Source organism: Hetaerina americana, unplaced genomic scaffold (assembly GCF_022747635.1).
Source record: "Hetaerina americana unplaced genomic scaffold, ioHetAmer1.1.p SCAF_1, whole genome shotgun sequence".
NCBI classification, from domain to species: domain Eukaryota; kingdom Metazoa; phylum Arthropoda; class Insecta; order Odonata; family Calopterygidae; genus Hetaerina; species Hetaerina americana.
In genome coordinates, this window is record NW_027286069.1 from 105,698,270 (window position 1) to 105,767,174 (window position 68,905).

At 39.9% G+C, this 68,905-nt stretch overlaps 1 protein-coding gene across 1 annotated transcript; it reads right to left on the bottom strand.

Annotated features, from left to right (window-relative positions):
- Positions 1-38,383: 38,383 nt before the first annotated feature.
- LOC139695562 (sorting nexin-2-like) lies at positions 38,384-60,205 on the bottom strand. The gene is made up of 11 exons (XM_071594378.1): positions 60,073-60,205; positions 59,524-59,631; positions 54,494-54,568; positions 53,242-53,572; positions 50,865-51,086; positions 49,405-49,526; positions 46,744-46,950; positions 45,844-45,936; positions 43,445-43,588; positions 41,586-41,738; positions 38,384-39,969 (listed from the first exon to the last, which is right to left on the bottom strand). The coding sequence occupies exons 1-11, from the start codon at positions 60,163-60,165 to the stop codon at positions 39,919-39,921; spliced, it is 1,599 nt and encodes a 532-aa protein (XP_071450479.1). The 5' UTR covers positions 60,166-60,205; the 3' UTR covers positions 38,384-39,918.
- Positions 60,206-68,905: the final 8,700 nt, after the last annotated feature.

Genomic DNA, 68,905 nt, shown 5'->3' on the forward strand with positions numbered 1-68,905 from the left:
GCCGTGGAAGCCCAGCTACTTAGTTTGCAGCAAGTAGGGGGGGGAGCTTATATAACAGCGAAATCAATTTTAGGGGAGATTATCGAATGTTACTTATGATGCTGGAAAATTCCCGACGCTCTCCCCGAATCCCCGATGACATCGACCCACAAAAGTTGTGCGCTCACGCTCGGCTATCCTATTAATCATCTGTTCTATTCGAGGAGAGTTTTAAAAGGCGATGACATGCGTCTTTTATATCCGGTGTGAATCAAAAATTGAGTGGTTTTGAATAAATTTTAAAATAAGAATGTTTAGTTCCTGATTCGCAATCCGTTTTCATCCGCATGTCCCAAGTTCAACCGCGAGTGCATGTTATTATACTCTGGTCATTATTTTATTCGTAAACCGGAACGATATATTTGCGGTGCCTGAAATAAATTGACTTGGTAACACGAAATTATCCTTCATAAAATTCAGTATTTATGCGAATACGGTTATTCAGGTTGTTGTACGTATCGTTGTTTCATCCAATAACATCCAGCCATCCCCATGATCACATTAAATGCCTACCAATCTACTCTCACTCCCTTTCCTCAACTGCCAGATTTTGGCATCCTGCAACGACGATTGACCATTTCAAAACCCCCATGAAGCTTGTTTATGAATCCCTAATTCGAGTTACTATAACCCCCGCCTCTTCGTTAATGCTTCTTCTGGTAGAGCATGCCCACATCACGAAAACTATTTTCCTTCCAAATATTCCCACAACACATGCGTTCTTTTACCTGCTCTATCATATCATGCAGCCCTCCTTCGATGTTCATCCTTGCCGGATCCCACGACAGCCTCCTTGCTATCCCAATCATATGATTCATCTTAATCCCATGCATCTCGAATGTTTTGCAGTGCGCTCAACAGAAAGTTCCATCAATGCCTTAGCAATTGATTCATTCCTCATCATTAATACATTTGAAACTGTTAATCAACGCCCCTCGCTGTCATTTTAGCTTTCACAAATCTTTTCGGAAGTGTCCCTCCCTGTTATTTATTCTTCATACAGTTTAAAATCACAGAGCTTTGCTATGATATCGCAAAAGGCATAAGAGTTATTTTAAGCGGATGATAGGAGATTAAACGCAGAACGGTTGAAATTGTTATGAATGCACGGCGACTGGAAGGCGTGATAATCGTACGAAATTAAAGGAATAATAGTTGGAAGGAAAATTCCGTTTGAATATGGGAATGGAGCGTAAATGCGTGGAGGCAAAGAAAGGAGTGAGTGGGAGGGAGCAAGGGCGCGGCTAGGCTCGGCGCCTGGAGATGAGAAGGGCACGCCGAGGGGAGCGACACTCCGGGCGGGGAATGGGTTGGCTGCCGACGGAGACGCGGCATCTCCGGAATCATTCCACTTAAAAGATGACGCCGAAATCACTCGCAGCTTTCAACAAGATTACATAGTGATTAGACGAAGATTTAAATGAATCGGAATACTTCACTTCCAACAGCTTCCCGGTGGCAGATGTGGGAATCGCAGCATTAATTATGTGGAGATTAAATGCAGAATAAAGTGCATGGGGATTGAAATGAGGAGTGGAAGGAGGAGAGGTAACATGTGGGGGGATTTTTAAACGGGACGGAAACGAAGTAACACCAGGAATCAGTTAACAAGGCACTATCATTAAGTTAAGAGAGAAGGACTGGGATTAGGGAAAAGGGAAGATGGGACGAGCTGAAAAAAAGGATTATAAAAGGCTGGATGAAAAAACGAGAGGTAAGGTAATTACGAAAAGAATCAGAAAACCCGTGGATGACAGGAGTGGTGATTAGAAGAAGGATAAAAGGGATAGGGAAATGGGGAGAGACGTGAACGCGTTGGGTAGGGGGAGGAGGAGGAGTTTTGAGGGGAGGGTGGGGGTGTACGTTAGGCACGCAGGGCTGAATAATAAGATTAGTCGCGAAACCCATTGGACCAAGGAAATAAGGTGATAGGGGCAAAGTGGGGAAATGGTGAAATAACGAAATCAGAGAAAAGTCGACGCGCTATTATAAGGTGGGAAAACCATTGTCGAGAGATAAAGTGGTAAAAAAGATCGAGACAATGAGAGAGAGAGAAAACAGAATTTCGAATGGGAGCAAATTTTCTGAAACTCGCAGAGTGAAAAAAAATCAGTAACAAAAGATGATACGATAAGGCTATCTTCATGAATCCGGTTGATTCCATGGAAGGGCGTTTACATATATATACTACATTGATCAAAAAGTTCCCGGAATAGCCACCGTGTGGCGCTCCCATCGTTCCGATTTGAGTTCTGTTTTTTTTGTTAAATTGGTACATCTGTTGTTGATATTCCCTTTAAATCTTAGTGTCATAACTTGACATTTGCAAAAGTTACGTAGCCAAGAGTACATCTATCTCTGTGTGTGTTGGCGATTTTTTACAATTTCAGAAATGGATTTAAATTTGCAACAACGAACTTGTATTAAATTTTGCGTAAAAAACGGATTTAGTGGCGCAATGCTGCATGGCATTCAATTACACCGAACCCTCGGGGTGAAGCGCTGCTCACATGGGCTCAGAACAACGGAGTACGCGTCGCGGGTCCACATGGGCCAACGCATCAGCATCACGGCAGGAGCGAAGACGTCTTAGATATTGCGCTGCACCGTAGGCTCACGAGTTCGCTTTCTCTCGTGGCGACACCGACGTTGGACAGCGACCACTACCCAGTCTGCGCCTATCTGGGATGCTGCCCAACGTTACTTCCCCCACGGCCGGTGCGATGCCTGGACAAAACAGACTGGACAGGGTACAGGCAGATCCTGTCCGACATTTTACCGGAACAGCCGCCATCACTGACGTCACAAGCTATGCTGGACGAATATGCTTCTGTCATAACAGCTGGCGTGGACCAAGCATTACAGAACACCGTGCCAATAAAACTGATCCGCCCTTCTGGACATCTGACGCTGCCTCATTCCATCCTTCGCCGCATCCGCGAAAGAAATCGGCTTCGACGACGATTTCAAAGAACCAAATGTCCCGCGGATGGGGCACGGTTTAGAAGAAAACGAGCCGAAGTGAGGCAGCTCATCCAGGACCACAGGCAGACGACGTGGGAAAGGAAGGTTGCTTCCCTCCGAACCGAAGATGGGAGCATCTGGAGAATGGCAGCTTCTCTTCGCCACAGCATTCGGATCGACCCACCGATCGACTCACCTGGTGGCCCTCTTATCACGGAAGACGAAAAGGCTGAATTTGCAGCAACTACGCTGGAGGCCACTTTCACGTCGACTCCGGATCCACTGGTACCGGATGATCCTAGCGACTTTCCTGAAGAGGATGAAACAACGGAGGAGGGCACCATGACGGTAACGAAGGTTACCGAAAACGACCTGAGAGCAGCCCTTGGACGACTACGCTGCAAGAAAGCACCAGGAGAGGACAACATCCCGAACGAGGCCCTTCGACAGATGCCTGTCTCGCTCGCAACTCACCTGATTACGCTCTTTACGGCCTGCTTCTCCATGGGACATTTTCCGGCCATCTGGAAATCGGCAAAAGTCATCCTATTGCCGAAGCCGCCGAAGTCCGCTAGGAACGTAGAGAACTACCGCCCGATCGCCCTGCTAGCGACCCTGGGAAAGCTGCTTGAGAGGGTACTGCTGCCACATCTCCTGAAGCACATCGCGGCCTACTCAATCTTGCCGGCATCACAGTACGGTTTTCGAGAGGAACACTCCACCACACACCAGCTCGTCCGTCTCGTGGAACAGGTGACGGCCGGATTCAATCGGCGATGCTGCTCAACGGCGGCGTTCTTTGACATCAGGAAAGCCTTCGACCGGGTATGGCACGCTGGTCTCAGGCGAAAACTTGCAATACAGCGGTTTCCAAATTGGCAGCGCCGCTTGCTAACATCATACCTGACAGGAAGGACTTTCCGTGTCGCCTGGGGACGCGCGCTGTCACAGCCGAAACAGGTCCACGCAGGCGTGCTGCAAGGATCGGTGCTCGGACCGATACTTTTTAATCTATATACGGCGGACCTCCCGGTAGACCTTGGACGACATACCATGGTTGCCCTGTATGCGGATGACGCAGCAATAGTGACCACTTCGCGGAGAGCACACATGGCGGCAACATACCTACAGCGAGCAGTAGACAAACTGCTGGAGTGGTACGCCCTGTGGCGAATCAGCGTCAACAGCGCAAAGACACAGACGATTCTTTTTTCACCTGGAGGACTGCGAGAACCAGGAGAAATCCTCGTGGGCACCGAGGAGGCGCCATGGAAGGAAGAGGTGACCTATCTAGGCGTGATACTGGATAAAAGACTGACATTCAAAAGTCACGCCCTCGCTGCCACCAGGAAGGCAAGAGGAAGACGACTACAACTCTCGCCGCTGCTGCGTTCACCGTCCCTCTCTATCAAGACAAAGACGTATCTGTACGTGGCGGCAATTCGCCCAATCTTGATGTACGCTTCACCGGCATGGAGTGGCAGAATGACTCAGACGGCCTTCCACCACTTGGAGGTAACGGAAAGAGGGGCACTCAACAGTGTACTTGGGCTTGGCTGGAACTATGCCGCAGAAATTCTCCACGCCTTAACTGAAACTGCGCCCATTGGAGATGTCATCAAGACTCGCGCGACGGCCTTTTACGAGGAGCTTGAAGGCAAAAAAGAAGAGCACTTGCGGTCGATCGGCGGCTTAAAACCTGTCTCCTGGGAAAGGCACAAACGCCCAAGAGCAGCAACGGGACGGGACGACGACCAACCACCATTGAAAAGGAAAAGGAGTTGATTGGACCTTCCTTCATCGACGGGCTAAGAAGCCGCAAACACAGCAGCTGAATGATTAAATCATCGGGCAGCTGCAAGCCAAGCGTCAAGAGGGAACGTTTTGGCAAAAAAGAAGACGGACGGACGTTGGAAATGTTGGAAAAGTGTTTCGGCAACGATTCTCTAAAAAAAACGGTCGTTTACCAGTGGCACGAGCGGTTCAGAAGTGGTCGTGAGTCAATCGAAGATGATGAACGCAGTGGCAGACCATCGACATCGAAAGTCGGTGAAAAAATTGATAAAGTAAAAGAAATGTTGGTCAATAACCGCAAATTAACCATCAGAGAAATAGCGGAGGACTTGAACATTGCCTATGGATCCGCCCAAGACATTGTGGTTAATGATTTGGGTTTCCGTCGTGTAGCAGCAAAGTTGGTGCCGAAAGACCTCAATGGGAATCAAAGAGTGGAACCAGCTGCCTGATGAACTCTTTGAGCCCTTACCCAAAAGCATTAAATCATTTAGGCGTGAATGCAAAAGGTATACATGATGGGATTGTTAAATGACACTATTTAATGGCGACTATTTAATGACACTGTGATATGTTTTAAGAATGACTACTGTTTGTTATATCATGTCATTGCCACCCGGCTTATCGCCTAACAGCAATGTATCCCAAATAAATAAATAAATAAATAAATAAATAAATTTCATGCAAAAAAGAGACCGTGTTGACGTCGCAAAAGACATGATTTGCGAGGCTGAATCCGATCCCACATTCATCAAAAGGATCATTACTGGAGACGAGACGTGGGTTTATGAGTACGACACGCAATCCAGACATCAGGCAAGTGAATGGCGTTCACCAAATGAGCCGAGACCAAAAAAACCACGTCGTTTTCAGTCAAAAAAGAAGGCAATGCTGACGGTTTTCATGGATTACAACGGTGTAGTGCATCATGAATTTTTGCCAGAAGGCCAGACAGTAAACAAAGAGTATTATTTGGGCGTTATGAGACGTTTGCGTGAAGCAATACGCCGAAAGAGACCAGAAATGTGGGCAGAAAACTCGTGGATTTTGCACCAATGATAACGCACCGTCGCACAGTGCTATCATTATTCGTAATTTTTTGACGAAAAATGCAACAAATACCATCCAACAGCCACCGAATTCACCTGATTTGGCTCCCTGTGACTTCTTTCTGTTCAATCGAGTTAAAAAACCATTACGGGGAACGCGTTTTAGCAGCCGAGAGGAAGTAATGGAAAAATCGCAGGAAGCACTGATGGACATACCGAAAACCGACCGTAACTTTTGCAAATGTCAAGTTATGACACTAAGATTTAAAGGGAATATCAACAACAGATGTACCAATTTAACAAAAAAAACAGAACTCAAATCGGAACGATGGGAGCGCCACACGGTGGTTATTCCGGGAACTTTTTGATCAAGGGTATATATATATACATATATATATATATATATATATATATATATATATATATATATATATATATATATATATATATATATATATATATAAGCTCTCATGAGAGCACTATAACATTTGGGCGTCACAATAGAACACAAAAATTAAATAGATAACACGTAAAAGGGCACTTATATTTCAGAAATATTATACTTTCGGTCTTCTCTGGGGCCTTCTTCTGGTCAGACTATATATATACTCTGTATTAACAATAGCAATAAAATAAACTATGAAAATTAGTATTTACTAAGACTCTGGGATAGCCATATATTTTTAGTTGGCATACAAACATAGGTAGCAAGCTAAACGCAGTGTTCTTTGAAGTGATAAAAGGTATCCATTTGGAAGCAAAAAAGGGAATTAAGTGTTTATTTTGGGAGTGGACAGACCTTGCATGGACAGAACGCATTTCATGACCTTCTCCTGTGGTTGGCTGGCAAATTTAAGGCGCCACCAGAGCAATGAAGGGCATCTCCCATGAGTTGAGAGAAAGGGTATAAGGGCATCTCAGCCATTTAGGATAAGGATTTTGTAGAGGTGGGGATTTTTAGGGAATGGGGGAAGGGTGGTGAGAAACCCGGCGTTGGTATTAATATCATCTTAACGAAAGGTAGCGAACGGTTCAAAGCTAACCATCCAATCCGACTTGATTCCATTTGTACTGCTCCCCATATACGTTATACCCTAAATTTTAATGCACCCTAAATAGAAATCATAGAGACATTGAAAATTCTATCACTTCCAAAATTCAAACCCCAGTCATCTGGGTGGGAAGCCAGTATAATAACCACCGCCTCAGTCAATCTCCCTCGTATTACTCTGAGTAGTATATTCTCTTCATGAGTGGTATAAATTAAGAAAATACTTAAACAATTCTACAATTTCAGAGTGTAAAAATCATTCGCCTTGACCTGACCGGTCATTGAAATGCATATTAGCGGTTGACTTCGTTAAAATTTACTGATGCGGCATCTTCCGCAGTTTCTTTGGAACAATTAAACAAGGTAAGAGTCAGTGATTGTTATCTTTCCAGTCCATAGAAGATTGATTACCAATAAATTCAAACAAGTCAAAAATGATAATTTTATTTTTCGAGAGATTGCGTAACTCATTATGCTACCTGAGAAGGCGTTAATTTCGTAGGCAAACTAAAGAAAGAGGTTTACCCAGAATAAATTTCGAAAACCTCAAAAAATAAAATAAAAACAAGAATTTTTATTTCACGTGGATCCTTTGATTTTCCGGGGGGGCGGTAATTCTTAGACGTACGTCGTGCAAGTAAATTAACAAGATGGTATTAAGATGTTCAAGGAGATGGAAGAACGAGATTACAAGGAAAATTTGGAAGTGTTTTCAGATATGGGCAGAATGTTTATCTCTTTCAGCCATCCAGAGACGACTAATGTGCCTTTTCAATTCCCAAAAGTCACTTTAGTCTAGTCCTCAGGCCTCCCGTGCGTACAAACAACTTAGTTTACTCAAGAACCGTCTTTGATGCGGAGGTCAAACCAGGGGCGCTTAGGGATTTACACGAGCGCGTCACCGTAGCAGCCCAAACCGACCGGATGACGGGCGGAGGAACAAAGGGTAGAGGAGGAGAATGTCGAGGGATCAAAACAAACACAAGAAGAGAGGGAGGCACTTAACGGCCGAACGTTTCAGTTAAAACAACACGGAATGAAACATTGTTATGACTCTCGGGGAAACGTGTTCCGTGGATGGAGTAATATTCGAAACAAAAGGATTGGAGGAGATTGGACAGAGATGGAATTGAATTCGGATGTCACCGTTTATTGCGAGAAAAAAAATTTTTACCCGCATTCAAAGCCTCGAGATACAGGGTCAACTCGGGTTTTCCACTGAGTAAAACTTCGTGTTCATGCACTCAGATTTGTGATGGGTTGAAAGCGGCAGAGTGCGTCGCCGACACATATCGCTTTCGAATGAAGAAAACAAGGCAGCGATGACAGGTGATTCTTTGTGTTTTGTTGACCAATGATTAAATGACGGAGAGCGAGCGTCTTTTCACCCTGGATGCTGCAACTGCGGTTAAAGTTGCGACAATCTACGTCACGATTGGGTGCTCAATCTGCGGCGACCCAAAACCGAAACACGAGCTCACCGGGAACCGAAAGCTTCCAGTAAGAATCCCACTTAGTCCGTTGACGTTACGTCACCATCCAATTGTACATATTGTTTTAGCTGAGAACCCTTTCGCATGAGATAAATTATTAAGGCAGACGAACGGGCTAATAAGTTCAATTATGGCTCGCATGAACATTACAGAGCACAAGTCGAGTGCGAAGGGAGGTAAGTAGGCATGTGGGTGGGATGATACGAGCGAAGCTGATTGGATTGCTCGAGATGGCGCTGATGTATTGCGGTAAGCGCCATTTTCCGGGACGTCACTGCCTATTTATTAGTTTCCAGGTAGCCTGGGAGAGGGTCCCCGAAAATTTTTCCTTCGGAAATCATTGGAAACATTTTTTCGAATTTTTTCCAGTATTTTTTTCCAAAGTATATAAAGGTGTTGAAATTGCAACTCTCTTGTGTCAAAATTTACAGTGTTCATTCGTTTCTAGATTAAAACTTCCGTCGAAAATGAATTAATCAAATAAATGTCATGGATGCACGTCGAGTTATTCAGGGCCATACCCTTCAACTCCTATGACGGATACGTTACCCGGTGATTAACGATCGCCATTTTACGAAGGTGTGAACATCAATATTTGTGCGTTTAAGCGTACGAATTCGGAGAGAAACAAATGATCTAGCATAGTTATGACCAGTGGAACAGTTCGTGCAAACATTGCCGAAGAAATTTCCATTTCTAGTCCCTTTTCTATGTTTTTACGGTTAATGTACTAATTATGCGGGAGAGAGGGGTAGACAAATGGAGAAAAGAAATGAAAGAGAAATGATTATTGGGGGAAGCATGGATTCGGCAAAGGTGGTTAGGATATACTAGGGAGATTAGGATCTTGAGAAAGAAGTGACGGAGTGGAGAATTCTATCAGGATGGATAAGGGGCAAATGCGGCGTAAGGGGAGATTAAAGACAAGAGTATACATTGTATTCCAGATAGGATGGCAGAAAATCTTTGCAGTTACAATATTTGTGGCCTATAGTCATTTGCCATATTTTTTATCATCTAACGCTTATCTACACAGATAAGGACGAACATTTTTATCAGGTTCAAATGCGTTAATCTTCCTACACCAGATATTTGCCTCCATGTAACAAAATATAGGATATGTTTCATACTGTCCAATGTAATTGACAACAACAAAAGAATTTAATTCGTATTCAATGAGACCGACCCTACGATAAGTTCCTCAGAATTTATTAAGGTTGAATTAGAAAATGAAATAAAGACTATTTTTTTCCGAACGCAGTAGGGTCATATTCGGGTCAAAGTTCGTCTCGTGTGTATTCACGCCCAACCACATCCCCTAGTGGTGGTTTGCAGGGCACTAAAATAAAAATTTCAAAAATATATTGCGGAGACAAATGGAGAAATGCTGGATTTATTGGGCGCTTCGAAGACTTCTGAGTGAATGTATCGATTCAAGCAATTCATTTTTTCAATCGACTCAGTCCTACTACTTTCGGGACAGAGCTGGTACATTGTGTCGACCGTGGAGTATCATCGGTCGTGGAATTCATCTCATGGAATCATTAATCTCGGGACACGAATGCGTTGTCAAGGAAAGCCACGGCAATGGATTGCCGTGGACCACTCACGCTCGTGACCCATTCCCACACTTTGGCCGTCCGTCTCCACGACGCGTGCTCATCCCTCCCTCTTGCAAGAAGACCGTCGTAATCCCTCTCCGCTCTCGGAGAAAGGCCCTCCACTCCCTCTGCCGCGCTTACTCCGGGTGACGCGAGGCGCCTGGCAGAGGTGCGGATAATAATCCTCCGTGGGCCACTTTGCATTGAATGGGCGGGCGAACGAGTGTCTGCCACCCCCCCCCTTCCCCCCCGCCACCTCCCGTCCCCGCCAGACCTCCACTGGCGTATTGAAAAGACCAACCCCCATCCTTCCCGCACACTCAACCCCCCGAGGGCCACTTACTCCTCGCGGGAAAGCGACGCTGCTCATCATCCTTCGCCCCTCTCCACGCCCGTCGCCCGTTCTTTGGGACCGAACATGCATGCACGGGGGGGGGGGCGCCATTGCACACCCCACCCCCTCCTCACCCCTCGAATGAGGGGCGGTAGAAGAACGAGGAAGGGAGAGGCGTCCTCCCACCCAGTTGCCATGGCGCCCGTTCCATTAGACGGACGCTGATTACGGAGCAACTTAAGAGGCAAAGAGAGAGAAGTGGGTGGTGGAAGTCGGTTGGCTCCAATGCAGCCACAAGTTGAGAGGGACCGGGAGACGAGTATCTTGATACTCTGTGACAGGGATTTCCTCTAAGGCCTCGCAGAAACTGTCAACAGCCCTTTAAGTACGTACGGTGTCTCCTTGAGAGCTCCCCTCTAAAGTCCATGACTTTTCCGGGTGAGATGAATAGAGAGGAAGGGGAGCGAACGAAGTTTTCACACATATATGATGGGGGCAGGAAATGGAGTCCTCGGTGTAATTCGACGACTATAGAAAAGTATAAATGGAGGAAATATCTGAGGTTTCATCTTATTCTGCAAGGCTAAAAGGAAGTAAGTGGAATATTAGAGCCTACTACTCGTACAGGTTTTTTGAGAATAAGTACCCGTCCCGAATTATTTTCGAGTCGCTCGAGTGTCGTAGGTGATGTTTCACGCGGTTTTGGTCAGAGATCACGCGAGAGAAGAGGAATCGCCTACGTCCATCGGTCCGGCAGGTCGAATGTCCCCACCTCCCCACTGTGCTCCCGCCTAACAACATATAATTAGGGGCTAAAATTATCCAACATTTATCATCGTTCACTTCATGATTTCTAGGAGTTTTTTTCAAATCGTGCATGTAATCTTCTTGTTTTCAGGGGGCCCCAATCCAGTCCATCGTATAACAATGCGACACTTTTCGTTCAATCACACCAAAATTTTCTCAAAATGAGCGGCTAGAAAGGTTCTGACGGTCGTAATAGAAAGATAAATGCCGTGTATCTTAAAAGGAAGAAAGTACGTATGAAAACAGGTTTTTTCGAATGCATTAAGGGTTACAATGATCATGAAGAACTGAAGAAGGAAATAATGAAGGACAAATAAGAGTTTAGGCCGGGCGGGAGGCAAGCCATGAGGATACGAGGTGTGTTCAGAAAATAACAGATCAAAGAAACTGAGAAAGAACTGTTCAAAAAAAATGGATCAAATAATTTGTATCAAATTTTGCGTAAAAAATGAGAGAAATTGTAACAAAGTGTGTGAATTGTGTTAACTAAGGTAAGTCTGCTATGAGTAAAACAAGAGTTAACGAGTGGTAATAGCGATTCCAAGATGGCCGTGAAGACATTGAAGATGACGAACGCCCAAGACGCCCCATCGCATCAACGACCGATGAAAACGTGGAAAAAGTGAAAGAAATGGTAATGAATAATCGCCGAATTACAATCAGAGAAGTCACTGATGATATTGGCATGTCGATTGGCTCATGCCATGAAATATTTTCGAATGTTTTGGGTATGAAACGCGTGACAGCAAAATTTGCTCCAAAATTATTGAATTTCGAAAAAAAACAGCGGCGAATGGAAGTTACTAAGGAATCACTAAATGAAGTCAATGACGATGCAGAATAACTGAAACGAGTTATAACAGGTGACGAAACATAGGCTAACGGATATGACGTCGAAACTAAACCTTGATACAAATTATTTGATCCATTTATTTTAACAAGACTAAAATCGCCATGCTCATAAAAACACGTCTAACCTAAACGCGGCTGCCGGGTTGAGTTAGCAATAAATACAGCTGAAAATTTTATCATCATTTAGGGGCATGCCCAACATAATAAAAAATTTTGACAATCGGACTCTCCAAAACTGCGAAGTTTAAAAATTCCCGTTATATTCTGGACACACCTCGTATGTACCTACAGTCATTGTTGAGGACCATTAAAATCTATCACCAACCAGGTGACTACTTACTCTGATATTCCGGTTTTTACCGGTTGAAATTTCTATTCTTCTAGGATTACTTTCCAGGACTAACCGGTTTTTCCTCTATTGTCCGAGGTGACTACTTGCTTGAGTGTGGCGCGTGACCCCAAGCTTATCCGCATATTTCACTACCTAATGGAACGCTCACGTCGGCGTGACTTTGTGAAGCTGCATTCCATGCTGCTATCACGTTTTTTTCGAACCAATGCCGTCTCGGACACAGTTTGCCTATGGGCGCCGAGGAAAGATACGGCCAGCCACCTCGAGGAGATATTCGCCATCCCCGGTCCGCCTAAACCCCGGTCTCCCGCGTCATTTTACATTTGTGATGTAAAAATGTCGGACGACGAAGAAATTGGCATCAAAGCTGCGCGGTTTTATATTATTTTAAAACATTTATAATATTTTTAGACGGTTGAAACGGTCAATTTTACAACTTAAAGAGGAATTTGGCGGACAATAAAATTACCCTCGCACCTTACTAGTTGAGATATCGACTCGAAGAATTACAGGTATACTATGTGAATCTTTTATTTCTGCAATAGATACATATTCTGTCCAAAGACGAAACCTCTATTTCCGATTTCGAAGACATCGATTTAAATTTAATCGTGCATAATTCATAAAATAAGATACTATCTTTATGAGAAGACTGCGGAAGCAAAATTATAGGTACATGAGAAATAATCTCTCGGATTACCGAGATAATGTTTCGGTAAATAAGGAAGTCCAAGTTAAATTAATTTTCCTCAATGAATCTTTGCAAATCAATCACGATTTTAATCCATAACCTTGATTACAGCGGTTCACATTGATCAATCAATCAATCAATCGATTAGGATCAATGGCGAAGGGCACAAGGAACAAATGATTTTGTTTCAACCATGAGCTGGAGGCAAGCCGTCATCGTCATTCTTCATTTTAATCACCCTTGGTCGACGAGAGTTTTTATATTTTTCAATCAAGAGCTTCCAGCAAGAACCACGAATGGCATCGGTCATTTTAATCTCAATCAGCTTAAAAGATCTGTCGGCAATCTGTGTTCATGAGTTCATCATTTGATCCTTTAGATGAGGAGTTGGACCTCGCGATTCGATAATTCTAATCGGCCTATCAAGTGCAAAAATTCAAGCCAATCTATTATTATGTATTAAAAGTAACATTAGAGCTATCGAGATACCTTTCTCTGCGGCAATAAATGTTGGTAGCTGACAATGATTGATGACGAAAATGCATTTCAATAAATATTGAAACCAGTTGCTAAAGACACAAGAAGTATTTGATTGGCCATAGAGGCATTTGGGTAACACAGAGAGAATGCGTAAAAAAACGATATGGCCGAGCCGCTATATTTATTTACGCCAATCGAGAGGTGAATCATACGAACAAAGTTTTTCATAGTTTATCACTGGATATTTGAAGATATTTTTGAATGTGAATAGAATACTGTCGGCCAATTCAATTTCTCACACCCGAAAACCGTGGTTGCATACCATTTTCTCAAATTATGGGACAAAAAGTATTAACAAAAGTTTGATTCTAACTGTACTAAGTGGCTCATACTTGATTCAAAATTAATTCCACTTTTTAACCCTCCCTTCATTATTATTATTTCACAACTCTGGCAATGTTGCTCGACTCGGTGACCCAAGGGTGAAATGCCCTTATTTGTCTTTCTTGAAAAGAAACCCTCATGATTCTGTGTCTTCGATGAGTCCTCCCAGACTCGAGACATGGTTTAAGTGTCCTTTCCGAGTCACAACACAGGAGATCCACCACACTTCAACAAGTACTTAAGTCCCAATATCGTCATTCGTGAAAAACTCCGGGCATTTCATCGACATCCTGAAAAAGATCACAATGGACAGCAACGAATTATTGGTGAGCTTCGATGTTGTTTCACTGTTCACTAACATCCCGATTAAGGAATCGGTGGAGATCATCAGAGGCCTAACCACCAACGGCATTCCGGAAGACCTCCCCACACTGGTGGAGCATTGCCTCACGAATGCTTATTTTTTGTGGAACGAAGAATTTTACGAGCAGACAGAGGGTGCAGCCATGAGCTCGCCGCTGTCTCCGGTAGTGGCTAACCTGTTCATGGAGCCTTTTGAAGAAAAGATCCTTAATCAGTACGAGAAAAAACCTAGGATGTGGTTAAGATATGTGGATGATACTTTCGTCATCTGGCAGCACGGCGCAGCAGAACTTCAGAAATTTCTTCAATTTCTCAACTCACAACATCATTCCATCAAATTTACGATTGAAGTAGAAAAGGACAATCAACTACCTTTCCTGGACGTCTTAGTCAAAAAGAAGAGTTGTGGGAAGCTGGGACATGCTGTTTACAGAAAGAAGACGCACACCGACCGTTATCTAAACGCAACCTCTCACCACCATCCGCTCCAGAAGACATCTTTGGTGGACACACTAGTTCACAGAGCGTATGAAATCTCTGACGCCGATTCTTTGCTGACTGAAAAGAAACATCTCCTGAGAGCACTAAAACAAAACGGCTATCGGAACGATATGGTCCTAAAAAGGACCGCCAGGGAAGAAAGGCGAAGACGAGATTCTGACAAGTCAATCAAGCAGACGGAACCGGACCCAAAGGCATACGCGACTATCCCCTTCGTATCGGGAACATCCGAGAAGATAGCCAGAATCCTTAAAAAGCACGACGTGGTGACAAGATTCAACTGCACCAAGAAAATAGCGGACGCGCTCCCCGGACCGAAGGACAAAATCTCGAAAGACCTATACGAAGGGGTCTATCAAGTACCGTGTTCATGTGGGAAAGCCTACATCGGGGAAACATGCCGAGCTATGAAAGTTCGGATGAAAGAACACCTCCGGGCTACTACGAACAAACAGTTTCACCTCTCGGCCATCTCCGAGCATAAGTGGAGTGAACCCGGCCATGATATTCTATTCCATGACGCTACAATCATAAGTAAAGAAAGTAGATATTACCCACGCCTAATCAGAGAAGCTATTGAGATAGCCAAAAACCCGGCGAATTTCAATAGAGATGAAGGCTACCATCTCCACAACGCGTGGAAGAGAGTCCTCCGAAAAAGGACCAATCAGAGAGCAGCACCTGGACGGGACCACCTATATAAGGACGGCCAAAATCTGAGTCCCTCATCTTCGACCTGAAGACGCCGGATGAAACTTCGGCGAAACTGTTGTCGGCTTCAAACAACAACGCGGTGAAAACCCGGACATGCAGAATTCTTCAAGCCACCGCCGCGAAAATCTACGCAGCCATATGCTTCTGGTAGAATTGATCCATGCCAAAAAGTCGAAGGGTAGGAGCCAGACGAAAGGTAGTCCGTGCAGCGCCTGTTCCTCAGTGAGGCGGCTGCAAAGGCATCTGACCCCAGAGGGGCAGCCATTGAGTGATGGTGTCACGTAGAAAACAATATTGAGGAGAATAAAGAAAAGATAGTAACAATTTCCGGCAAGATAAGAATATGATGTAATACATCGAAACTAGGTCGCACTATTAGACTTATCTAGTAGAAAATTCCTATTATATTTTCTTTATTCTGCCCGAATTTCACCATCTCACGCCTGAAACTACTCAATGTTGAGGAGGGCAATGAAAAACCACCCACCACCAAAGTGTTCATTAATAGTAGAATTTAAAACAGAACCAACAAATATGGTCATCATTCAGGTCTATTTGCCAATAAGCAGTCATAGAGAGGAAGAAATACAATTCATTAGAAAATATATTATGATTGTTCCTAGAAGGAAACAGTTGACAGGGGTGGGGGATTGCAACTCGGTGGCGGATAAAGGAATGACTGTCAGGAGAAAGCAATAGTGGTATGCAAGAGAAATAGTTTTAATTACAACAAACACTTGGTTTAAACACCACGTAAATATACTCCTAAAATGCCTAGGAGGTCGGAGAGACTTCAATTAGTCAATATCATGGCTTTGGCAAAGGTTCGGGAACGGTGAATTCAATCCGCAAAGTTTCTCGGGAGAAGGTAAGGAGAATAAGGAGAGTATTTATATGCTAAAGGCATTAGTCCAGCGAGTTTAGACGTAAAAAAGGAATATAATGTAGATGAGGATAACTTAGGGGTAGTAGTAGATTTAGGGAAGGCGACCGACAGCTCAAGCCAATCACTTTTGCACTTAAGCCATAGTGCAAATGTGATCATGAGAGAATATCATGTCCTCAGAATTGATTACTAAAGCGTAGGAAACGGAATTCCATGCATTAATTTTATCTTCATCACAAATCTCGCATGATTCAAAACTTTCCAATGACGCGGTACTCTTTTGCTGTTTAACTCCTTTTTCCACGTATCTATCTCAACCATGGTTTTCCTTTGTACATATTCATTTTCATATTGAATGAATTTGTAATTTTCCACATTATTCATTTAAGGTGAAACGCGTTTAACGGAATAGCGGAATCACCAGGTAACTGATGACACGGCAAGTCGGCGAAACGCGTTGTACCTTATAATAAAGTCTGTGGAAAATTACACACCCATTAAATACGGACATCAGACAATTCCACGAAGCGAAGCCTGAAATGGTATAAAATATATTCCTTTTCGTTCACTTTACCCTCGACGACACTCCAAATGAACGTTTCTCATAATGTGTTCTATAAGGTTAAACCTAATCCTTTTCGGTTTTGTCTTTTTAATTCCTTCGCCTCCTCTTTGTTGAACAGTCTCGTCAATTATTCAATGGATTCACTTCATTTTCTTGATTCTATGAAGCAACAAACTTCCAATTTATACAATATTATCTTTCCCATTGCTAGCATACTAAGCGTACCACGTTGAGAAGGCTCGTTTCCCCATTACTCCCTGCTCGTGATTGACGCTGAAATGTCTTCACGAGAAGCTGAATACATTGCCATTAAGTTTAGGACCCCATGAAACAGTCCAACAATCGCGAAATATTGTTTAAGGAGAATTTTATTACATCTCTACTATAATGTACTCACAAGTTCGGTTTACATGAAGTCCTCCAATGAAAGCACAAGCAAATTACGAGCTGCTGCAGAGTTAGTCACTTGAAGGCGCCGGTGTTTTCGGTTGAGTTTGGCATCGTGCTGTGGGCACGACGTGAGTTCATTGGTCAATCGATTGGTTGTCATATAAGGTGGAATGTTTGAGTTTTGCGAATCGTGATTAGGCACGCCTCTGCATTTACCAATATTGGAGTCAATATTTCCGGGAGTAATTTGCAGATTCCCGGAAGGAAAAGTTGCTTGTCTCTTGAAACCTGCCATCATTAAAGAAACACTCGTGGTTCCTAAGGTACAGCAAGCAAGAGGAATTCCATATCCATGCGATAAAATAATAACAATAATTAAAATAAATTTAAAATTGCTATACCTAGAATACTAATTCACGCCGTACCCTCTGGCTCGATCTTGCCAGGATTTTTCAGGCAACAAAAATTATTTGCATTCCGTCCGCTATATAAATCAAAATTCAATGGGAAAAAAACTTTCTTTCACAGCACAGCCTAATTTTTTATCGCTAATATTGTAGGAAAGCATGCGAATTTCACAACGAACATTATAATGTACTTGGACGCCCTACTCTACGCTCAACAGTAAAATACCTTGCAAGTGCGCATTTTAAGTACCCAATAGCTGTAAGTACCAATTGTGCTTCATCATCCAAGAACCCATTAAATAAACATGAAAATATTCATTAATTTCCAAGAATCCACTGAGATTCATAAATAATTACATAGCATTAAATATTCTGCATATCAAAAAACTGTTAGTGACTTCACTCGGAAAAGTAATTTTTACCTTTTCCAAATCAAAACATAGTCCTAATTTGTGAATGAATGGAATATAGTATATCAATAAGTATTTGTTCATAGTAAACTGATTTTAATCTTCTGTAATTTATTTCATCAGCATACTATACCTCGATTCCATTTCAGGTAACTATAACGGATGCGAATTTGCTCTACACAATGCATTGCATTCAAGAAATCGATTTTTGTCACACTCATACCGAGCTAGTATGAGGCACAAGAGAGAAAGACATGGCTGAAATTCCTGTTCTCATGCATTGCGTTGTCAAAATTCCATCGTGAGGATGCGTAGTGGTGATGGAAAAAAACAGTCAGCTGGAATATCAAATTGTTGTCGCGAGGTCAAGGAGATTTCCTGCTTCTCCCTCCGGTTGCTGGGTCTACAAAATAACTCCCACGTCGGTCCAAAACCACGAGCGTGAGCCACGATTGAGAATTTGTAAAAAAAAAACAAAAACGATGGCCAAAAGGACAGGCCCGACCCGATCGAGGCCACTCAATCATATTGCACGTCAAACGACCCATATCCAAGTCATCCATTTATTTTTCATGTCTTAATTTTATCGACCCTTTCAGATGGAAGTTCACGATTTATTTCTTTGTGCGTCCAAAGCCATTCCGCGTTATCTCATTGCACATTTAATGTCACCCTGTATTCATGCTGTGAGAATATTGATGCCATTTTATTCTCCACTGCATAAGTCAAACGAAGCCTGATAAAATGAACATTTGAAATGAGAAAAAAACTTCGAGAAAATTTACTGGATTTTCACCACGATTACCGGAGAACGCCTCGCTCTCGCACACCGGCCACTTTGAATGCACGTTCATAGAATTAAACGAGAATCTAGGACAATAACAAAATGTTGCAGCGCCGGGATTAATGGGGCCAATTTAGGGCACGGAAATCCACATCGCGCCCCTTGATAAATAACGACTGCAGAGCGTACGTATGCGCCTTTCCGATCCTGGGACGGTTAATTTAACCAAAATTTTGGAACAAAATCTACGATTCTGTGCTCTGCAACTAAAAGGGAAGATGTGCGAATTGACGCGTTCCCTAATCGACATCAGCATTAAGTAAGTAATCTACGAGGGTGAGTCAAATGAAAACCGTTGAAACTTAAATATTTTTAATCTCGTAATTTCCTGAATTTTGAAGGTTTTCACTGATAACTATTTCACATGCAGCCCTCTTGGCGTACTATTGGAATATTTCAGCGCGAAATCTCAGCTTCGAAAGTTCAAGGATACCACAAGGAAAACCATAGCCCTAATTACACTAAAAACGTAAAGCTTCTGTCGTTACAATGCGGGGTTTACCTGATATGGTCGTAGGGAATCTGACACGGAAATAACACTATGTAAGAGCTTCTTGTCCAGACGTTACTGTTAAAGATAAATAGTTGAATTACTATTCTAAACTTTTATTCGTCGATGGATTTAGATATATTTCACCCCCCCCCCCCCATTACTACTAAATAAACGAATAAGAGATTCCTGTTTCTCTGTGGAAGGTGTTAAAAGTTATGAGGCCATATTTACACTATTGTTGCGCCATTTTGTTGCTCTCTGGTACCATGTTGCTAGTTATAGGCCACTCGTATATCACCGTGCGAAACGAAAATTGGCACTGGCACGGAGTTTTGAGGCTTCCACCTGACACACCCTCGCGGTAATTACCTTCTTGTTTCGTCCGATTATCCAAGAGTGCATACATCTACGTCTACAATTAAATGCCCCGCGATCCACCGAAAAGGTGTATGGCAAGCGGTGACAGCACAAGGTGGGATGGGCGACGGCTAAGAGCGAGAGAGGGTCTTTAAAAGGTTTTTCAAGTTATTTATGTACCCTGCAAGCCACCGTTTGTCTGCCCAGTCATTAGTCTGGTGTGAATACACACCAGACTAATTTTGACCCTAATATGACTCTACCGCGGTCGGACAATGTTATTCTTATCCCTTATCGTTCGTGGAAAAAATGGCATATTAAAGCCATCTGTTCTACATTTAATCTCTCTAATTTTATTGGCATGATCTCTTCTACCGTAGTAAAATGAGGGTAATAATACATCTTCGACATCACTGCTAAAGAGACGTCCTTCCAATTTATGCAAGAGATATAATCTATAATTTAACCTTCGCTCCGTGAGAGATTACCAGCCTAGCTCCTCTAATATTTTGGATACGCTACTAAGTTTATCGAATAACCTACTGAGATTAGGAAAAGGGAAAATATCTTCACTGAAAAAATCCCTGCAAAAGAATGCAAATCCATATCCATGCCAGTGGAAAACTTAGTTCAATACAAGTTTGAATTTCGCCCACTAAAAAAGCTCCCGGGTATACTAAAAAAGAGGGAATAAATATGAACCACAAGAACTTATACGATAGACCACCATCATAACCAAGAGAGGTCATGAAGAACCGAAAAGCAAAAAAGGGGAACTTCTATCAATCCAGCACATAGTCGCAGGCACATGTGGAAAATGCAGTGTCACGGTAAATTCATGATTTCGATACGAAAGAAACAAGATAGGCAAGACTTAGTCATAGATAGATCCATGGGTATGCATAATATAAATACATGGATTAACTCGTTGAGGGTATGGAGGCTAGGAAATATCAAAATGAGAAATAGTCGAAATAAGGGTATACGGTTATACTATATTTACAAGAATTATATGGGGAGAGAGCGGGGGTCATTGCATTAATTGTTATACGTGTTTGATATAAAGTGGAGTAGTTTATAGGGACGAAAGAAGGAGGGGATAGCTGTAGTGATAAAAAGGATACGGGAGATAATGGATATACATAGCAAGTAACAGAAACTCAACAAAAGAAAAAAATAGATCCGACCAATCGAGTGGTATTCTAGGTGTGCATGTCGAGTGGCGGTCGGCCGTAGGAAGGGGTAAATAGTTTACAAGGTCAAATAGAATAATTATTTGGGAACATACCAGGAAGATAAAAATCGATTTTGATTGAGAATTGAAACGCAGTGTCGGACGTGAGAAAGAAGGAAGCGAAGTAGGAGAACACGGATCATGAACAAGAAATTGCCACGGGGAGAAAGCAATTGTGTTTTTCAGACGATTGTGCAACCTTCAGTAAAATTTTGCACGTGCACCATAAAAGACGAAGATAAACATGGGCAATGCCAGTAAGATACTTGCAAAAGAAGAAGAGCCTCTTAAATTTGCACACCTTCCCGGCGAAAGGTATAATTTTAGATTTAGAAATCCAGTAGTTATGAAATTTAATTTGAAATTCAAACATATAAAAAGGGTTAGATGGGCGTAAAAATGGAATGTATAAGCGTGATGGGATAGGGACTACCAAGAGATATATTATAAAAAGCAAAACAAAGATAAAGAGTTGGGAATGTAGAGGAAAAGCAGACAGACCTGAAATAAGGGGTTGTGGCCGATGTGGGGAAACTTAAAGTAGCATGAAGCACGAATATACAGAATAAGAACTCATGTATTCGAATAAGAGACGAGTAAGTAAGAGAGAAGAGTAAGGAGAAGGAAATGTAAGACAGCGAACCCGAGAGAATACATAAGGAAATTCAAAGATAACTAAATTGAAAAAAAAATAAAAAAATAGTCAACCGAAGGGCGAAGGGAAAGGGGGGGGTCAGTGCGAGGATATGACCTTTACCAGTGTTTTTATCCCAGTCGATGGATGGCACCATGTTGTCCTCATTGTTGAAGGTTTTGATACGACAGGGGCGGGCGATATTTCAATGCATTTAAGAATTCTGCAAATGCTTACACTGCAGCATTCTGCATGATAGCAAAAGTTAATGTGTAACTTTTGCATATATAGTATGTAGATACCAACTACATAGTTGAGTAGTAAGATTGATCATGAGGTAAAAATGAACCCATTATAAGTGCAGTTACTTCAACTGTTTCAATATTAAAGCTAAGAGGCTTTTAAGAGTACGTAAAAAAATATGCTACATATTTTACAGATGCCTTAATCTGGTTTTTCCATAAAATTAAGCCATGAAAGTCATCACAAGGCTTTTTAACCTCAATTCTTCCCGGAAATATATGGCATGGAAAATTTTGTGGTACTAAAAGTCGCCGTTTTTTTAATAGTCGCCATTCAGCTTTTATTAGCATTTTCGTAATACCGTCGAAATTTTATTGAAAACACTAACAAATTTTCATCAAGAATTAGTGATCAAGGAACAATATTATCCGAATATGCTTGGAGTGAAAGGATGAAACTTTTGAAGACGAAAAGGTAATTGATTTCAGGAAGTATCTTTGCAAAATGCTTTCGTAATATTCTCATTAAATTCAGAGAAATTGATATTATGTGATATTGATATTATATACTAAAATGGTTAGCATTTATGTTGAGAGCAGATTTATAGATAATTATGTAAACTTTCGTGATGTATTATTCAAATGAAAAATCACATTATTTTTCATACTGTCGTGATTAAGCGAGATCCTTTGCTGAGGTTACGGAGATTCAATTTTTGAGTCATTTAAGACGTTCGTTCATTCCAAAGCTGGTCAAAGATTCCTTATTCTGGAATAGATGACACTTCTTTCACTGAGATTTTATTTTTGGAAATTCAATTGTTAACATCGTTGCTATGCTTGTTCCAAGGCTTTCCCTACCGGCCGGTGTAAGTAAAATGTTGGCATTAGCCTTCCAACAGTTCCAATCAAAATGGAGTAAAAATGGATAATCTTCTAAAGTTTCATCCACTAATAATTGACCTCTTATTGTATGTCCTCAACTTCTAGTACACTGGTATAGACAAGTACGTCATACCGGTATTAGCATTTTTCGGTGTTGCGTTCAATAGGTGCAAGGGACAAAATAGAGCATAAGACTGCTACTTGAAAACCTTTTCAGTCACTGCTAGGAAGGTTACTACATCCTCAGGCTTAATTGTTACGATTCAAATAAATCTCATTCACCTGGTTAATCTTTGATGTGCTAATTGATAAGTAGAGTGATATTAGCAAAAAATTATATTACACCATAATAAGGAGAAATTGCATTGAGGGAAATATCAAAGCTCTCTCCCGAAACGTAGACTATCTCTCAGGATGAAGCGAAGCAAAACTATACCGAGCACATTAGACCATAGATAGGACAAGAAATTTATTAATGGCGCCGAAAGATTTTCAGAGATGTTGGAACTAAAGCATAGAGGAGATTAATGACAAAGAGATTAGGCCTCTTAGGTTGGAAAGAGAGGAAGGGAATGCGATGTGGAAGAGGACAGTTCGGGTCCAGGGGAACTAGATGGCGGGATAGGAAAAGCGCTACGGGAAATGAAGGCGAGCATTACCGAAGGAATAGATAGATGCCCGGTAGAATTACGGAAGAGCTTAAGGGAAATGGAAGAGAGAGGTATTTTGGGCTCATTCGCAGAATTTACGAGGAAGGATTTTCGCCAAAAGATTTCATTAGTCAACTTTAATTCCTATCCCTATAAAAGAGTAGAGCGGTAGTTTGTGAGGACTTTACTTTCACATGTGGAAACGACAGTACTGAGATTAATGATTAATGGTATATTGAAAATTAGGGCAAGAGAGCGAGTTACAATTACAGAACAGCATAATGAACAAAGTGAATCTAACAGTTTCAGGCTTAACTTGGTGGAATTCTTTCATGGTGAGGTGAAAGAAAGAGAAAAAAAAAAAACAACTTCCTTCCGAAGGCAGTGACAGTCACCGACCCTCCGTTAATGAGGGTCAACCGTTGCAAACAACCACCCCCCTTTGTACCGTCTGCATCCATTAGTTCCCCCTCACTTTCCCTTTCCCTTCACCCACCAATGATTGCTACCACCCCTCTCCCTGACTTCCCCTACCTGGCTCCTGGCTATATAAGTTGAATAATTTTGTTATGTTGTACCTGAAGATGATGCGCAGCATCGAAACCATGGTCGTGTTATATTAAAAAAGTGTGTGGAAGTGCAAAGTTGTTTTTTTTTTCTCTTTCTTTCACCTCACCATAATGAACAAAGTTCATTAATGTGCGTGGAACATGAGAGTAAAGTGGAGGGATATAATTGATATGACTGACAATATGAGCCAGATGGCACCCTGCATCGCTAGCTGAAGGTGAGTCGCAGAGAAAGGGGAGAGGTAGTCATGGGCGCAAGACAAGGTGGTCGCTTATCAGCGGTTCTCTTTAACAAACGTAAGGAGGGTGGCATGGGAGGAGGTTTGACCTTGGGATGGAGGAGGTGAAAGGCCGATTAAGGTTTGCAGACTATCAAGCAATATTTGGCCAGTCTTCCAAAGGGATAGGAATAGTTATTGTTGATCATCCTTTCTAGGATCGATGCGAAAAGTGCGGGATGAAGATAAATCAAATGAAAATAGAAGTTATGAGACTCTCAAGAAGTAGGAATACTCAGGTAAATATTGTGATAGAAGGGAATACTCGATAGGAGGTGGAAAAGTTCACAAATTCAGGCGGTATTTCGGAGGAAAATGGCCGTAGTGGTTGGGACATAAGGGGTAGAACTGCGTTTACGAAAGATACGTTTGCAAATAGAAAGGAATTTATTACAGGTGCCTTGAGGGCACGCTTGGTAAATGTTTAAGAAAAAACACTGATTAAGGTTTTAACGTGGAACGTGACCCTGCAAGGATTCCTCTTATTTCCTTATTAGAGGCTTTATATAAATGAGAGTTTTGAGGGAATGGAGAAGAAAAATAGAGAAGATAGGTTGGATGGAGAGGAAGGGAAACGGCAAAGTATTTTTACACATGTTGGGTAAAGAGAGATAGAGGCTAGTTGAAATTCTAAGAAGATAGAAAAAGAAGGTGGAAACGTTATTGCGAAGCAGAGGTAGGGTTATTTAAGGTACGTAAAAGGGAGAATTCTGGGATTTAGCGCGGAAGAGGAAGGGAACAGGCTTTCTGGGGATGCTACTGAATGACCTGTTTCGTATGAAACGGAAGACTTCGATAGGACTCAATGCCTCTTACTACCGGAAGAGCAATTCGTGCGTTTCAGCACGCTTCCGATCGATTCATGAGATTTCCTGGTCGGAAAGTAAATCTATTCCTGTTTAGGTTTCCGGAAGACTTTCCGTATAGTACGATGGTTCGACTGAGGTAAAATATTCTGGATGGTGGTGTTGATGTTATTACTAGATAGAACTGCTTTCTTTAATGGATGCAGATTAATTTGGATATAGTGCAAGTATTCAAGAAATGAATTAGTTAGAATACGTGACCATGCGTAGCCATTGTTATGCAAATTGGAAAACATCATCTTAAGCTTTAGATATTTTTAGATATTAGGTATTTAGTACCCTGAAAGCCACCGCAAGGATGTGTGTGATAGGGGGTGAATACACGCCAGACTAATTTTAACCCGAATATGACCCTACTGCGGTAGGACAATGCCATACTGATCCCTTATCGTTTGAGGAAAAAATGACAATTGAAAGCCATCTGTTCTACATTTAATCTCTCTAATTTTATTGACATGATCTCTCCTACCGTATTACGACGGGAGTAATGATACATTTTCAAAATCACCGCTAAAGAGACCTCCTTCCAATTGATGCAAGAGATTTAATCTGTAATTTAACCTTTGCTCCGTGAGTGATTCCTAGCCTAGCTCCTCCGATATTTTGGATACTAGCTACTTAGTTCATCATAACAATGTTTTAAATGTCTAGCAAGCAAGTTTTGAAACAAAGTTTGGAAGAAATCATTTTAAAATATCAATCTGCGGTAATAAGATGAAAAGGTATGAAATGTATCGTGTAACCACGGACATTTGAATAAAGATAATTTTGATTCAAAATGCGCGCATGCATTTGAAAATGTAATTGAATTTTAATTTCTCGCAGCAGGAGAATGACCAAGTGCTTTCCCGGCGAATGATCTGGATGAATGTTTCTCCACCAAGGCCGGTGTTTTCATCCATTGTCCTCAGGGCGTTGAATATTGACACGAGATTATCGCAATAGCATCAATGCACTATGCATTATTGCTACACTACACAATATATTTCTAAAAGATAGTGGAACAAAATAGTGTAGTATTAAAAGCAGTCAATTATTTTTGCCCACTTTCTCGGATTTTTGGTGACTCCAATGGGAAAGGATTTGAGCACCAATGGCACTCATTAAGCGGTTGGCTGTGTGCCAGCTCTTCGTGCTCGACCACCATTACCCTCTGCTGAACTTGGCTGCCAATTCTGCAAAGCCCCTTAATTCCAACGCTAAAAATGAGTAACATTGTCATAAACCAATGGAAATTCACTTGAAATCTCTAACAATATACACCAACTCAGTAAAATTAGCGGCAATTTCCAATACTCGAATGCCTTTGGATACGAGCACGTGCGCTTGCGTTAGAATTAATGCCATTGAATGACGGATTGACTACCTTGCTCACAAAAACCCTTCGAATAGTTGGCAAACGGATAAGCCTGAGGAAAATGAAATGGCCACCTCCTGAGGAACCATAGCTTCCCAAATAGTGTACTCGTAAATGACGAGACCATAGAAGAGAAGAGCTGTATGTAGAAGAAAGTCAGGGGTGAATGACCGGGAGCAAGTGATGGATGACGTCTGAAGAAATTATCCTGAAAGAATAAAGTGATTGGCGGGTATCAGGACATCTTGAAGGTGTACCAAAAACCGAATGGTAACCCACGCCGAAGACGACTGTGACGTGTTTTTTATGCACCCTTCCTCACGCAAGAGAGTTCAATGGGGGCTCTGCCGAGGGAAGCTCCTATTTAAAAAGCTCTCTATTATATCAAGCGTAAGTGTAACGTGGTCGAGTTGGGATATCTGCCTTTTAAGCCGGCAACAGAAATGCAAGGTCGTGCCTTTGGGCCATGCACGTGCATCGCAGTCACGCGAAGACCGACAAGCAAGAAAAGCTTAAACGTTGAATATGCGACGGACGTGGAAGAAAAGGTGTGGCAAATCAGTTGTTTTTTATTTCTCCAAGGGAGGGCGACGGTGACCAAGTTTAGGCTTGGATAGATGATATTTATCATAGCTTTTATCTTTGAAGACTTCACCGACAACAGCAACACAATTCCTGTAAGTAAGGAAGGAACCTCTGCATAAAGATTCGATGCATCGAATCGATTAAAATTGTCCTTACTTGGAGCTTGCTTCCCTGTTGTGGTTAGGTGATACTGTCATGAAGGAGAAAGGAGAAGATAGATAGCTATATAGATGTGGTTATTCCAAATGATTAAAACCAAATGGACGTCTCATGGAATTTAGGAATAAATTCTACGAAGATCAAGAATAGAAATAAGCTTGGATGAAATTTTGAATGGAAAAAGAGGAGCATATTGGATGAATATTCGGATGTAAGGATACTGGTTTAATGATAGTTTATCTCGAAGGAAAGGTGAGTAGAAAAACGATATTGAAAATCAAGGATAAGATTTAACAAATACATGCAGACATACCGGTGAAGTATAATGAATACGCAAAGAGACTTTGGTTTGATAGTTGCCTGTGAGAAGAGACGAGTTTCGACGGAGTTAAAGAACTAATGACAAACTGAGATCTTACAAGACAGTGAAATTTACTCGGGAAAGTTCAAAATATACCACCACTCTTCAATGGATGGGAGCAATAGATGACAGACTACTAGAGGCGATGGAAATGTGGTGCTACAAAAGAATGCTGAAATTGTAGTCGAGTAAAATGTGAAGAATTACTTCAAAGTAGGTGAAGTGAAAAGCCAATTGAGGACACTTACGAAAAGAAGAAAGACATTAATTGGGCATTTCCACAAGGTCTATCTAAGGTTTACTAAAGATTTGAAGAATGTCTATCTATTGTTTATTGTAACCATTTATGGTTAACTAAAGACCATAACTGAAGATATCGCAGAGGAGAAGATTTACGTAGAGCCTAAAATGAGCGAATAGCTAGTAATGGAAAATGTCATTGCAATAAGCTATGAGGTAACGAAGAAATTATCAAAGGGCAGGAGAGTTTGGATGCTGATACAAACCAATCCAAGGATTGATAACCCGTGATGACGATGCTAATGTTTTGTTAAAAGGAAATTAAATACGAGATTAACAATTATTTTGTAGCTTCGGCACTAGCAATTGATATGGGAGATCCGTTCAGGAAATCCCGCTGAAGTGAGACACTCATTAGAGGAATCGAAGAAGATGCTGGGCTATGTGATGGCGAGACGATGGACCCAATTTCTGGTGCCTGCTAAGTAATGCAACGGAGCTATGCGCCCGAACATTTCACTTCCAAATAGCATTAATTTATTTTCTTACGCTTAAATGGGATAGGTCACCTTCACCTCGCGTGCCAACGGTGACGCTCCTTGCTTCTCTATTTCATTGAAAATGTCTTCAAAAGAAGAAAACGATACTTTCAAAACTCGACTTACGTGCAAGCGGTTCCGTGGCTGAAGCAGTCAACTATCTTGCAACAGCGTTGAAGTGTCCAGACAATGCTTTCCCTCGCACGAAGTGTCACGTAAAGCTTGCCCGTATGACAAAGCCTTAAAGAAGTCACTTTCATACAAAGACTTCCTTCCGGCAAGCTCAACTCCGAAGAGCGAAGCAACAGGCCTTTGCTCGAATATACGTATGCATATATTCTCGAATAGATAGACAAACGAAGAGCACGAAAGGACTGAATCGTCAACCTACGATCCAGAGTTCGGACGCTCGAACCTCGCTATCAGTCATCCGAGGCCAGGTTTAAAAAGCAGCCACTTTGATAACTCTTCTACCTAGAGCTGCTTCTTCCTAAATTACACTTTTAATGAAATCACGATGTCAGGCTTCAGTGATAACATTGACCAACAGTCAAATGCGAGTGACAAAAAAAACAGGAGCCAGATTTATTTGAAGAAGAAGCTATCATTCAAAGGGAAATAGATTGAAATACAGCAAGTCTTATGAGAAATCAGTTTAGAGAACGCATTATAATTCTGTGTGAGTAGTTTCGTCCCTTACATTGAAGTGTCCACCCACTAAATGCAACGACAAAGCCAATTTATTCATCCTTACCAAGAAATTATGCCTTTTCTCAGAAAATTACCATCAGTAAGATATTCGTAATAACTCCGAGTTGCTTAGATCAATACATGCAGTACTTTTTTTAAAATAATATCACCTATTATAAGTGAAGTACAGTGCATGTGCTTACTGCGGCCACATGCAAGTGAGAGAGTAAATTTTACCAATGTTATCATGCTATAAAATTTTTAATTATTCTTAGTCCGACAATTTAAATTTTAAAAACTATATTTATCTGTATAATACGTACATAGCACCTTAGCATAGGACCTTTTTTAAAGAGATTCTCGACTCTGCATTCAACTTATCCGGACAGATTGATATCTGGATAACTTGGATAATTGTGGAAATTGATTAGCCGCAACAAACTTGTTTTTTTTTCGTTTGTGAGCTATTAATTTAATCAGTAAAACCGAAGAGAAATCAGTTTAAAAGTTAATTCATTCCACTAGCTTATTATACTCATCGCTGATTCGTTTAACTAATTAATGTTCACATTTTTTGTTTGAGAAGACTTTCGCTACATCTTAACGCCATTCAATTATGGAGTTCCGCAGAATACGTTAATTCGGACACCATCCACCTTTAAAGACTTGCACTCATCTACTCAAAACTTAATTTCAAGTGAAATTTGCCTATACGGGTCTGATAATTTCTCCAATGGTGGCAGCTGCTGCCATTGAGTTGCAATTGGCGCCTAGCCATTGGAAGCTATGCACTATCCCAATTTTCCATCGAATGATTCCCGTAGCCCATGGATTGGCCAATAAATTATAGGCACAACGGCTCTATGCTCCGCGCGCTGCGGCGTCTTCATTGCCTCCTAACCAGCTTCAACTCTAAAAGCTCCGCGCAATTAACAATCATTCCCGTCGTGAATCCCCCCCCCCCGCCTGGTAATAGAGAAGTCGGTGGGGTGTCCTCTTCTCTACATAGATATAATATATCATTATATTACTGTGCTATAAACCCTTCTTTGCCATTTCAAGCTTACTTTCACATTGGCCCCTCAGAAATCATTTTAAAACTGCAGGACTATGTTCATTTTTTCTTCCCCGACTCATCTGACGGCCCGCGATCGGCTAAGATCTCGAGGAATCCCTCTCGTGTCCACCGTCGCAGCGTTCGAAAGATGTGCGTAGGCCCGACGGTCATCTAAGAGGCGGGGTACGAAGCCGCGACCATTGATCGAGGGGGCGCGATGCCCAACAACATGGCAAGGCAAATCCGGCCGGCACGGTTTCCCATCAACCACTTCCGCAATTGCCGCGGTGACTGGCCGTCTGCCATTAATTATTCCGCGATGCCTCCACAAATCGAACGGTGACGTACACTCCGGTGAATATGTCGAAGCGGCGCACTCACATGGTGGAATCCGGCCCGATGGCTTTTCCCTCGAAAGGACAGATTTATCAGGATCGGGATGAATTAGAGAGACCGCACCTGAACTGCGGGTGCCATCGTATGTAATTCGCACTGAAAAAACTTAATGCAACGGCGGATAATGCGCAACCCACCCGCGTTCGGCCGAGAGCAATGCAAATTTCAGATACAACGTACACATGATGTACTAATAATTCAGGCTTTCCTTGGTGGTGCCCATCCCGAAATGGAACTGTGTAAACGGTAATGTGTGCGATTTTTAAGTTAAATCAAAGGAATCGTTTGCGGCTCATCAGTGACTGAGTAATTAGCTCCTCGTTACCGAATAAACCCTTCTGCCTCTTCCAATTTCAGCAAATCAAAGAGGTGAAACATCGAATCAGATGGGTAAAACATAATTGGTGCTGCTTTAATGCCACAACGTTTCAATAAATATTAAAGCATGCATAGCTACGATATATACATATATACACCAATCCAGGGGTAGAGCGTTGGACTACGGACTACTGATGTTGGAGGGCCCAGGTTCAATTCCCGGGCAAGCCTCTCTGGGCACCTGCAGCTCCACCCAAGCTATGTGATTTTTCGGGTACCAGATCTTGGGAAATCATAACCGGCACAAGGAAAGGAACTGGACCCCCTACCCTGATATGTGAATTTCACACGCCGTCGGGCTTAGTACTGGGTATCAAATTATGTGTGTATATATATATATATATATATATATATATATATATATATATATATATATATATATATCTCAAATTATGTATTATGTATATATATATATATCAAATTATGTATATATATATATATATATATATATATATATATATATATATATATACATAATTTGATAAAATTTAACAAATTATATATTTCAACCATAAACACAGTAATCAACCCGAAGGTCGGTTTAGTAGGTGATGGTAGAGATCACCCAGTACTAAGCCCTATGCGGCGTGTGAAAATTCACACATCAGGGTAGGGGGGCAAGTGCCTTTCCCTGTGCCGGTTATGGCTTCCCAGGAAGACCCGGTACCCGAAAAATCACCAACTTGGGTGGAGTTGCAAGTGCCCAGAGTGCCTTGCCCGGAAATCGAACCTGGGACCCTCCGGTCAGCAGTCCAACGCTCTACCCACTGGACTACCGCGACCCACTTTTATAATATATATTTTTCAAATTTATTTATCAAATTATATATATATATATATAATTTGATAAAATTTAACAACTTGGGAAAACTGGAGCCTGGGACCCTCCGGTCAGCAGTCCAACGCTCTACCCACTGGACTACCGCGACCCACTTTTATAATATATATATCAAATTTATTTATCAAATTATATATATATATATATATATATATATATATATATATATATATATAATTTGATAAAATTTAACAACATGACAGCCAAATATCGTTGTTAATACATAAGCCTTAAAAAAAGCCTTAAACACACTTCTGCTTACTAATTGACCAATCAGAAGCTGTCAACAGGTACCTAATTATTTTTGAGATGACATTATCAAATTCGTGATCTTTAGCAATTGCAGAAACTCAGCGGCAATGATCGCTGGCGTAGAGTTACCCCGCGCCTGAAAAGTGCCCCGTCTACCGTGTATAGCATCACCCCGTTTCCTTTGCATTCACCTCCGACCCGCCGAAGGAAGCCAAGTTTATTTTTAAGGTGGATCGGCATATTCTTCTCAATGTTTATGCTTCACGCAAGGCTGAAGTGACTAAGTACTCCACACACTTCATTAAATCTCGTACATTTTGTGTGCCCTGCTACATTTTACGATTCATATTTACTCTCCTAAAGTTAACTGCTTTCCAATTTTCTCACAATTCGAAGTACAGTGTCAATCCACAAATATGTTAACTAATCTGGGGAAAAATGTATTTTAGATCAAATGTGCAAATTTCCGATTGTCTTCAAAATAGCATTTGTGCCTCGATGCGCCGATGTCAACGCCTCTGCCAGTCGCGATACGCTTCCCGGAAGCTATTGACGGGACCCTCGTTCATGCAACTCCTTGAGGCCTCCTTGACCATATCCAGCGTACTAAAATGCTTGCCTTTCAAGCTTCTTTTTATTCTTGGCAATAAAAATAAGTCCGATGTTTCCACATGGGGGCTGTAGGTCACTTTCACAGCGGTCCAAGAGATCACGCAAGATTGTCTCATGAGCAGCTCTCATATCTCTCGATAGAACCTTGGGGACAATCTTGGCACGCGGCTTTCTCATGGCTAAATCTTCTGTAAGAATGCGAAGAGCTGTGATTTTTGGAATATTGCACTCTTCTGCTAGCATTTTGACACTCAGACGTCAATCGGCATTGAGCATGTCTCTCGCCTTTGGCATATGTTCGTCGCACTGTCGTTGGTGGGGGTCCATGGCGTTCCCCACCGTCAACCTTCTCTATCCTCCCAGAAAATCTTCTGCCGGCTGAAAACCATTCCTTGGGACATTGCCTCATCGCCGTAAGCACCCTTAACCCTGGTCATGGTCTCCGAAACCAACCTTAACACAGCATTCGGTTAAATTCGTGGGAGTTTCCATTCTACTTAAACGTATGCTAAATTAGCACAGCGCTAAAATCAAGGACATCTGTGTAAGTCAATTAATAAAGTACTAATCATTAGATCACCATACTTACCCTTACTTCCACTGTCCATCCTTCAGATGAAAAAGGGACAGATACAAGGTCAGTGTCACCATTGGTGTGCAGTGTCCCGACCACACTCACCTTGCTGTTGATGGTGCTTCAAAAATATTTCACAAACATCAATGCAGAGGAAATAAAAAATATTAAAACACCTTCGTTAAAGTTGAAAAATTATGTACTTTAATTTCTTAATTTGGTTCCACGTCCTACGTCACTAAGTTAGTAATTGACAATATGGAGCGCTTTGATGCCATAATAGACATTCTCTAGTTTACATTTTATATTTTTATGCTTGTTGGAACAATTTACTTAATTAAAATATTTAGCATTCATATCTTCACTTCCCTTTCTCAATTCCACATTTGACGGCAATAAAGCCATTGCGAACTAGACATACAAATATAAGCAGGGCTGCGTATACTAATTGGACGAAAAACAGACAACCTTCCCGCCCTGACATTTGAAAAATAATTTCAATCCTTGCCTCCTTAATGATCCAGTTTTGAAGGCACCGTGGCGACACTTTCCATTTTATCACAAAAACCTTTTAATGAATCCGAGGCGTGCACCACACACGCTGAATCCCCTCGCCTCCGTCACGAATGAAGCCTCTCTCCGTTTATGTATTTTAGAGGTCGAGAATCCTGTGATGCCTTTGGAATTGAGGTGCGACTCTCGCGTTTGCACAGCGGAGCCTTGATTTTGTGGCCCATGATTTAGGAATATCCATGTCCATTGCCCCTGCAGCAGGATGATACTATGGCCGTATCTAGTTGTCTCATCTAATCAATACCACAACACACGAATAAACCGTGTGATTTCCCCTCACCGTAATTCTTTCCCTGGCAATGACACCTTAACAGATTCAGGTACTGCTAGCACAAAGGGCACAAACCTCGACGGATAATCAGCTTGAAATGTTCACGAACAGTTCATTTAAGAGTCGCAGATGTTTCGATGGCTTTAAAGGCGTTGTACGAAGGGTTTATCACTTAGCCATACGCGTACTGAATGGCATCGAAGGTCACCTCAAAATAGCATTCGAAGACAATGCAATGAATTCAGCAATACTGCCGGCAGGGTTCTAATCGTATGACGCACCTATCTACGCAATCTCAAAGAAACGATTCCTTCCTTGGCATTATGAAAAAGCTCGGAGGCGTCATACTATATTAATTTCGAGTTTCATAGAGTAAAATGACACAAATTACAAAATCACCATGTTTCCATACAGATATGTTCAGCGACCTGGCCGAAAGAAGAGCACGATAAGTATATGTACTGTGCACCACGTGCCCCTGCACGCTGAATACCGCGAGCATCGAACTATGAGCACATGGTGGTCGCTTCGGAATGCAATGCACTTAATGCTAGAGCCTTCAGAATTGGGAAAAGTGGAAAGCCATCCTCATGTAATTTCTTCCCTAACTACTAGTGCATCACAATAGTCCCCCTAAAATAATACTAAACTTGCTCACTTCCGCCCTTGTGATTTACGCTCATTTGGTCCAAGTTGGCGGCTACCTACCCACGTACGAATGGGGGGAAGGGAACGAAGGTAAGCTACGATTACTTCACCTAATGAAAATGAACCGATAAACATTCGCATGCAATGAACCGGTCACAAAGGAATGTTAATTTCAAGAACACTTTAGAGGGACTCTTTTGGAGACTTCTTTTAGCGCAAGAAAAACAATGCGTCGGTGGGTCATGAAAAAATCTTCGCTTTATATTACGCATCGCTTGAAAGCGTGATGAAAGATAAATAGTAAAAACAATAAAACGTCTAGCCCCTTCTTCCGCCTATCTCCTCGCCATGTACATGCGTAAACAATCATTACAACATAAGAGTGCAATAAATTTTCCAGGAATTATAGAATAATACGAAATAAAAAGTAGAGGTATTGTAGAGCATTATTTGTCACACATTCTTTATAATCGGCGTGTACTTTATAATCGCTTGATAAAATTACAGGTAGAGATTATTAAATAACAAATGCGTTTAGGAAGTATGTGTTGAAACAATACTCGCAAGATTAGATTGAATTATCTCCACTCGCCAAGATAGAAAGCCAAATTAAGATCCTCCACAAGAGCATTGAACACAGACATTTAATTCCTTTTCACCTCAGCACACGTCACAAATCCAAGGTTAATATATCTTAGTTTACTTCCACCGTACATTGAACAGAGAGAAGTACTGCATTCATGAAAGTAATTGACTTCGGGGTTCCAATAAGGATATAACCATAAACCATAAACACGGTAATCAACCCGAAGGTCGGTATAGTAGGTGATGGTAGAGATCACCCAGTACTAAGCCCTAAACGGCGTGTGAAAATTCACACATCAGGGTAGGGGGGCCAGTTCCTTTCCCTGTGCCGGTTATGGTTCCCCAGGAAGACCTGGTACCCGAAATAATCACTTCAGCTTGGGTGGAGCTGTAGGTGCCCAGAGTACCTTGCCCGGGAATCGAACCCGGGACCCTCCGGTCAGCAGTCCAACGCTCTACCCACTGGACTACCGCGACCTGTCAATAAGAATATGTATTGTGAGATTTCTTTTATGCCTGGCAATTTTCCTTGAAGTTACATTTGTACTAGCATGTCATTTATCCTGGGGAAAATCATTTGAGATTTTTCAATCAGAGCAGCACGAAGTGAAATAATTCATACTTTTAATTCGAGTATCAACCACGCCATAGTAATTAATCCAAATATTTCACACGAAAGTGAATTGATCACCTAATATTATGCCTAACGGCATGTGAAACTCACACCCGAGGGTAGGGAGGCAAGTTCCTTTACCTGTGCCGCCTATGGTATAGTAAAATCGCATAGCTAGGGAGAAGTTTAGGATGGCCAGATTCAGCAGGAATCGAACCCAGGTCCCACCAGTCACTAACCCAACTCATTACGCTGTCACTTTGGACACACTATTTTGAATGAAAGAAACTATCAGATTATGGGAAAAATAGATCTTGAAAAAATGGCAGTTTGCTGGGGATCATTTCACTATTTCTTTATCTGCTGGATGGCTTTCATTCAAGTGTTTAGATTCACCAATGTATGAAAAACTTGCATAATTGAGACACTGTTAATGCAATATTTTAATATCAAAGAGTTTTTGGTCCACGGCCACATATTAATGCTGTCAAGGATTAGCATGTAAATACCTAAAAATATTACCATTCCATGATTAATTAGCATTGGGTGCACTTATTAGCAGAACAAAATATCTACACTATCACTTTAAAATACAGCATGTCAATATGAGTAAAGTTTGTAAGCAAAGATAAAATTATGAACCAAGTCACTGCACAGTCTCACGTTTTGAAATTATAATCATACAAACTTCATGAAAATCGATGACCTAATTACAATTTTATCGATTCAAAAAATTCCTTTTCAAACAAACAAATCCACCATGAAAAGAGCATCTTCTTGTTAATCTTTCGTACCAACATTTGCATTGGTGGCACTTGAGGGGGTGAATCTCATACCCTTGAAAATTGAGGAAATATCTTGAAAAATCAAGAGCACAACAAACACATGATTGGCAGTACTCAAAGGACAAATTTAGCACAATTTAGAAAATTTGCAAGAAGGAAACAATTTTTAACATTAGCTCACTGTTTCATAGATGCTTGCTTTTTCAGTATGAACCTCGATATTATGCATTATTTTTTTTATCCACCTATGACCATACAAATATTACGTGAAACCTACATCAAATTAATATAATGAAAAAGGAACAGATTTAATCAATCTGTGGAATAACTAAATTGGCACCAAAATAAACCATCAAAAAAATGGAAACTAATGAGGTGTGTTTGAACAGCTAATTATTACAAGCAATTAAGAGAACAAAATTACAATAACAAATAATGAAACTGCAATACGTAGAAATAAACTTGTTTAAGAAAGCTGATCTAGGCATCTAAATCAAATGAATTATCATCAGCTTAAGATTTAGAAGTATTTTCAGAATTATATAAAAGAGCATGACTAAAGAAATTTTAATGTTTAAAAATAAGTGGGAGCATTTCAATGATTCATCAACGAAGAGCAGAACAGTTAAAAAGGCACACTTGAAATAATTAATAAATGTTCAAAGGATCATGTCTCAAGGCTAAGGACTAACATCTATTATTACTTTGTACTTCAGGGTAATTTACAAGAATAAGTGAACGAGTATTAGTACAGTTTAAGTTAAATGATGAACAAAGAAGCAGATACCTGCTGCATGGCATGGAAATCAGATTACCATCCGAAACTTCTTGTAAGATTGACTAACAGGTTAAAAAAAACTATTTGTTTACCCAAAACCAAGAATTAAAACAGGAGAAAATATGAAACTACGATGCAGCACGGGCATTTCTATGCAATTTGTTATTTCACTTGTAACTGTGCAAATCGAGAAGATTAAAAGATTGTATGGAAGCACTCAAAATTAAATTAACACTATGTAATGAAGCTTCAACTGTGCATGCTCACGCATTCCAGGCGGTGAATATGACAACATAAAAATACCAAAACAAGAGGTAAAATCATCGTAATATGAGGAAATGTCCACATCTTGCCAGGTTTGCTACCCACAACTTCAATATCACCTAATGGATCACACTCAATGACATTGCACTCACTCAAAAATGATCACCTGCAATGAGAGAATTTTCTCATGGTTTCATTGTTATAAAACAACTTTTAAAATACAAATGTTCTTAAAAATCTTCACTTGAGCCAAATAAGTAGTTGAACAACAACAGGTTGATTTGCCATTCACTACAGTCAACCATCAGATACTTAAAGAGGAATAGAGATTTTCTATTTTATAAAAAGGAGTACAAACCAATCACTCTCCAACATAATGGAGAGAGGGTAAATGAAAACATGCAGACTTGGCCCATTACCGATTTAAACTGGCTTTGAGTGGAAAGAGCTTTCTCCGCAAAGAGTTGAAAGAATCCATAATTAAATCTGACATACTCAGCAATTCCACAATAACAAAATAATGCCCAAAAATTGGTTAACCCATTTTCAAGGAAAATTATTGGCAAGGAAATGTTTATTTCTTGATATGTTAAGAGGCAGACACTTTTTCCCCACCACAGCAAGGCATGAGAGAGGTAAAGAAAGAGCAAGAGGATGGCCAAAACATTTGACTATGCAAGGACATAGGTATTTACAATAATTTTCCATCAACTCTCAGTGACATTTAAGTAACAAATTTTAATTTCAACAATACATCTACAAAAAATTTACATGCTTGTAATGCATTATTAAGCAGCTGCTGTTTCTTTCTAACATCATAGAAAGTAGGAATCACTATTAAATAACATAAGCTCCAAGAATCTGCAAAATATATCAACAGTAGAAATGCTACAATTCTATTTGCAACATGAATAAAGGCATTATGCACTGGAGTTATAGTAACCATCCTTTACCGGAATGACATAGCATTTACTAGACTTGTGAGCAAGACTACAACTATAAGCAATAATTGAAGACACTAGGATCCGAAAGCATGCAAATTTACACCCAGTGACTAATGTAGTGCAAAAAAAATTAATATTTTTGATGGACACTTACCTGATACTATGGATAACACTTAAGACTAATCTTTCAAAGTAAATAATTCCAATAATGGGGATAAATACATGTTACATTTGTAAACAAAAGTCTTTAATATCTGTTGGACACCAATATAACAGTGATGATCCTTCTCAGCCAAACAACCGTTCATTCCAAAGACCTTTAAAGTCTCATTAAATTGAAGCTTTGTTTTCATCACCGTTAACACTTGATAGCTGATCAAAAAGTGCTCATACTTTCATACTCTCATTCACACCAAAAAGATAACATAACTGCATGATTCCTCACTGACTAAAACAAGTACAAGACATACAGCAAATTTTGAGAACTTATTACAGGAATCAAAATATAGATCGGGTTTAATTATAATAGATATTGAAGATATGGAATGATATATTCACATATACATAAATGGTAGCACAGCTAGACCACACCATCACATAGTACCTATGCCAACCAACTACCACATTCTCCCACACTTGGAATGCCTTTGTGGTGCCAGCTAATCCCACATCCTCCCTAAACCTTCTGCCCCTCCCCTTCCCCAATTATTATCTGAATGAATGTTCTTAGTTCTATCTGACAATGCACTGCTGTCTAGAACTTGCATATGTACATACAAATTGACAAAATTAAAGCATATAGTTCCTTTTCTCAAATCTTTCTTACCTAAATATGGTGGGCAATGCAACCCTATTACTTCCACCACTGAAAGGCACCATGTGTTCTACTTATTATCATGAAATCATAATTTGAATCCAAAGAGGGGTGAGTGAATGTTGCCTTGAAAATATATTTATATATGTATATATAAGAGACTGGTGCATTTCTTTTAAGTACAAAGATGAAGAGTGACAAATATTCATCAAACAATTCATCATCAGTTACGTAGAAGGAACATTTAAGCAAAGTGTGTAAACCAATTAGGTTATGAACCAAATTATACCATAAAATCATAGCAAACAGTTCAGCATTAACCGTTAAGTAGGTAAATTTGTGGGAAAAGGCTTGAAGTTCTCAAAAAATCCAAGTCTTACATTATTTACCATTATAGAAATTGCCACCATATTGAAGAGGTCAATTTCAAGCTATGGCTTTGGCTTCAGGCAGGAATATCTCCCAAAACTTGATGAGCTGCGAGATAAAAACAATTGTTTAACATTAATATTCTGAAAAATTAGCATTGGTCAGAATAAGCCACAAATTACAATAGGATAAGTGTTCCACTTTATACTTCATATCTAACCAAATAATTATACATAGAATATCAATTTCTAATTTTAAAATCATCAAAACAAGAATGTAACTTCTTACTTTTCAAATGTTTACCAATATAATTAGGTACCATTTTACACATTAATTCAAACTGTTCACTTACTTAGGTTTTTTTTAAATGTAAGATGATCAAAAATGGAAGAATAATGATAAAAAGACCAGTCATTGTCCATCACATTGACGGAATTGTTTTTAGTTAATGCATTTCCATGTATGGTGTGTCAAAATATGTCAGAACCAGAAGGAATAGGATTTCAAGTCATGTCTGAAACCTAATACTTGAACTTCTTTGAATGTTATTAGGAATTTTTAAAACTGCGAAAAATTAAAGAATTTTGAAGAGCAAGATTATGCATCAATGGCAACATTTCTGCTGCAGGTGTGATGTCCTAAGCATTTCTACTGAAGTTAAAGAGTTAAGATAACAGCAATGGTCGAAACATTAGTTTCAAACAAAATATTTGTTAATTATAATTAAACATGATTAAAAAAAGAATAATCTGACCTTCCTTTCTCCTCTGCATACAGATCTATTATGGACGAAATGAATCAAGAAAGTAACTCAAATGCCTGAGCCTTAAAAATTGATGCTTTTGAACATTAAGCTGTAACGTCAAATTGCATTATGCATAACCCAGGTGAATGCCTGCATTTCTGAATTGTTGTATAGCAACAAGACCAATGGTTAGTAATTATTTAGAGACTAATGAAAAGAATTGTTAAACACAGATTATGTCAATAGCAGTGAAATTTAGAAAAATACCAAAGAGAAAAAATTAATCCACCCAATGGCTGGGGTTAAAACCAACAGGGACCATAAAATAACTATGTAAGGTCTAGCATAATGGTAAGTCCAAATGAATATGAAGTCCAATTTTCACTTAGCAATTTTTTTGGTTGCCTAATTTGTCAGTTACCTAGTTTATAACCATGGAACAAATAAATTATTACTACTAAATACTACAGGTCAGACAATACGAAGCCCGCATAATTCATAAAATATAATCATTGCATGGTACCATCGAAAACCTACCTTTATTAAGCAGATACCTCTGATGAATAGATAGCAATGCCACAAATAAAAAGGAGCGCTAAGTTTTAATCACTAAATATGAGCTGTATCCTTGACTTCAACATAGCAAAGATAATAAAGAGTAAGCATAGATTATAGCAGTGACAATTAGGCCCTCGCACATCATTTTTCCATGTTATAATCTCCCAAGTTGCATTGCGTGAAACGATGCCAGAATTATCATAAAATGCAAATGGCCTCAGAGGTCAAGGCACCTAATAAACAAAATGACTGCTTTACCCTTCATAAAAGACACCTTAGACATTTTCTTGGACAAACAAAAATATTAGGATAAATGTACCAAGCTGGCCTGACATGACATTATCTTAAGTGGTAAAAAACAACAGGTTTCATAACCCCCTCTGGGACAATCCCAGCAATTACCACTACTGCCCTCTCTCACCTGTTGCTGATGGCCAAGGAGATTCTCCAGATATTTGATGAGGGTCTCTTTGAAGTCTCTGACACGCTGAGACTCAAACATTTCCATTTCTTTCTTTATCATCAGAGAAATATTATTAAACTCCTCTTGGCCCCTCTCCACTTTGGCTTCCCACTTCATTAAAGCAAAATGGGAAATGAGTGTTACAACAAGAGCATAAAATATCAATAAAAAACAAGAAACAGTCTATGCATCACTCAAGGTTCATGAAGTACTAGAACATGGGGTAAACCCAACACTTTTTCTAAATGCAGGCATTAATGATAATCCTAACTGCACCACTCAACTCCACGACAGAATGCATAGGATAGATTATGGTACATTAGATCACATGACCTCCACAGCATACTGATTCTTCAGACATTCACCGTCTGCCATAGCCTTTGCCATTCCTGATGTCCAAACATGGGGCATTTACACAAGCATTAACATCACATCCAAGTGTAATAATAGATTCTTATCAGCAAATGTCCACGTGCCACCATAATATGGATTTTGTAACGAGATGTAAAATGATTTCTTTAAATAATTGTATGCTATTCATTGTCATCAAAATAAATTGTAGGAGAGAGTACAAAACTATCAAAAAACCATAAAAACAGTAGTAAATCTGAAGGTTAGTTCTTTAAAAGAGAGTTCACTGCATATATGAACTTAGAATTTTTTCACACAAAAAAACTATTGTGTGAAAATATCCTAAGTTTATTCATTCAGTAATGATGAATTTTCACCAAGTAGAGCCTCAAACCATCCAATTCATGGGGATTCACCAAATACAAAGCCCAACGGCATCTAAGAGTCACACATCAGGGTAAGGGGGCTAGTTCCTTTCCCTGTGCAGTCTATGGTAGGAAGTTCTGGTACCCAAAAAATTATACAGCTTGGGTGAAGCTGAGGGCACCTAGAGGAATGCCTGGGAATCGAACCCAGGTCCTCTGGTCAGGAGTCCAACACACTACCACTGTATTCCACGTCCCATAACACTATCGAGTAAAATTAACGTCATTCAAAGAAAAAGTAGGTAGCTGTAATTTTAAGCACAAGCTGTGCTGCAAGCCATGGGTAACTTAAGCAGATAAGATTCAGTGGTTTAAATAATAACATTAATTCAAGATCAATTTTTAACCACAATAGATCTCTTCATGGACTCATTTGCTCAATATGATATGAAAATACTTCATTTTTGTAAAGGGATATTAGCAGCATCACCACGGATGAATTCATGATTGGCATCTACTGACAAGAGACATTAACAGACTGTGACTTCCCAATTTAATGCAAACCTGACCAGCTGAGTTTGTGGCAAAACATGCATTGTGTGAACTTATACATATATGCACAGGTGATAAAGAAATTTGCAGCTGAGAACAGTGAAATTATCAGAGGCTTCTCATTGCTGCGTTGCGATTGCCTGGCAGATGGACTGCCATTGATGCGATAGCACACACCAAACTGACAGTAATGTCAAAAAGCATGATTGAAGAAAGAAACCAATTCAACTCAACAAAAAAATGAGTCAAAGACATTCAAATTCTAGATTGAACTATCCTTGCTATTTTTCAATATTGCATTATTTTCAAAGATAATAAGCTACTTTCTTTTAATTTCAGAATATTGTCAACATTTATTGTGGCTTTCAGTGAATGCATTAAAATTGTTTTGTACATCATGCCCATTATCGCCATTAATGTAATGTTTTCTAAAATAAATCATCAGCAAATCATGATATAAAAAATATAAATAAAAAATTGAAATATTTTCATAGAAATAAGTGCAGATGTCATAGTCCAGCCAGAAGTAGATGAAATCAAAGAACATACCTCACTGACTTCTTCAGCAGCTATACTCGTTTTATCAGTTTTTCCAGACAATTCCAGCTTTGCTTTGGCTTCCCGTTTCTTGGTCAAGGTAAGCTGAGAATGCTGCCAATTCTGATAGACTTTTACTCGTTCATGAAATACATTCTGAAATAGAAATGCTTTCTCAAACTTACTTCAAAGAACAGAACTATATTTTAGAAATTCACTTAATAACAACAAGCTTTTCCTATGGGCAATAGATGATTCAGATTAACATAGTAAGTATGGATTCCAAACACCATTATAATGAAGATTAGAATTAAAATCAGACAGAAAAGAATATTTACACATGATGTGAGCGTATAAATATAAATTACTCTGCCACGTTCAATCATTGGGCTCAACCTCCCTCAAGATGCCTTGAACACACATGTATATTATGTACGTCAATTAATGTTTTTTTCTTCCTTTTATAATTATTACTTAATTTCACAGTCTAAAATTAGAAAGCCAATTGGGCAATGTCATATCATTATAGATACAGGAAGGTATTATACAACTTATACATCAACCTCCTCGTGACGCATAGAAAAGCCATCAAGCCCTTAATTAATCCACCCTGAAATTTAATAAGTTAGGCGTAAAGAGCCAGTTGGCGGATGACATCCAGCTGTAGTTTGGGATGGTGTTCTGCTGAGTGTCTCCCCATCCCCAAACCAGACACCTCCCCTCGCTTCCCACCTGGATGCTGACCACCAATTCCTGATGCATGTTTTCCTACCCACACTTCTCGTTTCCTTTGCCCTAAATCTCTATGGAGACTTGCGAGAAAGGCTTGGTTGCAAGGGATAGATTGGATTACTAGGACAATGTTCCATTAGCATGAGCATTGGAGCATTTGTTCGTACTTTAGGGGCAACAATGAATGTATTTTCATAAAATCTAAACGTTTTCTAAAGTGCTTCTTGCGGTCCTTCCCTCGGTATTCCAGGAGTGACTCCAGAATACCTACCAATTTTCAGATTATCATAGGAGCCAATTTTTATGGAAATTCAGCAAAAGTAGTTTTACGGAAAGCCGTAACTAGCGAACCATAAGAAAGCCAGTGGACCATATCCTTAAGAGTCTCACAAAATTTTGATCATTAATTCTCATTATTTGAAAACTTATTCTGGTGGGTTTTAAGTATGCAAATTTCCTCTCAATGGTTAGAAAGAAAGTTAGGATGGCTGCCTACACAGATGACTTTGGTATTTTTCTTTGTCATTGTCACAAGCAACCAGTTTCCTGGGGATTTGGATGGTGCAGCGGCTAATGCACTGGCTTCCCACCAAGAAGGCACGGGTTCAAATTTGGAAAAGAACAGATATTTTTCAGTGTTATCCCAATCCCTACTTGAGGCGTTTAGTGGAGAGCACTTTGAGTGAGTCGGACGTCCATCGGATGGGACGTTTAACTGTGGACCCCTTGGTGCCTTTCGTCAAGAGTAGGCTAATGGCAACCCCAGATTTCTCTCAACCCTTCCTTTCCCATCCATCCTCAATGGTGCAAATGACCTTAGCTGTCGGTCACCTCCCCAAAAACTACTACTAGCAGTTTCCTGCATATTGTAAGAATTGGATGTTGTAAATACCATGCTGGAGTAGGTGGCGGCCTCTTAAGCTGGGCAATAATGGTATAATCCCAAAGTATTTTCAATGTTAAATTCATTTAATCAATATTTCAATTTTACCAAGGTTCCATGAAAATAGCTCCATGCAGGCAAGGGCACAGAGCCACAAGTCAATGGAGAGTCAAAGTTGAAGCAGGATAAATTGTCTAGTTTCATGTTGGGTATGATCTAATTTGAACATAATAATGAACCTGAAGATGATGTAGTACTTTGAAACCATTCGTGGATTAGATGGAAAAGTGTTCTTAATTGTTAATCATAAGGGTGGGATGCCTGAGGGCAAACGGACCCAAGTACCATTTTCCCTTCATATATCAACAAAGAGTTGCTGTCATAAATACTATAAACAAGTTTGAAAGCATTCCCCTTATTTCAATGAATGGGTTTGTCTACATTCTCAGGCACTGCAATATCTAACAAATTTTACAAAAAATAGGATCCCAGAGTAGACAACATTCATTGTAATTTACCATCCTCCTCTTAAATCCTTCCTCCTCATTTTGTTCCTGAACATAGGATAAACTGCAAAACTGGGCATCAGTTGGCGAACGGAATAAGGTGGAGTCCTTTGTGTTGGTGTCCATGGCCTCTTTAGCAAGGGTCTTAGACACCAACAACTGGCTAATGTAATTGGTGATTAACAAGCAGGGAACCAAAGACTCTAGTACTCATAGCACATGCTGGATTAAAGGAAAGAGTAGTGCGGAGTATGACAATCAATGGCTCAGAAATTTCCTTGATAACTCACCTTAACAGCTCCTATAAGTGCAACATAATCCTTCATTAGCTCACAGAGCAATGAAGAGTCAGAATTGGCCTGTTCATAGTGAAGTATTTCAATCTGAAACAAGAGCATAAAAATATTAACACTAAAAGTAGGAGAACACCATGCAATCATGAAGCACCTAAAATTTTTGGATTGATTTAAAATCCCAGACTAATTTAAGTATCGCAAAAATAATTTTTCCAATAGGATCAGTGTAAAGGACAATATAAAAAAGACAAAGTCAAAAGATAAATTTAGACCACAGTGACTGTGCTTAAATCCTTTTTAAGATGCATTCGGAGAAAATGAAAAAGGTGAAATATAAGGGCTACAATTTTCGATGAAATAGTATGATTGTTCTTTGGTAATGAGTACATAGTTTTTCATTCCGATATAAAATTTTTTAAATAAATTCCCAAAATGATAGAAACAACCAAGATTTGGTGATCCTGTTCAGGTGGCAGCAACTCACTTTACTTATTACCAGTAATATTTTAAATTAGAGATTTCATAATGTTGTAAATTGACTGCTCCCAGAAAAATTGAGGTTTCTAGGGATAGCAACTATTCTACAGCTATCATTTACATAAAAATGTATTTCTTTTCATTCCTTACAATTTCTGCAAAAGATATTTTCGATGAGGTTAGAAAAAAAAGAGGGTAAATCAGAACCTGGAATACATATATGAACATATTACTATTCCAAATTCAACTGGAACAACCAGGAACAAATCCAACAACAGAGGCAATTGTGAGGAATTAGAAGAAACTGAATTTTCCACATAATATTATAAAAGAATGCTCAATGAAAGTGAAAGTTAAATAAGATTTCTGCAAATCTTAAGACCACGAGTTGACCGTCTGATGCAGTCCTGTGCTTACCTTTTCTTCAATATCAGCCAGCTGTGAGAGAGATCTTGAGAGCGATGTGTGTTCCTCACAATTGCTCAGGACAGCCGCACTACGGGCCAGGGCTCCTGTCGCTGCCGCCAACTCCCTACGGTGCAGGACGAGGGCATCAGTGGCCGACAGCAATTCCCTCACAGCACCCTCCAGGCTTTCTATCTCCTGAATCTTTTCCTCAAACCACTAGAATGGTGGGTCAGAGATAGGAAAGAAAGAAGCACATGCTTGAGTTGCCATAGCCTTCACTTTGACCCCCTAATCATTATTTGCATCTCAATTCCTTAAACATCAGTGGGTCACATGATGAGCAAGATGAGGGAAGGGTTGATTCCACCCTCTTCAGGATCATCTTGCTTTAGGATGAGAGCAAGATGCAGCTCTCATTCTGAAAGAGGCTAAATGCCATCAGAGGGCAATTAACCCCACTCTATTTTCAAATAGTTAGGATCAATCAGAAGAAAAATCAATGTTAACTCTTTGGTGTAGCAATAAAAAGTAAGAGAAAGGAGCAACCACATGTATTGGCCCAAATATAGTGCAAAATTCTTTCTCCAATATATATAGGGTACTTCACTAAAAGTAAGTAGAATAATTTTCTCCTGCAAGTACCAACAGCTGAAATGGGGTGGTTAAGGTGGTGGGAGGTCTAGGGAAAGCCACGCACCCATTGTCTCAGGCCCTCATAGTGTGAGGATTGCTGTCAGACAGGCCCCCTGTTCAAGGGTCAAGGGATAAAATTGAATGAGTATGCTTCAAGACCTGCAGTTCATCAGAGGCCTTTAACCATGATGAATAAGCCTTGAAGTAGCAGTAATTTGAGAAGATGGATTCAGAGCTTCACATCAGAATCCTTCACAATATGACCTACTCCGAAGAGATACATAATTAAAACAAGACCCTCTTCATTTCGGAAGTAATATTTCTTTAATCTCTTCCTTGGATACCACTCCTTGCCTCATTATTTCTTGAGTCTTTATGCACACGGCCCTAGCTGAGCCATCAGCAAGGAACCTTATCTCAATCACCTCAAGGACCATATCTGCATTGCTCCACCTGTCTCTTCAAGTTCTGCTTCTGGCCAACGGAATGCACTTGCAGCTCTGCTCCATCAACGTAAACATTCATTATGAAAATTATGAAAGGACCAAACAGAATTGTCCATAGTTCTCTTATGGCTCTGGCCAGTTCCTTTTCCAAACGTGACTTGAGCAGTTTCTTTCCTTGAGTCCTGGTCAATTGTGATTTTGGAGTTGGGTTTTTCTTGCAAGAGAGTTTTCTAAATCCATATATTTTGAAATAAAAGGGATATTCCATATAACGACATAGCTTAGGAAAGAAAGTGCTTCACGCAATGAAGAAATTTCATTAGATCCATGAGCCTGTGAGTGGTCAGATGTGCTATTTGAGTACGACAAAGAGAGCATAAGTGATTCCGATACTGTAGTGAAATTTTATAAAACACTTAATGAAACAAATAGCATTCAATTCAAAGATTTTCTGCTCCAGACGGCCAAAGAGTGGGCAACGAAGAGAGAGGAGTCATATGAGTCATCTTCAGAGGAAGACGGTGATGATAAGCCAACGGAGCATGTTCTTTCAAGGGATAACCCACATTGTCTCTCGAGAGACCTTAGTAAACATTATCTCGTTCCTATTGTGGATAAGGGGAGGCAAAAATACAACACAAGGAGATGCAAAGTGTGAGCTTCAAGAAAACTTAGGAAGGAGACGAGGCATGTGTGCTCATCTTACAATTTTCCACTCCACAAAGGATAATTTTTCATGGAGTATCACACAAAGAAGAAACACTATCAACAAATTCCAAGAAACTGTGGGAGATGCAGCAACAGTAACTTTTAACGGAATCATCCACAAAGTGTGCATTACAATGCAACAATTTCAGAGGGTAAAATCATTCACCTTGACTGGAATTTGAGCCAGGATCCCTCGATATCTGGCTGAGTGCTTTAGCCAGTTAAGTTACTGAGGCATCATCCTCTTACATTCCGAATTACTAAAATTATTCGAGTATAAATTCAAAGTTCCATTGAATATTTTAAATTTTTAAGAAAGTATGACGATTTTACTGAAGCAATGCATGTTCAAAAAATTGAATTCAAACACCTACTGAAACCCATTTAAATACCCGAGTATGTAATGTATTAAGCAATGTATTTAGGGCCTCGGCCAAATGTTCAGGATTTATTTTAGTCAATGATCCAGAAGGCAACCAGGAGTAGGAATACCAGAAAAGAGGCAGTGTGGCCACTTTGACAGCTGGTTAATTGCAGACTACACCCAGTATTGAGTTTCCACAAAGTATGTTGAATGGAAAACAGTAGGAGAAATCATTGCAGAGGAACATCATTTGCCACTGGTGATGGGATTGCCAGAGATAGAGGGCGACAAGGTCAATGTCCTCAAGTTAAGTAACTACTAAAATGACCAACCTTTTCCGTTTGTAGAGAGTGACCACATGAAGGTTGCTCACAGAATGCTTTCCTAAATTATATTTTTTGGCATTTGCTTGTGGTCAATTGCCCGGGACTACAAAATCAAAAGATTGGCAACCAGGAGCACTTGAGGCTAAATACGATACCTTACCATGAGAAAGCAATGTGTATAATATGTACTCACCAGATCATTTTCTTCCATTTTGTAAGTCATTTTGTTGACTGTCCCTCCAACTTTATTGAAAAGCCTTAGAACACCAGCGCCACTTAGAGCAGATGTATTCGTTGCTTTAGGAAGTTCTGAATCTATGGAAACCAAGGAATAAACAAAAGTGTTAGATTTCTAAAGGCAGCAAGGAAAGGTGGATTAATTACAAAAACATATAGCAATATACAGACTTCGCATTCCACAGGAAAAAAAATTTCAGCAGAAAGTAGAGTCAGCACATTGTGTTACTTTCCCATCAGCATTCTACTTTAATTTTAAATTCAAACCAGCTCCCTCATTTTAGTCATGGTCACTGAGTAATTTGACATTGAGAAAAATTCGAACTTCTTGCCACAAATTAAACTTTTCCCACTAAGGGGTCGAGCAACCGCTAAATACAAACCTGCACATTGAGGGTTTACAGGGGGGCATAGCAAGCCTGGTTGCACTTTGTTTCAGACAGACAAAGACATGACCTCAGGGGATTTGAGATGCAAAACGAAATTGACAAACATTTAAAAATGAGCAAGACATTCAAGGTAAATATTGAAGGAAATGATCCTGTTGGATTATTAAAACCTGACACAACCTAATTCAGGTAAGAACATTCAAGCACGCTGATACACCTAGTACAAATGTGGATATTTCCAAGACAAAAAGCTGACATCAAAAACCCAGACAAGGTTTGAGCCTGAAAAAGGTGGATTGCTTCCATATCAAAGAGAAAGCACTGGGGCATAAAACAAACTAAAGTAGTTTCCCAAGGTTTTCACAGCAGTTGATAATACCTTTATATGCTTTAAAACAATTTACTAATGTACAGAAAATTACTACCCAACAGATACCACAGAACAAATACATTTGTAGAACAAAAATTAATGATGGGAGATTATTTCAGCATAAACATGTCAGCATGCCCTTTCCACAGATTTATTATAAATTAGTTTTTTCAATTATAAATAACTAAACATGACATGTTCATAATGAATAAAGTTTATTTTTTCACTTCTTTCCTATGAGATCTTCATTCAAAAGTTGTATCCAATGAATTGAGCTTAAAATTTGTAATACCATGGTTATAGAAAAATATGTGAACAGCAAATTAAAAGACTGAATTTTCTGCCACCAATTTCGGCCTTTAATATCTTTACAATGCTGGCATTGAAACTTTTACAAATTGAGCAGCTGATCACCTCGTTTCAAAAATATAAATTGCACATGGGTATAAGCTTGTTTCAAGTTATGCATTTGTCAACTCATGCAGAAATTTTTACGGAAAATTACCCCCACAACCCACAGGCTTAATGCAGTCTCATTTCCAGATTTATTAAGTACCCAGACTGATAACCACTTTTAAAATTTTACTTTCAACAAAAGTATGAAAACTATTTTTTGCAAATATGCATCACTTGAATACTCCATTGGATATTGTTTACCTGACTCCAAGAAATCCCGCACATCAGGGTCCACACGCAGAATGGGGTGGTTTGCTGTGCGTCGCAGGTATCTTTCCAGGGCAGCCCGTCTCCTCTCTACAAAGTCCAGGCCCCCTCCAGCCCCTGCACCCGGAGTCCCTCCTGATGACCCTCCAGTAGGTGACGTCGTGCCAGACTGCTCAGTGGGACTCAGGGATGATGACATCTTGATCTTGGTCATGCCTGAGTGAACAAAGATTTCAAAATGATGGACGAAAAATGCAAAGCAGCGCACACATTGCTTAATTTTAAAATGCATCCCTTAGCAACAATATGCAGCTGACATGAATAATTAAAAACTAAAGGCAATGCATACTGTTGGATTTTGTAAATACCATGGTAAATGGAGGCAAAAAAATTAACATGAAATAATGAAACACTAGCCTGCAAAGTTTGCTCCCTTGGCAAACCTGTCCCATTTTGCCCAATATCTAGAGTCATCAGAAAGAAAATTATCCCTCTAATGAAAATTCAAAATCTGAGCAGTGCACAGAGCCAACATGTTTACCCAAAACTGTATCAACGTCCACTCTGCTGGATTGACTAATTTTGTGTCAGTACAAATAAAGCAAAGATGGAAGACAAACCAAAAAGTAATAAACATTTATTTTAACTTCTTTCCAATATGATTACAAAATACTTATTGAGAAAATGATTCAAAGCTAATTAAATGTGTTGCTTACGAAAAATTTTTTTTAAACATTTCACTTGATTTAAAAAAAACAATGAATGGTGGAACCTAGCTTAAGGAGCACCTCGGACAGTGAGTAATATGCATGGCGAGCAAAAACATTGTGCCCAAGGTAACTCACTTAGCAATGCAGTATTTCACATGACAAGTGACGAGTAGAGAATGATTGCCGGAGGGATTGCATCAGCTGTTTATGCTCATGTTTAGCACAAGTTCCACTGGCAACATAGTGTCTAGTGTGATCGCACAGTAGTCCAAAATTCACATTCATACATGTTATTCGTGACTTTTTGTGCACAGTATAATAATATTTTATTGATAGTTTTAAAAATGTCCCCCAGAGAAAAAGCAGCAAGAAGACAGTCAAAATTTACGTAATGATAATGCTATAATGAATAACTTGATATAAAGTAGAGAAGTGCTACGATCAGTTATTCATGATGTTAGACTTCCACCACAATACGCCTGAAGCTACTCAATTTATTGATAATGCTATGTTGCATTTTTAAAAAAATTTGAAGAGTCAGTAAAAACAGATGTTTCTTGACAGGTTTCTTTTAAAATGAATAACGTAGAAGCAGTAGTATTTTTAGGGAGGCAACCGACAGCTGAGGTCATTTGCACCATTAGGGATGGACAGGAAAGGATGAAGGGTAGAAAGAAACCCAGCGTCGGCATTAGCCTACTCTTTACGAAAGGCGCCAAGGGGTCCGCAGCTTAACGTCCCATCCGACTGACGGCGTACTCACTCAAAAGTGCCCTCCACAAAGCACCTCGAGTAGGGATCAAGATACCACTGAAAAATACTCAACACCGCCGGGATTTGAACCCGGGCCCTCTGGGTGGGAAGCCAGTAGGATAGCCACTGCACCATCTCAACCCCCAAATGAATTATGAGTGTGCCATATATTAACTAATTATTCCAAATCTTGTTTGTTTCCTACAAATCAAATTCACATTCCCTATGGTTTAATTTCACCTTAGAAAAAAAGGTAAACGTGAACCAAGATCCTAAATAATGTCTATAAAATTTTCTTTGAATAAAACCTGCACAAAATTTATTCTTTTCGGCTTGTAACACATTATCATATTTTATATTACATGGGAAAAAATCATTCACAAAATGAGTGTTTCATTTTATGAGAAAAGCAGCAGAATGGAACATGCTTGCATTATGAGATTCAACTGTATCTGGTAATCTGAATTATTTCAATACTGGACACTTGCTTTTCAAAAACACAGAGGTATAAGACCAATAATAGGTAATTTAAAAACAAATATCATTCTTATTTCTGTCTATTTACAATCAAAATCAAGTTATTACGCAGCCATAAACAGTACATGTTATATACACCATTTTCCTTTTCATTGATCATTTTTAAATGGGAACTTAAGAGTTTTTAAGTCTATATTCCAGTAAAAAGTTACAAATAGATGATACAAACATTCTAGTAGCATTGAGAAAATCATGAAAAATAAAGGGAAATCTAATTTCACAAAGATAAAATCCTGCTTTCATAGACTAACCATAGGCAAAGAGGACTTTACAGCAGAATTATTAGTGTTTTAATCACTCTTGGAACATTGATTGAACACTCTTGGCAATCAATTCTAGCATCCAAAACCTCTTTTACAGTACATGCTTACCCACAATGCTCTTTTCAGGGGCAGGAGGAATGATTCGACCCGATCTCAAGTACTTTGCCACCAACTTGTCGTGAAGGCCAAGGAAGTCGGAGAAGCGTCGGGACACCTCCGACTTTGGACGGCGGAACAGGGGTATGTTGGTGCACATGGACACTTTGTACAGCATGTATGCCCCCATGCCCTCGCCTGCTCGCTGAGCCACCTTCACTGTGATCTCCATTGTGTGCTGGTCGGGCTGCACCGGCTTCGGGACCTCTTCCTCCTCGTCCTCCACCGCATCCTTGTCCTCCTTCAAGCCCTGCGATGACCAGCTGGGAACCTTTGCCTCGGGCTGCGGGAGATCAAGAAGTGACGTGACTGACAGGGTGCATTATGACTCTTGCTCAAAGTTGAGCAAGGAATGCAATTTTTAAAGAATGCGAGTTTTTTCCAACCATAAGACAACTTGACTAAAAAACATGCATCAGAATAATGGTATTTAATTGTGCAAACCGTGATTTTTAATTGATTTCTTAAGCAATTAAAATTATGCTAACTGAAAAAGACTGCAAAGTCGCAAAAATTCCACTTTTTTGTTCTCCGATCTATATATATTTTAATTTATTACGACCAGATTGAACTCCCAATATATAAGCCATGATTAACTGCCAGCATCCAAATGTCACATCTGCATTTCTATACTGCAATACCTTTTGCAAAACTTAGCATATAGCAGGAAATTTGAATACCAATGGATTCTTTACTTTTATCAAAAAGCATATCCCTCACATTTGCAGTGTGCACATGGCATAAATCATCAATAAAATTCAAAATCCCTCCCTCGACATCTCCAGAACATGGCAGTAACTGGCCGGAGAAGAGTATATATCCAAAGTAGAAGAAATTAACATTAACCTAAGAAGTAATTAACACTGCATTTCACTACAGATGTGCAGGGCATAGAGGGAACCACAGGAATTCATATGCTAGGTTCCCTCTGCTGGTTACATATTCAATTCCCAATCAACTTACTACATATTAAAAAACTAAAATGCTTAAAGTATTACATTTGTTTAGCAGATTTTCAAAATGTAAAGATGTACTGTACACAACAGAAATACCAAGCATCAGATTAATCAAATTAAATGTACTTTTGTCTTTTTGTCACAGCATTGAAAATACAATAATACATTTAACATGCAATAGATAAATGTACTTCAACTTAACTATTGCAGTCAAGGCTAGGCAATAAAATTGAAACTATATGTCATACCTGTGAATTGTCTGATCTACTTATTAGTTCTGGAGATGCAGTGGAACCAAAGGGATTCTCCCCATTGAATGCATCCTGTAAAATGGAGGAAGGATATTTTAGACAATGAACACACACACAGCATCATTTTAAAATGATAAATAATAGTAATAACAAGAACACAAGACAATATTGATAAGAATTGATATTACAATGCTAATGATTGACATGTGGAAACTAATTAAAAATTACATTCTGAATAACCTTGATCATTACAAGATCTCGACCCTTTTGTTCTGGGTGTCATGTTTTCCAACCAAAAACTGTGAATAGGTAGGAGCATAAACATTATGCTTCTACTTACCTCTCATCTATATCTTTCTTGCTCACTGCATTCCAAGTACCATGACTATTAGACATTTACTTCCAAGTATGTCCCTAAATATTTCTCCTTATTCACCATAAAAACTAACTACGTATTACTTTATTAAGGCAACTAATTTTTGATAAGTGCAGTTACAGTGATTGGATATGCTTTTCTTGCTACCAATGGTGTCTTTTTCTGTAACTTACACCCACCTGCTTTCATTATTGTATTCACTAACCTTCTTCCCCATTTAGTGCCAAGAAAATTCAACAAAGACTATCCTCTTCCCTGTTACAATTACCTTCAAACTATCGCTTTTCAGTCTCATACTACATAGAACTAACAGGTCAATCCTTCCTTTTCCCACCTTTTTCTTTATTTTTACTAACATCATCCCTTAAAAACTGTCCCAACATCCCAAGTCCATATTTCAGCCATTGCGATCCTCTTGAATTTCTTGCACAATTGCACCAATGACCAAGCATTTAATGAGATAAGGGCATCATAGACATTATTCTCACCTGGATTCAGCCAATAGGCTAGTTCCTGTAGTTTCTAGGATCTATTATCCTCTCATGTGTGCCCATCATCATAGGAGACATAACTGAGTTGGCTTTTCAATGCCCTCTCAAAATTTTTATAATGTGACGCTTTCATTTTAAGTGACTGTCCGACTAGGGTCAAACACAGTTGTCCACAAGCAAACATGTTGTATTGGTACTGCAGACCACCTTTTACATCACTCCTACCCTTCAATCTATCAGGTGTGGATGGACCCATATGGAGCAACTGACCAGTCACTACAACTCAAGGGGTCACTGAAATGCCAAGGCTCCATGACATTAAGGTCCATGGGAGGGTAACAGGATAAGCCAGTTTGATATTTATCTCATTTGATGCATCGAGCTTATAGAATGGTGCTGATTATTCTACTACTCTAGCCACAGTAATCAATCCAAATCAAAGATTGGTTTGATAGGTGAGGATTGAGTCCTCCCAGTACTAAGTCATACATAGAATTCCCACATAAGGGTAGAGATCCTTTCCCTGTGCTATCTGTGGTTTCCCAGGAAGACTTTTAAATATAATGAATGTTAAATTAAAAATACACAGATTGGGTTAAGTTGAAAGAGTCCACAGCCATCATCCAGAATTGAACCCAAGCCCTCTGCTCAGCAGCTCATCGCTCTACTCACTGGGATACCATGCCACTTATATCCTACAAGGATTGTCAAAAATTGACCATCATATCATCAATATATGAAACATAAGAAAACAGTGATCCCTCAGGGAAGAATTTCTTCCTGTTTTTTGCCATGAATCTTACTCTAAAGTTGACTTTCAAGAGCCATAGTAAGAATTAAATTCAATAATTTATTTATTACATGTCCCTTTTTTAAGAATAATTATCCTGCATACGGTAGAAAATCAAAGATAGATATAAGGCACTACAAACAAAAGAATTAGGGAAAGGAGACCTGCAGGCCATCAATCTTAGGATTGAATTACTAACATAACTATTACGAGGCCGCTGGGAATTTATGAAATCATTTCTGGAAACCATCAGACCATGGTTAATATCAGTGATCCTTTTGTGTGAATTATCAATATGGCTCTTCACAGTTCACATCACTCTGTAGCACAAGGTGTGAGTTCAGATCTTGTTATTAAGTCCAATGATATTCAGTAATGCTGGGAACAACATTACTGAGGGTTCCATGAGATGATATTTGAGGAACTGCGACATATCTGCATCATGTATCATATAAATCCATAGGCCATGTCATTTCAGCAAAGGGTTATGCTCTTAGTCCTCTTCATAGAAAATGGTTTACTATATGTTAAACCTCATATTACAGTAAGTGGTACTCATTATAATATATATATTTTGAATGGCACCTAGTATTTTAGTAAAGATTTTAAAATGATCAAACATTAGCACCTCATCAAACCACAAACAGGAGATTCAACATACAGATCATTTTAACTTTATTTAATGCAGACCTTATGAAGGATCAATCTGTAATCAAGTGGCATTTTCAATATGCTTAGGAATCAGTTATACAGCTATGCTATGCAAACAGCTATTAATGGGATTCATATGGAGATCAAATATTGGGAATCTTCCCATTTTAATACTGCACAGAATGACAAGAAGAAGGCATTCATATGCTTCTGGAGGGTTTCAATGGGCAGAAATCTATACAAAAATGAGTGGAGACCAATAAAAGCCAATTGAACCAACCAGGATTCAACCCAGCCCTCTCTCTCTCTCTCAAACCCTATTAAGCAATCTGATCAGTGTACAACAACCAAGCCTCCACCAAACATCTGGCTGGATTAAATAAAATAAAAAAGTAGACTTTACAGATTGCAGGTAAAAAGAAGAACATAGTGGTGAAAGTTGAACGGAGAAGAAGACAAATAGAGGCCATTTTCCATAAAGTGAGCAAAAAGGAAAGTTGCCAAGTGAAATACATAAATGAAAGCAAAGGAAGTACAAAGATGATTGAAGAGATTAGGCTTCCTGAACAGGAATTACAACTGGGAAAAATTTGAAGAAATGAAACTAATACTAGGTACAATGAAAAATCTTCCATTAAAAAAATAACACTACATGTAACAGTTAATATGAACCTCACAAAACTCACTTCTAATAAGTGGCAAGCATGACCATGATTGAGTGATGTAGAATGAATCAAAAAATCCTGCTTAAAACTACATGGCAGAAAGATTACCTGGCTAAAAATGCTTAATTGTTCAAGAAGAAATACAGTCTTGCTCAACCAAGTCCCCACCGTATAAAAGCAAAGATGTGAACGAGTAACCAGACAGCAAAGCTGCTAATTTTCCATACAGCTTTACACAATGCAGGTCTAAATTCACCTGACTGCATCCTTAATTATCTTCGTTTCCTTCTTTGCTTTAATCTTGAAGGATCACCACCATAATTTACACACTGAAAGCATGAAATGAGCGATACCTACAATTTAATGGTTAAATATTACTGGCAAGTTTAATTAAGTACAATAATGTAGACTCTGTATCTCACTCTTGTCCTACCCTCTTACCCAGTTTGTGACACATTTCAATCCACTCCAAGTCATCCAAAATGCTAATTCTCTTCTTCCACCATTCTTACTACTCATTATTTATTCTTCTATCAGAGTCTTCAATGCAGCACTACTTTTCAATATCTCCATCTACTTCTCATATCATCTTCCAATTTGCCCCAACTTCCTTCTCTTCCCCTGCCATATCAGACAATTCTTTTTTATTACCTTCCAGCCTTCTTTCTTTCTTCTTTATATGCCTAAATCTCAATACCCTCCTCTTATGTAAATTTGGTTACATCAAAACCAATTTTCTGTTATACTTTATGCTTCGTATGAAATTAGTTTCTACTTCGTCTTCCCTCATAAATTAGTCAATAACAAAGGTTAAATAAGCAAAAAAATGGCACAATAGATATTCATTTGCAGCCTGAAGTATTAAAACTTTGTCAATGTGTTGTGTTTACAAAGTCACTGTAAGTGGAATTAGTATTATTGCTTCAGATGCTTCATAGCCTAGTCAACCGTTTACCACAATGAAGAACAAAGAAGTGAATTAGCACCACCTATACACCTGATTGGGAAACATGAAAACATTACCTACATCATATATGCCCATTTGACAATGGGTTTAGGCTTAAATCACTAGAATGTACAATTTTAATTCACCTACAATCTTTATAACCATCAAGCATTGTTCATGATGCAGCTCAAAGCATTACAATGGATAGAGAAGTAATCAAATTCATAAGGTTAATAAAAAAGCCCATTTCAAAGTGATAATGTACAACTTCCCCAGCAAAGACAACAAATGACTGCCAAATTGTGACTGTGGAGCTTGAACTTCATTTGAGGGAATTATTACACCACAGAGTTACAGCGAGGGTCAGTTGCATGCCCCTAACTTCATTTCTTGCATATATATCATATCTTTCATTGAATTTATGCTTATTGGAAAAATTACTCCCAAGTGAAACATTTCATAAATTACCATTAAGTGTCTAATGGCACAAGAGGTGACATCATCAATAGTTTTTAGTTATCCATTAGGCCAAATAAATGGTCATATGGAACTGTTTCCAACTAGCTAAATTAGAGTTGGGAGTCTTATTTATACAAACAATGGAGATAGCGCATAAGAGGCCCTTTACAACTTACACCCTGTTCAGTGTGACCTGGCAAAATATAAGACCTTCAAAATTGGGTAATATAACCAGCGGTCCCCAACTCGCATGAGTGGGCACTGCCTAAGGGCAAGGTCAATTTTAGCGAGAAGAAAGAGGTCCATTTCTGCAAACAGTAGGCGTACATACACAACACAAATCCCAGTAATCTGAAATACATGCCCAATTGGGCGAAGCTACGAAGCATGTCTTATTTTAACCATTTCTAAAACCATGCATTAGTTACAAACACATTACATAGCATACAATTGGTTTTCGCCTTCGGTTAATTATTGAACAATTTGATTTCAAGTGAATTTTGAAAATGATATTAAACCTTACTTTTGTATACTACTATGAATTAATAATAACTACGTATAAATACCCACACAATTGCCCCTCTTAATTAAGAACAAGGCACACTGAAAACGAATGTACATTTTATAAGAATTGAGGAACGGAACATACGATAAAGAGAGATCCATCCTCTGTTTTTTCTTCTTTTTTCAAATCAATTTCCTCTCCATTTTCAAATGGGCTGTGATTCGGTGATGCTTTAATAGTGGAAGCCTGTGACTGCGAATGTAAATTCAAAATGTTATATCACAAACACACATTGCCACTCAGCCAAAACCTACACGCACGAATGACAGTAAGAAAGATTGTTTTCAAGCCTACAGCTTTAAAGAATATAATTACTTTGAACTTTCTGACATGTTTTACCACTTCCAAATCGAATGACTAACAGTCACTCGGATTGATCCTTTATCAATTAACATAAACAACTTTAATCTATAAATATATATAATATGACATATTCAAGAAAGAAATCATTGGCAGTTGATTTACCGCTAAGAATGATAATTCTGAATTACAAGCTACAAAACTGTACATAAATAGAAAATGAATGTAACCGTACGACCAGTTAGACATAAATGTATCTTGGTGGTGAAAGGTGAACAATTGTGAAACTAACGAGACTGCAAAATATAGGTACTATGTAGAATATATCTTTACCTCCACTGCTGAATGAAATAAATCATCATTGTCATCTTCTAAGCAATTTTTCTCACTGTCAAACAAAGGAGGCGGTTCCCTAAACTCCGCCATGTTCCCTTGTTAAGTAGGTGAGTTTGCAACGAGTGGTGGTGAGTAGTCAGGACTTCAATTGGGTGAGTCAATTGTTAAGATAATAGATGGTAGCACTGGTAAAGTGGGGAATGTGATCGTCGACAGATGCCGCTGAGACCGCTCAGCTGACGCCAGTTCAAATGATAAATTCATTTATTTATTTTTTGTACCGAAAGCCAGTCGATGACCTTATATCGTGCTTACCTTCAAGTAAATCTCATGAAGATAAATTTTAAACTTACCATTTATTTATGACAAGTAAATCTTGTTGATAGCAGGCTGGTTGTACACTCATTAGAAGTCATTCTAGCGTACTTGTTCATCCTATTCATAAATACCTAATTAAGAGACTGCTTCCTTTTTACGCTAAATATCCGACAAATGGTTGAGTCAATTGAATAAAAACCCAATGAATTTTCTCGTGAGATATCTTGTTATGATGATGAAAGAAAGTTTTCAGGTAGAATGTTGAAAAGTTGGATACATTCAGTTTTGATTATTATTATATCAGAACGACGATTGGATCAGACAAGGAATGGCAAACCATTATACCGCACTCATATAATAGACAATCAATTATAATTATGATATGTCCATGCAATTATGCTAATCTCTAATGGCGGCACCAGAAATCGGCGGCGTCATGCCACTATCTAAATACATAATTATTTAGTCATACTATGGCCGTCCTAATTTTCGTTTCTCCTCTTCTTGGTCACGACTCAAATAGACGAATTAGGTGTCGCTCAATTCACTACCTAGGTAACGACATCGATCAGCTTAGAGTACTCGTAGATGTAGTTATGTCGACTGTGCTTACTGTACCGGAGGTTTGCCGCAGGACAGTTGTGACTTTTCGGGGTTGTGAAAATCGTTATATGAAGCGAAAAGGGACAAAGAACCCAATTTGGAATCCCGTGAAGTCACACGAAAATTTGGGGCATTGCCATACAAAAATAGTAATTTCGATCGCCGGAAAATTTTAACAGAGTTGCCCTGAACTTTGAAATTTAATTATTACACGGGTGTTCTGAATTTCACGGGACTCTTACCTTTATCTCCGATTCCTCCGGTCAGAGACAAAGGTGGGTACACCGTTGCCTTCGTCGTAGACCAGTGCTCTATGAAAATTTCCGAAAACATTAAATTAAAGCTAGATGATTTTTATTAGTTTCTGCTTATAGCAAGGGTTGAGTAGAATTTTTAGGAGAAGTAGGCCTTGGAGACCATTTTCACCGTCACTGAGTCACCCGCTGTCGCCAGGAGTAGAGATAGAAGGGAAAGGGATTTTTCGGTGCCTACCAACTCAGTTAAATCTCAGGAGCCTGCTGCATTGACAGCTCTTCACCAAAAACTACTATACAATCTGGTTTTACAATAATGTTTTCGGAAACATTAGTATCGCAGCACTGGACTCACGGCGAGGTGTCCTGTGTGTGTTTCTAACTTCTATTATCGGAGTTAAAGTTGTCCCTGTGCTTTATTAACACTTTCAAAGATTGTGAATAACACTAAGAAAGGGTGGGGAAAAGTTATGTCAATATTTGAAGATGATTGAACTAATAATATTCCTATTTTAATGCCCCAAAATTTGATGCTGTTTTTCGAAGCTCAAAAAACGGGCTCATTTCTTTCTCGCCCCGATAATAAGATTTGGATAACATTTAAAAAAATCGTACTTTTGGCTGTTTAACTCGAACTATGACAAGCTAAATGCTAACGTATGTTTCAGTGAAGTTCACTGAAGCTTTTTCTTCATAATCGTAATATTATCCAGGATCACGTAACTTCTGCTCCCACCGTAGTCCATCCGACTTGATTGATATTCTATGAATCGTGAATTATATGAATTCTATGAATCCTGAATGACATGAATTCTATGAATCCTGAATGACATGAATTCTATGAATCCTGAATGACATGGATTCTATGGTACACACCACCGTAAAATAAGATCAATTTTTTAATTGCGTTGATAGGGACAAAAAAAACCTATAATGAAAAAAATACGATGTAAAAGTGCCACAGGTATTCAGATATCGTGGGAAATCTGGAAATTTCAATTAGAAGGGACGAATCTTTGAGTAGGATCATACAGTTTTAGAAAGAAATATGAGCGATCTAAGGATAACTAGGCGAATTGCGAATCCGCCAAGGCACTCAAAAAAGTTTTCGCGTTCCGTCTATCCCGGCTAGAGCTCACCTTGGAGCCACCCTCCATCTGAACTGGATGTCCAAACTCCAAAGCCACGGACCTTTGGTGGTGTTTTTCGACTCAAGGAAGCCTGACAAGTGGTGAGGGTTGCCTCGCGAGGAAAACCACAGCGATCGCCATATTGTAAATTCGTGGCACAAAGCAACAACATTCATGCTTCACTCTCCGTACACGGTGTCTGTGAGGAAGAGAGGGGCAGTGGAGAAAAGAAGATTCGAAACAGTAAGAAAATAATGTTGCGGAGAAATTTTGATTTGTAGAAGATCGGGTGAACAGAGAAGGCTTGGGAATGCCCGATGGAAGGTATTTTTCAGAAGAAGAAATGTGTCTGGTTTTTTATCAGCCCCTGCCACACAACCTAGAGGTGACTTTCAGGGTGCCATGCATGCATGCATGTATGTAAAGGGATAACTGGAATTCACTCTGAGGCAAAATAGTTTGCTGACTGGGGTTAGGGAAGGAGCCACAAAAAGGAAGAACCAATGAGAAGACCCATTAGGGCCTGCAAGAAGTAGCTAATTGAAAACGTCAGAGGTGGAAAACAAAGGAATTAAAAAAGCTTGTAGGGAAAAGGGAAGATTGGAAAGCTAGTGGGTAAATGCCTGGGTTTTCTCTAACAAGATCTCGTTTCGGTCGAATGTATTGGTGGATGAGACACTGAGGGGTAGTGCAAGGTTGACGACATTGACGGAAGGAAGATTTTAGGGGAAGAAGACAGGACAAGTGGGGAGACTATGCTTCATGGAGACATGGAAGAGTGTGGATGGAAATATTGTAGGGCAAACCGGAATTAAGACTGGACGAAGGGCACACGATAAGAAAAAACGCTATAATTTTGAAAATAAATTTTACTATCATGATTTTTATCCGTTGAACATAAAGCGAGATTATATACGAGATGAAACGAAAAGAAAATAAATGCAAACATTTTTGTAAAGTAAAACAAACTGCCTCTATTTCCCATTTTATTGACTCGATCAATACGCCATTATATTCTCGAGCCCACGAGTGACTGAAACCTTGCCAACTGGATGCCTAAGTGGATAAAAGGAATAATTCACCGATTAAGTTGTTTCTCAGAAAAAAGAAAGGAGCCATGTAAACGCGTTCCCTTTCCCCAGCGATCACGGACATTACTTTTATGATATAATTGCGTCACAATAGGTTTGTCGCTCATGAATGTACGTACGGGCGAGTAGAATCGAGAATGGTATTATAGGAAACAAATGAGCAAACTGTATATCGAAAAATAACCTGCAGTCCAGTAGAGGAGCAGTTGAAATCAGTTCGCTTTCATGTTTAAATTAAGGTTAAAATCTTTTTTAATCGAGAGTTCTTTTTGTGGCCTGAATGATTAATTTGCGTCAGGACATGGCAAGCTGTAATAATTTCTTTTTTATTTTATTATAATAACCATACATGTATGCATTTTTCTATATTTTAGATGACATCTATATTTTACCTTTGTAAAATAACGAGATGAAATAATAAATAAATAAATCCCTCTTAGGTTAAGAATTTCAGTGCACCTGTAATCGGGATTAGCGAAACTCTTTAGGTATTCCAGCAGTTATCTAGAGTGGAGAAGTTTATGATTTCTTCCTGTCATTCCTAAAAATTTCTATTAAGATATGGGCGATATAACTTATTTTGTCTACGGTGTATTATAAAGCAATGCAATATTGTCACAACCAGTGTTTACCTATACTTTGGTTCTTGTTCACAATGGCTCGATCCTAGAGGAATGAGCGTTTTCTCACTAACTAGATGAGCATCCCGCTTTAAGAGTTCCTTTCAGCTTTGACCTGCCCAACCACTTTCCACGACCCCGAGAACGCTCTAAATGGAACCGTTCGTGCGCTCACATGCGCCGATAACGATTACAGCGAAAGCATTCAAGGGCATCGCCCTTCTTCAGCGACTGTCACAAAGTTCAAGTCTGGGAAATGCAAACTTAGCTGCAGCGTTAGGCCGGTTATAATATTGTAACGCTACATAAAGAAGAGATCAATAAAGACGTTTATTTAAGGCATAGCGTCATGTGCAGCTGGGTATGTGTCTCGGGTGTCGCAGGATGGTGCAGCAAAAAAATTGGCAAAATAATATTTTGCATGGCAAGTGTTCTGGACACTTATGGCACTTATTCCCGGGGCCACCCGATGCGTACAATTTGTACGGAGTGTGGTGCCAGACTCTCTTTGCCCTGGGTGACGTTGACCGTGGTAGCAGCCCTGCATCTCATAGTTCCGAAATCTGGTCTTTGAGGAAAGAAGATGAGCGCAGATTGGAACCTTTTGAAGTGTGGGTGTGGAGAAAATGGAGGAATAAAGCGGAATGAAAATAAGAAAAACGGAGGGACTGGACAATACAGGAGAAGAGAGAGAGAGAGAAATGCGATGACAGACTAAAAAGTGGATGGGAGAGATATCAAGATGCAACGGGATGGTGAAGACAGCGATAGAAGGGAGAACGTTGGATAAGGAACTAGTGAGGAGGACACTGATAGGCATTTTGAACAGAATTATTGGATATATTCTATTGTTTCAGGCTTCACTTCGTGGAAGTAATTGATATCCATTATTAAAATAGAAAGAAAGACTCGTACTTTTCCACAGATTTTATTATACGGCACGACGCGTTTCACCGACTTGCGGCATCATCAGGTACAAATTTGCAAAACAGACAAGAGCAAGCATATATACCCTCAGGACAGAGTGGGGGCGGGGAGGGTTGGAAGGATTTGAGGGGGGTGGGGGCTCGCAGGTGCGTTGATGGATTGTTTTGACCATTTCCAGGCTAATTTCTCGGAGAGGAGTGGGGAGGGGTATGGGAATAATTGCTCATTACAAAGTGTCGTGTTGGGGTTCACCAAGTGCCTTCTAATCTCTAATTGCTCGAGAGCGTCCATTTTTAATCCTTTTGGGAGTGTGTGTAATATCTCTGGGACAAAGTCACTGCTGTGGTTGAATTCTAGTAAATGCTTGGCGAAGAGAGAGTTGTTATTCTGATTTTTGTGACACCTAGCGTGTTCCTTGACTCGTAACTTGATATTCCTGCCGGTCTGACCGACATAAACGCTGTTGCAATCCTCGCATTTCAGTTTATAAATGCCTGATTTGAGAAGGCTATCCTGGGTGTCTTTTCCATTGGCTAGAAGTTTGGAGAGGGTTATGGGTGAGTAGAAGGCTGCTTTGAGTGAGGTGGGTAGGCAGTTGGAAATCCTATATGAAAGATCTCCCAGAAACGGGATCGAGCACCACTTAAAATCTTTAGATACTGCGGGCTGAGATACGAAAATGCTTTTTATGGCCATTGCTTTTTGTTTTTTCCGTAGTAATGTGTCAACTAGTTTGGGGTTGAAACCATTGTTGGTAGCTATATTAGTGATATTCACGAGTTCAATTTTGAAGTTTTTGGGGGAAAGGGGGATGTGTAGGAGGCGGTGGATCATGGAGTGGAGGGCTGCGTGTTTGTGAGAAAAGTGGTGTGCGGAATCATTAGAAATTATATGGTCTGTATATGTGGGTTTCCTATAAATTGCAAATTCGTGTCTATTATCCCTAATTGTGATTGTCAAGTCGAGGAAGTTGATGGTGCCGTTGACGTCTTTTTCCAAGGAGAAGGAGATATTCCGATGAAGAGTGTTTAGGAAATTAAGGAAGGAGTCTAACTGTCGGTTGGTTCCGGTCCATAGGCATAGTATATCGTCCACGTAACGCAGATTGCGAGGTTGCCCTTCGGAACCAATCTCTGGCTACCAAACACCAAGTTGCTGAAATCATCATGTCCTCATTGAAGGAAGCAGTGCCAACAACAACCCGCTTTTCCAGCCTTCAGCAACATACGTCCACCCTCCGACGCCTGAAGAAGACTATTGGCAAGGAAGACCTCATCATCCAGAAAGCTGACAAGGGATCTAGTGTTGCTAGTAGATCTAGTATTGCTAATGTCGAAGGAGACTAGCCTCGCTTTTTCCGGGACATCAATATCTTTCAATTTTCGGGCTAGCTCTATAGAGTTTTTAACTCCATATTTAGGTTTAAAACCTGTGAGATCTCGGAGCAAAACGTCTAATTTTCGTGCCAGAAGGTGTGAAGGGGCGGACACAGCTGAGATGACAGGCCGAATAGGTATGGCTTTTTTGTGTAATTTGGGGAGTCCGTACAACCTGGGGGCGGAGGGGTTCATTTGGATTAAACTAAATTTTTCCCTAGCATTTAAAAACTTACACTTGAACACGGCACGTTTCACTTCACTTTGGAAACTCGCGGTTGGGTCTTTGGATAACGGAGTAATAGGATTGTTGTTGATGAACTCAAGGCACTTTTCCACATACACTCGTTTATCCAACACTACGACACTAGATCCCTTGTCAGCTTTCTGGATGATGAGGTCTTCCTTGCCAATAGTCTTCTTCAGGCGTCGGAGGGTGGACGTATGTTGCTGAAGGCTGGAAAAGCGGGTTGTTGTTGGCACTGCTTCCTTCAATGAGGACATGATGATTTCAGCAACTTGGTGTTTGGTAGCCAGAGATTGGTTCCGAAGGGCAACCTCGCAATCTGCGTTACGTGGACGATATACTATGCCTATGGACCGGAACCAACCGACAGTTAGACTCCTTCCTTAATTTCCTAAACACTCTTCATCGGAATATCTCCTTCTCCTTGGAAAAAGACGTCAACGGCACCATCAACTTCCTCGACTTGACAATCACAATTAGGGATAATAGACACGAATTTGCAATTTATAGGAAACCCACATATACAGACCATATAATTTCTAATGATTCCGCACACCACTTTTCTCACAAACACGCAGCCCTCCACTCCATGATCCACCGCCTCCTACACATCCCCCTTTCCCCCAAAAACTTCAAAATTGAACTCGTGAATATCACTAATATAGCTACCAACAATGGTTTCAACCCCAAACTAGTTGACACATTACTACGGAAAAAACAAAAAGCAATGGCCATAAAAAGCATTTTCGTATCTCAGCCCGCAGTATCTAAAGATTTTAAGTGGTGCTCGATCCCGTTTCTGGGAGATCTTTCATATAGGATTTCCAACTGCCTACCCACCTCACTCAAAGCAGCCTTCTACTCACCCATAACCCTCTCCAAACTTCTAGCCAATGGAAAAGACACCCAGGATAGCCTTCTCAAATCAGGCATTTATAAACTGAAATGCGAGGATTGCAACAGCGTTTATGTCGGTCAGACCGGCAGGAATATCAAGTTACGAGTCAAGGAACACGCTAGGTGTCACAAAAATCAGAATAACAACTCTCTCTTCGCCAAGCATTTACTAGAATTCAACCACAGCAGTGACTTTGTCCCAGAGATATTACACACACTCCCAAAAGGATTAAAAATGGACGCTCTCGAGCAATTAGAGATTAGAAGGCACTTGGTGAACCCCAACACGACACTTTGTAATGAGCAATTATTCCCATACCCCTCCCCACTCCTCTCCGAGAAATTAGCCTGGAAATGGTCAAAACAATCCATCAACGCACCTGCGAGCCCCCACCCCCCTCAAATCCTTCCAACCCTCCCCGCCCCCACTCTGTCCTGAGGGTATATATGCTTGCTCTTGTCTGTTTTGCAAATTTGTACCTGATGATGCCGCAAGTCGGTGAAACGCGTCGTGCCGTATAATAAAATCTGTGGAAAAGTACGAGTCTTTCTTTCTATTTCAGAATTATTGGAGGTAAAAACATATCTAGAGTGAAAAACGGAAATAGTTTTGGGTGTTTTGAAATTAACCTTTGAATAAGTGTTCAATATTCACATTACCTGATTTTACAGTTTTCAAGAACCGTCCCAAATGTGGTCACACATCGAACAGATTGCCTCTAATGACGATAAATATTGCCATTTCAACGTCGCCATTATTCCGCTCGATCCTTGCTATCAACATACCAGAAAGAGTCATATTAATTGAAATTCAGCGCAGTCGGTGGCGTATCGTAAAGGCGGGCGTCTCTCAAATCTGCATGAATAACCAGTCCCTGTAACGGAGAGTCAAAGGCGTCAAACGGTGTCGCTTGTCCTCCAGGGTCAGTTTTAGACAAACCAAGGTCGTACTCTTTCCCACGAGACGATCCCACTTCACAGTTCGCGGCACAGCACCGCGCATACAAATGAAGTTTCGAATCTATCGAACCTGGCTGTGGTGGAATGAGGGTTCCATTCCAATTTGCCGTAGCCCTCTGCAGCGTGGAATGCCAGCACCCCGACTGACTGAAGGCAATCTTCGTGCTCTGCGCATTATGAATCATAGTCACAGATATACGTCCTTTTTAAAGTATTGGTTCCATATACGAGGCTCGTATGCTAATCTCGATCCATTATTTTTCCTAGCGTTCGATTATTGACGAGCTTACCGATTCAGGTAGGTTTCCAATTTTACTAATTTTTGTATTTTTTATAACCTGCAAGCCACCGCTAGAGTGTATGGCAGGGGATGAATACATGTACACCCCAGGCTAATTTGGACCCGA

Excerpts from the sequence above, each read along its gene's own strand:
- LOC139695562 (XM_071594378.1), bottom strand. The coding sequence starts at position 60,165 with ATGGCGGAGTTTAGGGAACCGCCTCCTTTGTTTGACAGTGAGAAAAAT. Across the intron at positions 45,937-46,743 it reads TGGCTGATATTGAAGAAAAG|ATTGAAATACTTCACTATGA; the intron begins GTAAGCACAGGA and ends CTCTTGTTTCAG. Across the intron at positions 41,739-43,444 it reads CTGCTGAAGAAGTCAGTGAG|TGGGAAGCCAAAGTGGAGAG; the intron begins GTATGTTCTTTG and ends GCTTTAATGAAG.